Consider the following 72,089-nt stretch of genomic DNA (forward strand, 5'->3'; position numbering starts at 1 on the left):
TCAAGATTGTATCAAAATTTTTATAGACACCCAATTTCATCCGGGGGCATATAAACAACATGATAGGACATCAGAGGGCCTAAAAGCCCAAATTAACTATTTTTAGTGGCCCGAAATGGGTTGTTCCCTCCACCAATGATGATAAAAAAAGATAAAACAGCAAAAGGCAAGCTTCATATATGTTGAAAAAGACGAAGCATTTTAGAAAAATAGCAGAAAAAGACAAGCTTCAAACATGAAAAAGTCGAAACTAAACAAATATAACATTAAAAAAAAACTACCACAAGCAGATGCCTGGAGAGGCATCACAATACTCACATGGTAGGGGCAACACCTGAATCCCTATCAACCATCTATCGCCCATCAACACAGGGGCACATCAAGTACATCTTGCCCATCCTCCTTGGGGAATTTTTAATCACAAGTCAACAACGAGGGTACCGTTGAGTACCTCAAATCGATAAGGAATCACCATCAAGTATCCACCCAAGATTTCAAAGGTTCTCCTTCAAAGGATATCAACAACCATCCAAGTTGAGAGCCGCCATCGAGTTGCTCAAATCAATGAATGACAACGAGGGTACTGCTGAGTTCCTCAAATTCGAAACCGAGATGTCGTCGAGCTCCCACCGTAGGTCGGTTGAAGCCTTAAAATCAGCCAAGCTTGATCAAGAGCCGCCATCAAGCCGCTCAAATCAATGAATGACAACGAGGGTACCGCCGAGTTCCTCGAAGTCAAAACCAGGATGCCACCGAGCTCCCACCGTAGGTCGGTTGAAGCCTTAAAATCAACCAAGCTTGATTAAGAGCCGCCATCGAGCCGCTCAAATCAAAGAATGACAACAAGGGTACCGCCAAGTTCCTTGAAATTGAAATCGAGATGTCGCCAAACTCCCACTGTAGGTCAGTTGAAGCCTTAAATTCAGCCAAGCTTGATCGAGAGCTGCCATCGAGCCACTCAAATTAGTGAACGACAACGAGGGTACCGCCGAGTTCCTCAAAGTCAAAATCGGGACCGCCGTCGAGCTCCCACCATAGGCCTATTGAAGCCTTAAAAATTAGCACAGCTTGATCGAGAGCCGCCGTCGAGCCTCTCAAATCAGTGAATGACAATGAGGGTACCGCCGAGTTCTTCAAAGTCAAAATGGGGATTACCGTCAAGCTCCCACCTGTGGGCTGGCTGAAGCCCTAAATATCAGTCTAGCTTGGAGAGGCTGAGCACAAAATATACTCCCTCTTAAACAAGCTAAAAATATAGGGACACATTATCATAAGGGAAACAATGGAGCTTCTACTCGAAGACTGAAGATCAGGTGTATAGTTTGTCAACCTTGTTCCCAATAGAGTACGCAATCAATGCTCAAATGCTCTAAAGGGTGAGGATAAAAGCAAATTCACCTCTCCAAGGGAAGCAACGTAGAAGCATCAACACGGTGACGAGAAGAAGACCCGGACGAAATGTCTATGTCTTTACTTCCTTTTGGAAAAACAACACAGCTATTCCAAAGGACAAGTAAAAAGGGGCAGCTATAGACACCCAATTTCGTCCAGGGGCATACAAATAACAAGATAGGACATCAGAAGGCCCAAAAGCCCAAATTAACTATTTTTAATGGCCCGGAACGGGCTGTTCCAAAATCAGAAAGGCCCGTTCCAAAGTCTGAATCAGGCTGTTCTAGAATTGGAACGGGCCGTTTCGAGGCTCCTAAAAGGCCTAAGAATGGTAGGTTGGAACGGGCCGTTCAGACCAGAATAGGCCGTTCCAAATCAGTCAAAGGGCCTTAAAACCTTGATTTGGAACGGGCCGTTCTTAAACTAGAATGGGCCTTTCCAAAAAAGTTAAAAAGGCCTAACAAACCTAGTTGGCAACGGGCCGTTCTGGAAAAGGAATTTAGTATTAATTTGTACCCCGGAACAGGCCGTTCTCATTTCAGAAAGGGCCGTTCTAGTTTTCTGGAACGGACCGTTCTGATTTCAGAACGGGCCGTTCTAGGGTGCAAAGTTAACACTTAACATTCGGATCTGGAACGGGTCGTTCCGAATCCAGAACGGGCCGTTCTGGACCACATCTGATGCCTATAAGTAGAAATCTTGGGCACTGTTCACCGGACTCCAAAAATTTTGTCTAGACTCCTTAGAGCTCGAAATTTCTCTCTTTTTCCCTTTCCCTCTCTCTTTTGTATTTCTTGAGATTTTATGAGGCATTGAAGTGTGAAAGGTTGCCACAAAGCACCTAAAATCTTCCTGTTTTGAAGATTCAGTAGAGCTCATTCAAGAGGTGTTTCATTAATCTCTTTCTCTTTTTTATTTATTTATTTATTTCTTACCTGTAATTAATATTGTTATAATAAAAATAATCATGTTGATATTTTAGGGTTAATTGTATAATTTAAATTTCAAGCATGTAAATAATTATTAATAAAAGGAGATTTAATATTTATATTATTATCATTTATAATGTTAACTTCACCATAGGGTACCAATTAAGGGTGTTCTAGGGGTGCTTAATAACTTCCCTACACATAACCGACCCCCGAACCCAATTCTGGTTATCAAGGCTATTATTGGATTTTTAAAAACCTTTTCTTTTTCCAATGTTTTGAGTAAAACATTGGTGGCGATTCCATGAACTCATTTTTCAAAACCATTAATTAAGGATTAATTTGGTGTCCGGGCATTCCTTAATTCATGAGACTTTTAAAAGGATGTCTAAACCATTAGTCGCGAGATCAGAAATTTTCGGGTTGCGATAGATGGCGACTCCACTAGGGACATTTAAAGAGGGTCAGGCCCATTGAATTGATGAAGTTAATAAAATAAAAATAATAATTTAAGTATTTTCCCCTTTACTTTATTTGTTTTATTTGTTTGACTTTAATATCTGTTTGTTTGTTTATTTAAATTCTACACCTATTTGAATAAAATTGTACACAATCCTTTGCACAAAACAGTTCCCTCTATACCTAGGGGCATGAGGGTAATAAACATAAGGAGTGGTTGACGTACGACCAGCCCAAGCTTGGCCTTGGAGCCCGCGAGCCTTGTCGGAAATCACACTCAAGATGATAACCAGTTACTCTAGCCCGAAATACTGCGACAGACCTTAGAGTTTGCTAGGTGACGGCGACAGATATACTGGGTCCCTATAATGGGGGCACCTTGGGGGTCTTAAGAACAGTGAGATTAGAACTGTCCTATACAATGCACTTTTCTTACATGAACCACAGACCAAGGATTTGAATACGATCGTTCGTGGGTGTATATTGATTGACCATGTGTGTGCATTTGTTTGTATTATTTCTTCTAATAAGAGTGCATTAGAATTTTAAAATAAGCAAACAAATAAAAAAAATAATAATAAAATTTTATACCCCCTTGTACATTCTTAGGTTAGCATTCCATTAACATCATATAAGTAGTTTCCTTTTTGTAAAAAAAAATCAAATAAAAGAAATCTCATCTTTACCATGCATCATATCATTCCCCTTTAGATAATAAGAAAATGATAAAAGATTAGGCAAAAAAAAGACATGCATTCTATATTAGCTCATTAATTTCATTCATTTTATTTTATTAGCTAAGGAGGATTAGGTTGTCGTATGTATAGAAAGTTAAGAAAAGTGAATGCTCTAATATACAACAGTATCTGTGCTTTTAAAAAAAACCGAATCATCTTTAAAATATTATGGTTTGGCCCTTGCTTTTATATGTTTGTTAAAGTAAGTCTTCTTAGAATCTAATATAGATTCTCACTCAATACTGTCAAAATCTATTTGAGCATTCACAGATAAACAAATCAATGAGACTGATATTTATTATTCTCAACTTTCTCTACATTCTGCATTACATTCATTTAGAGCATATCCCTCCTTGTAAAAGAATAAATGAGAATAAAAAGAGAAATTAATCTATATGCGTTAATCGGAAGTAATGGAAGCAAGCCATGCATAAAGAGTTGAGGGTAAAGAACTCCACAATCATTAAGACGCCAACTCTTGCCCTAAGAAGATAAAGATGTGTCGTGAAACCGTGAAATCCAAGTGGAATGGGAAGATGACTAGGAATGGATGGATCCACACTCCCAATGAGTTGCAAAGTGAATAGAGCTTTCTTGAAAGATGATTTCAACAAGAGAGAAGGATTGCTTATCAAGGAGATGCTAGAATGAAAACTCGCAAAGGGCATTCTAGTAAAAAAAAAATTTTGAAAAAAAAATGAGTAATGTTTGTTCAAGCTGAAAATCGAGAGACAGCTTGAATGTTCTTCTTGAAAAGCAAGACTCCACGGAAAACTCTATCATCGCTTCTACCCATTCCTACTTAGGAAAGGCTTAGGATATGGGTTGACAACACTTTCATGAGAGAAGAAGCCAAAGGACCTCCTTGTACACGAGATCTTCTAAAGCGCCCTCCCTCTACACGAAATCTTCTGAAGCGCCACATCCAAGCAAGTGGAGGACTAGCTCTACAATTAGATGACATAAGCCTCTCTAAGGGGCAACTTCCTTCTTTTTCTTTGTGTACGAATCACGAACTTGGGGCATGCCCGGGCCCTCAAGCTACATTAAATGGGCACGTGTAAATTGAAAATTCTATTTTAATGTCATACTCTTTTCTACTTCATTTCTCTTCTCCCTTTTATCTACTCTAAGCCTCGTCAACAAACCTTAAATGAACAAGTACATTTGAAATAAGGACGTCATTAGAAACAATGGCTTAATATGCAATAAAAGAACACATAAAGATCAATAAAACTTGGCATGACTTGTGGATAAAAGTCCAAACGAGATCAGTGCAAGGGGCATCACCCTTTAATGAAAGAATGAAAGATGATCACAAATGCTGCAAAGACAAAAGTCCCACAAGAAACTCACGAGGGGCAGCACAAAAATTAAAGCAAGGTCCGCTAGGAGACCCACAAATAAAAGGGTAGCCTAGGAAAAAGTGAGGATCAAAAAGAAAACATCCGCTAGGGAACTCACCTCAAGTAACCTAGGCAAAAGTTAGGACAAAGCAGCATCTCGAGCTAAAAACTGAAAGGCGGCTCGGGAAGATCATTTAATCAAATATGAAATCCTAAGTCATTGCTTAACTTTGAAGGAAATAATGAGCTATTGCAGAAAATGACTTCCTTACTTTGAACGTGCTTGTTCATCAACCTAAACCACTAGCCTACCTCGGCCAACCATTCTTCTAAAAACCATTTTTGCAAAATCCTTTCTAACAAAACTTCTGCAAAAAAGAAATATATGTATATATCCTCTTCCTCTCTTTCCTCTTGACCTATATGGCATTAAGATAAATTTGAGAGATACACGGAGTATACACAGTGAACACTCACAAGGAAAAGATGGAGGCGTCCTAGAACAGAGTCTAGGTACACCTGATCTAAGGGCTAACATATCATATTTGGTACAAGCGAGAGGGCTGAACTAAACAAACCTCAGGTTCAGGAAGCAACACTTGGAATGAATTCAACACGGCTAAAGGCTAACAATCCATGTCATTGATTAATGCGCATAGATTAATTTCTTGAAAGTAAAATCAATTTGCATTTAAGCACTAGCATAGAGGCATCATTGCATAGCATGCATAGGGCACAAGTGTGCACAAAACTGTACAAGTTCAAAAAAAATTTGAAAAAATCCAATCCATTCTTGCTTTGCATTTTCTTTTGCATTCTTGCATTCTTTGTGTGTGTCTATCCATCCCTTGTCAGAGGAATCAAGAGACTGAAGCACTCATAAAAAAGATCAACAACTAGACAGTGCCTTAAAGCCAAGATCATAAAAAGCATAGCCCCAACAAGGGCATTCCATACAAGTGGTTTCATATAGCCACCAAGAAACAAAAGACATGTCAACAGCAAAACGGGATAGAACTGGACAAGGAAGAATAATCAAGTCCACAAGCATGAAGAGGCCATGATGCCCTACTCCTTAATTGAATGAGGATGATTCAAGAGAATGCCAAGACTAGGAATGGTTTCCTTACCAAAGCCAGGAGTGGCACTCATCAATAAATATTAAGCAAATAACATCATCATGGGATGGGATCCCTCCACCAATGATGATAACAAAAGATAAAATAGCAAAAGGCAAGCTTCATACATGTTGAAAAAGCCGAAGCATTTTAGAAAAATAGCAGAAAAAGGCAAGCTTCAAACATGAAAAAGCCGAAGCTAAACAAATATAACATTAAAAAAAAACTACCACAAGCAGACGCCTGGAGAGGCATCACAATACTCACATGGCAGGGGCAACACCTGAATCCCTATCACCCATCTATCGCCCATCAACACAGGGGCACATCAAGTACATCTTGCCCATCCTCCTTGGGGCCTTTTTCATCACAAGTCAACAACGAGGGTACCGTCGAGTACCTCAAATCGAGAAGGAATCACCATCAAGTATCCACCCAAGATTTCAAAGGTCCTCCTTCAAAGGATATCAACAACCATCCAAGTTGAGAGCCGCCATCGAGCTGCTCAAATCAACGAATGACAACGAGGGTACTGCCGAGTTCCTCAAAGTCAAAACTGGGATGTCGTCGAGCTCCTACAGTAGTTCGGTTGAAGCCTTAAAATCAGCCAAGTTTGATCAAGAGCTGCCATCGAGCCACTCAAATCAATGAATGACAACGAGGGTATCGCCGAGTTCCTCGAAGTCAAAACTGGGATGCCTCCGAGCTCCCACCGTAGGTCGGTTAAAGCCTTAAAATCAACCAAGCTTGATTAAGAGCCGCCATCGAGCCGCTCTAATCAATGAATGACAACGAGGGTACCGCTGAGTTCCTCGAAGTTGAAACCGGGATGCCGCCGAGCTCCCACCGTAGGTCAGTTGAAGCCTTTAAATCAACCAAGCTTGATTAAGAGCCGCCATCGAGCCGCTCAAATCAAAGAATGACAATGAGGGTACTGCCAAGTTCCTCAAAGTTGAAACCGGGATGTCACCGAGCTCCCACTATAAGTCAGTTAAAGCCTTAAAATCAGCCAAGCTTGATCGAGAGCCGCCATCGAGCCTCTCAAATCAGTGAACGACAACGAGGGAACTGCCGAGTTCCTCGAAGTCAAAATCGGGACCGTCGTCGAGCTCCCACCATAGGTCCATTGAAGCCTTAAAAATTAGCACAGCTTGATCGAGAGCCGCCGTCGAGGCTCTCAAATCAGTGATTGAAAATAAAGGTACCGCCGAGTTCTTCAAAGTCAAAATCGGGATTGCCGTCGAGCTCCCACCTGTGGGCTGGCTGAAGCCCTAAATATCAGTCTAGCTTGGAGAGGCTGAGCTCAGAATATACTCCCTCTTAAACAAGCTACAATTAAAGGGACACATTATCACAAGGGAAACAATGGAGCTTCTACTCAAAGACTGAAGATCAGGTGTACAGTTTGTCAACCTTGTTCCCAATAGAGTACTCAATCAATGCTCAACTGTTCTAAAGGGTGAGGATAAGCGCAAATACACCTGTCCAAGGGAAGCAACGTAGAAGCATCAACACAGAGACGAGAAGAAGACCTAGACAAAATGTCTACGTCTTTACTTGCCTTTGAAAAAGCAACACAGCTATTCCAAAGGACAAGTAAAGAGGGGCAGCTGTAGACACCCAATTTCGTCCAAGGGCATACAAACAACAACATAGGTCATCAGAGGGTCCAAAAGCCCAAATTAACTATTTTTAGTGACCCAGAACGGGCTGTTTCAAAATTAGAACGGGTCGTTCCAATGTCCGGAATGGGTCGTTCTTGAATTGAAACGGGCCGTTCCGAGGCTCCTAAAAGGCCTAAGAATGGTAGGTTGGAACGGGTCGTTCCAGACCAGAACGGGCCGGTCAAAATCAATTAAAGGGCCTTAAAACCTTGATTTGGAACGGGCCGTTCTTAAACCAGAACGGGCCGTTCCAAAAAGTTAAAAAGGCCTAACAAACCTATTTGGGAACGGGCCGTTCTGGAAAGGGAAGTATTAATTTGTACCCCGGAACGGGCCGTTCTCATTTCAGAACGGGCCGTTATGGTTTTCTGGAACGGACCGTTCTGATTTCAGAACGGGCCGTTCTAAGGTGCAAAGTTAACACTTAACGTTCGGATCTGGAACGGGTCGTTCCAAATCCAAAACGGGCCGTTCCGGCCCACATCTGATGCCTATAAATAGAAATCTCGGGCACAGTTCACTGGACTCCAAAAATTTCGTCCAAACTCCTTAGAGCTTGGAATTTCTCTCTTTTTCTCTCTCCCTCTCTCTTTTGTATTTCTTGAGATTTAGTGAGGCATTGTAGTGTGAAAGGTTGCCACAAAGCACCTAAAATCTTCCTATTTTGAAGATTCAATAGAGCTCATTCAAGAGGTATTTCATTAATCTCTTTCTCTCTTTTTTTTATTTATTTCTTACCTATAATTAATATTGTTATAATAAAAATAATCATGTAGACATTTTAGGGTTAATTGTCTAATTTAAATTTCAAGCATGTAAATAATTATTAATAAAAGAGGATTTAATATTTATATTATTATCATTTATAATGCTAACTTCACCATAGGGTATCAATTAAGGGCGTTGTAGGGGTGCTTAATACCTTCCCTACACGTAACCGACCCCCGAACCCAATTCTGGTTATCAAGGCCATTATTGGATTTTTAAAAACCTTTTCTTTTTTCAATGTTTTGAGTAAAACATTGGTGGCGACTCCATGAACTCATTTTTCAAAACCATTAATTAAGGATTAGTCTGGTGTCCGGACATTCCTTAATTGATGAGACTTTTCAAAGGATGTCTAAACCATTAGTCGCGAGATCAAAAATTTTCAGGTTGCGAAAATTGTTACGTTCACTGTTCATGGGTCAGAACACTTGTCTACTAGTGACTGGGAAAAAGAAGGGCTAGGATTACACCGACGAAATCAAGGGTCAAGATTGTATTGAAATTGTTATGTTCACTGTTCATGGGTTAGAACACTTGTCTACCAATAACAGAGAAAAAGAATGGCTAGGATCGCACCGACGAAATCAAGGGTCAAGATCTATTTCATGCTGTTATGTTCATTGTTCATCAATCAATACATTTGTGTACTAGTTACAGGGAAAAAGAATAGCCAAGATCGCACCAATGAAATCAAGGGTCAAGATCTTCTTCATCTTGTAAAAAGAACTGTTTATGGGTCTATAAATAAATGAATGCTATTTAGAATTTATCATGAACCTAGTTATTTGTGTTTTTATTTTATCATTTGTTGCATAGTCGTTGTGTTTGCCGTGTAGTTTTAGTGAAATTTGTTTTGAACAATGTCATTCATTTGTCTAGTTTATTACAAAGGAGAGGTAAATCATACTGTTGAGGGTTGTTCATTCGTGAGTCAAAAAAAAAAACTATACGTATTAGTTGTGGTATTGATGTTGAATTTTTAAAGAATAAAATTCATGCAAAGTTAAAACTTAATGTTAATCAAATAATTTCTAAGATAGAATGTAGATATTTGCGATGCATGAATCCTATTTCGTATAAAAGTTGTGATGTATGTGATGATGAAGATCTTGAGTGTATGTTTGATAGTTTTGAGAGACAATATCATATGAATATGACTGAATTGTATGCTCATGTTGATGTTGTTGGGTCATCTTTTGTTTATTGTCCTGATTTAAATGTTACAGTACAAGCAGCAAAATTAACAAACCACAATGATGGTGAAAGGTTCAATAAAAGTCACAGAACCACTAGTTCTCATGACTTCGAACAAACAACCGGACCAGTAACTAACATCCCTAATTTGGTACCTACAAATGTTGCATTGTCACCACCAAGAAATCATCCTGACTCAAACATTGATTTTGAAACAAACTTGAGTGAGATGATATCAATCCCGAGCAAGTTGATGAAGTTGCGGAGTTGAGCTCATCTGATACAGATGATGATAGATACGTCAACGCAAACAACAATGTTATGATTAAATCACCAAAAGAAGTCAACGAACCCCAAGCAGATGAAACACGTTAATATCAAGTTGTACTTTTATAACCCATTATGTAAGTACGTATTTAACATTATAGTTATATTCCCTCAAATAATCCATTTTGGACAGAAACTCCACATTACAATTATATTGACTAGAGTCATCCTGATCAAGAGAGTTGGTATCGTGGTTTAGATGTCCCTAATTCACGGAGAGTAGGCGATGAGTTGTATGTTCGGCTTCGTTTTCACACAAAAAATGATGTGCAAATGGCTGTTAAACATTATTCTATGAATGCACATCGGACTTTTGTTGTCATTGAGTCTGAGCCAAGAGTTTTGTCTGTCAGATGCCGTAATAACAATCAAGGTTATCTTGGGAAACTAAGGGAAAACATGTCTACTAAAATGAACAACAAATAGGTTATAAAGAAACAGGGCAGTAGACATACATGCATTAACCTTATGTTATCTCAAGATCACAACAAATTGGACTCTAACTTCATATGTTGTTGTATATTAGGTATGTTTTTTTTGAAGTTATAAGTTTGTACTTATCATTTCACTTTTTTAAAAATAATTTACTTATTATTACATGTTGGACATTAATTAATGTGTAAGTATGGTTAGGGAAGATGTCTCAGTCTCGATTTCTCTCATTCAAGAAAAAATTAGTGGACAATTCAACTATAAGATTTCCTATCGAAAGACATGAAAAGCCAAACAAAAAGTAATTGAGATAATTTATTTTAATATTTTACTATAACAACAAATTACATTTATTATTTCATATTTTATAATTACTACAATATTCTTCTTTAAATTTCCACTATATAATAAATATAATACCATAAATGTTGTAAACTTATTTTTAATTGTATTTAGTTTTACAATTTATAATAACTAATTATTATTTTTTATTATTTTAAAAAACTACTTATGACTATTTTTATTCTTGTCTTTAAAAATATATATTATTTAGATTCTGAATTTATATAAATAGTAGTTACATTATTTTATCAATATAAATTTATTTATAAACTATTTACCTACAAACACTCTTATATTATATATTAAAAAATAAACATTCACAAAATTTTATTAAATATATTTTTAACCTTCAACTTAACGTAATTACTTTTTTTTTTATTTTACATTAAATACAACTTAAATACATTAATTATTAATATATTACAATTACTCATATTAACGAATTAATTTTTTTAAATAAAAAATTATAAACACTAAATAATTACTATTTTATTTTTATATAACTTCAAATTCCAAATATTACATATAACATTTTCCAACCACAAAAATATATCCTTTTTTACAATAATTACATTAAAATATTATATGTATTTAAAATAATTTAATGATCACACTTACGTGATACCCGCCAAAGACGAAGAAGGGTTGCTGCCGGAGTCAAAGAACGGAGAGAGAAACTGGAGAGCAGAGAAGAGGAAGAATGCAAAGGTGTGAAGGCGAGGAAGAAGAAGAAAAATGGAAGTGGAGGGAGGAAGGAGATGAAATGAAAGGCATATAAGAAGGAAGGAGGAAGGAGAGGTGAGGGAGGAAGAAGGCGCAAGGGCCCCCTTGGCCTTGCATCACTTTCCAATCAATGTGCTCAGAGGAGCTTCAGATGAGACGAGACAAGATGAGAGACACTGTACGGAAAGCATACATGGCGCCTAGGGTACGTGCGCCTACTGTGTAATCTAAAAAGCTCCCCCCCGACGCTTTACGTTCATGGTGGCACGTGGCTAGGGGATTCAGACGAGACAGTGTACCCATGCAGGGGATAAGGCACAACATACATGGCGCCTAAGGTAGGTGCGCCTTCTGTCTAATCCAAACAACTCCTGCCCCCTGCGCTTTGCGTTCACAATGTCACCTGGCTGTTTCAACCTACTTAGGTAATATGTTAATTTTTAAATTTATTTTATGTATTTTAATTTTTTTTCTTTATTTGGGCCAATAAGCCGAATTTATGCTACATTCTCCTTCTTGTATCCCCTTCACAACATCCTTAACTTGAGCAAGCACTAAACAACACAACAAGGGAACACTCAAACCAATCGATAAAGCTTCCCTTTAATTAAAGTATAATGAGTTGTCTCTCATATAACCTTCCTTGCTTGATCCTTACATGTTGGTAAAATGTAGTCCTCTAAGTATAATATAAGGGGACCCATCCATGAAGCCTTCTTTTCATGAGAATATTTTTTATAAATAAACCAAAATTTTTAATAGTTTTTAAAGCTAATTTATGACTAGATGGTCCCTGAAACATTTTGTAAATATTGAGGATTTGAGTGACCTTGTATGTAATTATTATATCTTCACCCTTATTATAAAAAATTATATCCTTATACTTATGAGTTGAATATATCTTATCTTTGTTAAGAGAATTTGTATTATGAATATCAAATACTGTGATGATTTAAATCATAAGTTGAGATTGATTGTCTAAAGCATGAAGAGGTTTAGAAAATATTGTTTGTATCCTTCTAAGTTAGTGAAAATCCTTTAGTGATAAAAGGATTATCATAACTTTTATAGAGTAAATTAATATAAAAATTATGTATGTTATCTTTTTTTCTTATCTTCGTTTTTTTTTTTTTTGAAAGATCTTTATTAGTATAAAAGACATTCTTTGATTTTAAAAAAATGTTCAATTTATTTTTTTTATAAATATAATTCATCTTCGATTCTTTTTATTTTTGCATCCTTTTTACGTTTTTCACAATCAAGTCCATGCAAATATAGATATTTATAATTTATGAACATAAAATTACATTAAATAAAGGTAATTTTAACTTTTAAAGGCGATTTAACTGATTATTCAGTTAACTTGATTATAACCATTTTTCTAAAGTTAGATTAGAAAATAGAGGTGAAGTGTTTTTTTTTTTTTTTTTTAACTTGAATAACTTGTTTACGACCTCCTCATGCTTAAACTTGATGTCTTTATCTTTTATTTAACCAAACTAAACATAAATCCAAATGATTACATACAACTATTTACTTGGTTATGAATTTAATTCTTCTAGGTAAAGTTTTGAACTTGAGTTTCATGTATGAAAAACATGTGATTGAGAGATGATACTTCATTAAAAATGATCGGTTATTAGGGGTGTTCATGGATAGTTTTTTGAAAAATCTAAACCAAATTGAATCAATACATTTTATAAAAGTGGAATGGTTAACTGATGCATTTTTTCATAAAGTGGATCGATTCAATTTTTTTAAAATATAGATAGATTTTTCTTGAAACTAGATCGGTTCAGTGTGGTGCAATTATTTATTTTTAGTCATATATTGATCAATTTTTTTAAAAAACCAAACCAAATCGAACCAAACCAATCTACTTTGTAAAAATGAATTGGATAACTGAATCACTTTTGTAAAGTGGATCTTATTGGATTTCTTTTTTAAAATAAATCAAATTTTTCAATACGAATCGAATCAGTCGTTGATTTGGATTTTTTTACACACTCTTATTAGATATGTTCTTAAAAAAATTTATCGATAAAGTTGATTACTTTTAAAATATAATTTAATATATAGTACTATGTATAAAAATAAATCTTAAAACATGTTGTTTAATTAGTAAAATTCATTTAAGCATAAAATACCAACCTAGTAATGATTAAATTGATTCGAGTAAACCTAAAAGAAAAAAAAATAAAACTCAACTAAATCTAATTAATTAAATTTATTTAATTTTATATTTAATTTATTTTTTCCAATATTTTCTAAGTTATTGGTGGTAAAGCTAGCCAATATTCATGCAAATCAAACATGAATTTAAGGGGACGGAGGAATGTACAAATGTTAATTGTTTTGAAGTTATTTCCTTTTTGATTCTGGGTTTGAGGAATTTGAAGATCAACAAGATATTATACGACCCACAAAAGAATAGTCCAAAAGCTTTGATTAAAGGATTTTATTTGAGAATGGGCTTAGTATGAAAAAATTAGATAAATTAAATAACTTTTTAACTTTTTAAGGTTTAGGATAAATTTATTTTTTACTTCTAAAGTTTAAAGTTGATGTTTTTAATTTTTATAACTTTTTTTTATAAAAAAATGTTTTACTTCCAAGGTCACTAATATAATTGATTGAGAAATATTAAAGTTGTTATATAATATAAATTGAGTTCAATGTATTATTTTTATTAATAAAGATATTAATAGACCAATTTTATACAATAGATTTAGTAATATGTGAACTTTATTTGACAAATGCACTAATGATATTAATTTGAGTATAGAGACTAAAATATTTTAAAATTTTCTTTTACAAAACTAAAATAACCCATTTTAAATTTGGGAGATAAAAATAAATTTATGTAGTAAACACATTTTAAATCTATTAGAGTTTTTTTATTTATTTTGAATATGGGAAAGAGTAAGCAATTAACTTATTATCAGCAGAAACAAATTGTATACTAGATAAACACAGAAAAAGAAACTGAGACACAAACATATATATTGATACTGTATATTCAAGCACAACTCCATGTTTATAAAAAAAATTATGTGCTGATTTAAGCATTTAGGAGCAAATGGTTTAGGTTTTAAAACTAATGTATATAGACAAGGCTTTTTCATTAATGCTACATGATAACAATTGACAAGGTTGATAATAAAAGCAAGTGTTGGACAAGACATGGCGATCAAAAGTACCCTATTGTACAGATTAAACCATCAGTATAATACTAAAGAGGAAAAAAGACAAATAAGTCTAGCCTTATCAAAAATATCCCACCACCACCATACTATAAAGTGCGAACATGCTTTACCGATATAAATATATATACTGTCTCAATGATACACCAACCAAAATTCATGAAAAATTCATGAATGGCATGAATGCAGGGATTTAAGATGACTGTTGAGAATCATCAAATCCTACACTATCAAGCAATGAAACAATTAATTCAATAAGGGGTCTCACCTTCGGATCTTCGTCTACACATTTACAAGCAATAGCCAGTACTCTAAGATCTGTTTCTCATTATCCTTGTGCCAAATAACCGGATAAAATTTTTTTGCTTCCTATTCTCAGATTTCATCTGAAACACCCAAGACACTAGAATAAAATAAGATTAATCTTCCATTAATGACTCAGAATAAAATTACTAAGTGTTGGCAAAATACAAGATAAGTAATACCCCAAGATTACATCCATCAACACAAGGATCTGACTAACCAACTAACGCTGAATGTTGAGCATGTCCTTGGCCTTAGTCTGCTCCTCCAAGAGCCCCTCTCTCACATACCACTACTAGAATTTTCTTTATTACTTGAGAATTTTCTTGCAAATTTTTCTCAAAAATTCGCAAGAAACAAGTTACCTGCAAACTTTTCTGCAAATTAAAATTTGCAGGTAAAACCTTCGTGGATAACTCATTTTCCACAGATTTAAAAATTCGTAAGAAATTTCTTGCGAATAATTTTTGCAGGAAATTTTGGCAAGGAAAATTATATTTTAAATATTTCCTGCGGATTTTGCTGCCAAAAAATCCGCAGGTAATCTTTCCTAAGAAAAAAATTGCAAGAAAATGTGTAGGTACTTTTCTACATACCTAAAATTTGCAGCAAAGTTTGCTGCAAATTTCAAAATCACAAGAAAAGTTGTAGAAAACTTACCTGCCAGTTTTCAAAATGGCAAGAAAGTTACGGAACTGAAAATTTGCAGGAAACTTTCCTGCAAATTTTGCTGCAAATTTATTCGGCAGGAAATTTTTGCAATATAAGTAATCATATTTTCCACAGGAATTGCGAGTTGTAACCACCGTCTGAAATTTCGTGCTCCTGCCTATTAGTCCCCATAAAAATATTATTCCCCGTCTGAATTATTCGCTTGGAAGCATCTCTTGTTCTGTTTTAAGTCATCTTTTTGCAATTGCTTTCAATTTTATGCTAGCTTCTTACTTTGCTTTTTTGTTTCGGTAACTAGATTTTAAATTAATTCTTGACTATTTAAACTATCACTGATAATGGTATTAAATTATCCTTTCACCAAATCAATGTAGTTATCAGACAAGTGAAGATATTCAATATTTAAGAAATCAATAATATAGTCTCGAACAAGGCTTAAAGAAAAAAATTGGTTGCCAAAGTTTGTGGGCCAAAATGGATCAATCTTAATCTGAGGAATTGTATCCCAGTTATGTTAGGAAATTATGTAGAATAAATGCTTCAGTTTTGTATGATTGAGGCTTGATTGTGAAGTTTCATACGTCAAGTTTATAGGCAGGCATTCTTTGGTTAAGGTTAAAAAGAGACAAAATAGTGTTTGCACTAGTTGTAAGTTTAAAGTTCAAAGGTTAATCTAATGACTCTAAACAACAACCAAAAGAAAAAAGTTCAAGATACAAGTTCTGGATAACTGTGCAGAAACATTAACTAAGTCAATATTGTCTTTAAAAAAAATACTAATTATGCAGTCAGCTATATTATAAAATGTAGAAGGTTAATGTTTCTATGATTTGATTTACCTATTAAAGTAGCTAATTTAATAATGTTAAAACACTATAAATATTAATTCTAATAGCTAAATTAAACATTACTTGGTGAAAAATGTAAATTAAACATAAAGATGAATTTATAGTATATAATGTGGAGTACCGAAGCATGAAAATGAAAGAGAATACAAAGGTTGAACTAAAGTCATAATTGTTGCTTTTGAATATGAACAAGAGTCCAAGAAATTAAACATAAGAAGGAATTTATAGTATATAATGTGGAGGCAAATGAAGTGATTAGCCTATGTAAAAGTGGACCTTATTGGAGATCAATAACAAACAAATGAGACCAAAGTAAAGGAGAGAATGAACGAGAATGGAAGCACTACTTGTCTCAAAGTTTCCACCAGGCACCTGAAAAATCAACTTCTATTTGTTTATCAATGATATCATCATTGAGATTTCTGTACGTGCTTTTCAAACTTTGTACATATAAACTACACAAGAAAATATTTATTTAAGTTATAAGACTATTATTAGAAGAATTAAATGAAATATAACTAATGTTTGATACTTACTCAATGAACGGTTTAATCTCATTGCAATTCAAGAGAACATGCAATTGGGCAGCTAACAATTCTTTATCATTAAGCCACCTTTCATTGTATTTACCCACTGTTTGTCCAAAAGGTTTAAAGACAGACAAAGTTGTTTGCATATAGTCTTGATGAATTTCCTCATTTGCACCAACAGAACTCACAAAATAGTGAGAACTAAAATAGGATATCTCTTGTAGCAAATATGCTTCACATATCAACCCTTCCACACTTTTCTTGTTCTTTACTATTTTTTAATTTTATTTAGAAACCTAAGTATAAAAATATAATACCAATTATTCATTGCATCATATAATGATATTGATATATCAAGATATAAAGCATTTTTACCTTTCAAATGGGTACATCCAACGATATTGAATTGGTCCACCCATCCTAGCTTCATAAGGTAGATGAACTGGTAGGTGTTCCATAGAGTCAAAGAATACAGGTGGAAATATGCGCTCCAACTTACACAATATAATAGGAATATTTTGTTCCATTTGCAATAAATGATCTTCACATAACATTGTTGAACACAAGTCTTTAAAGAATTGACTAACCTCAGTCAAATGCTTCCACATTGGTTCAGGAAGAGCACTTAGAGCTATTGGAAGTAGACATTCCATAAAAATATGACAATCATGACTTTTCATCAAAATTGTAGATTTTACATCCACGCATCTAGCAATATTAGAAGCATAACCATCTGGCATCTTCAACCCCTTCACCCATTCACACACATCACTTTTTTGCTTAGTTGATAAACAAAATTTGGCTTTAGGCTTTACATACTTCCCATTAGGGTTTGCTTTCAACAATAACTCTTTTCTATTACAATACAATGCCAAGTCCAGTCATGCATTTTCATTATCTTTAGTTTTCTTTTTAATGTCCATAACAGTATGAAAAATATTTTCAAAGACATTCTTTTCAATATGCATAACATCGAGATTATGTCTTAATAGATTGTGTTTCCAATATGGCAAGTCCCAAAATATACTTCTTTTGGTCCAATTATGGGATCTTCCATGACCTGGAACTTTGCATATCCTCACTTCAGTTATCTTAGGAATGTCATTAACCATTTCCCACACTTGTTCACCACTTAACCTAGGAGGAGGGTGATCTTTCTCAATTCTATTTTTGAAGAATGCATCCTTATGTTTCCTGAAAGAATGATTGCGAGGTAAAAACTGACGATGACAATCAAACCAAGAAATTTTAAATCCATTATTCAGTCTAAAAGCTTTTGTTTTATGCATGCATATTGGACATGCATATTTTCCAGCAGTACTCCACCCAGACAACATCCCATAGGCAGGAAAATCATTTATTGTCCACATCAATGCAGCTTTCAATAGAAAATTTTGCTTTTTTGAAGCATCATATGTTATCACACCATCATTCCACAATAGTTGCAATTCATCTATCAACGGTTGCAAATACACATCAATTTCACCTTTTGGATTGTGAGGACCTGGAATGATCAAGGTTAAGAACATATAAGGAGTCATCATACATAGCTCTGGAGGTAGGTTATATGGTGTGATAATTATTGGCCAACAGGAATATGGTTTTCCTTGGTTAAAAGGAGTGAATCCATCTGCACACAAGCCAAGTCTAACATTTCGCGGTTTTAATGCAAATTCAGGATATAGTTTGTCAAAGTATTTCCAAGCTTCCAAATCTGAAGGATGGCACAACACACCTTCTTCCCTATGATTTTCATAGTGCCACCTCATGTGCTCTGCAGATCTTACAGAAGCATACAATCTTTGTAGTCTTGGGATGAGTGGCAAGTAATGAATTCTCTTGTAAGGAACAAATTTAGAGGTCTTCTTGCATGCATTGAGATTTCTTTATATCGAGGCTTTTGAAAAAATTTGCATTCCTTCAAAGTACTATCACCTTTGTAATACAACATACACCCATCAATGCAACAATCTATTTTTATTCTTGATAAACCGAGCCCTGCTACAAGTTTCTTTGTCTCCCTAAAATTAGAAGGAATGACATTTTCAGGATGGCTTGACTCTTTCATAAACTTCATCACATCATTGAAACAAGCCTGTGACATATTGTGTTTAGATTTTAAACTCAACATTGTAAGAGTGGCAGAAAACTCTGATGTATTTTTACATCCTGGCTAGAGTGGTTGTTGGGCTGAATTCAACCTTTCATAAAATTTGGCTGCTTCCATATTTGGAAGTTCTTCATTTTGTTGCTCATGATTAAGACCAGCAGCATCAAACACCATATTTTGATGTCTACTAACATCTTCATAATCCTATTGTTGACTACTACAAGGAACTGAATGCATATCAACATCAATATTCGTATGGGAGATTCTCTCTCCATGGGATGTCCAACACCAATATCTAGGTGTAAATCCTTTTTTAAGAATGTGAACATTTACTTCATCTGGGGTTAAAAATGACTCATTTTTACATTGCTTACACGGACACCTTATTTTACCTTCACTTGAATAATTTGGTTGTTGACAAGCAAAAGTCATAAACTCCGCGAGACCATTTAAAAACTGAATTGTATATCCCCTTTGACCAGGAAGAAGACTATTATACATCCATGCTCGATGTGTTGACATTTCTATGTTCAAATTGACTCCAAAATGACTAGGAGACAGAATCAAACAATAAATTCTCAATCTCAAAAGGTTATAATAATGAAAAACAACAAAATTAAAAGGCACATCTAAGACGGTTTTTATTCAAAACCGACTTAGATGTATATGTAAACAACTACTTATTATAATTAAAAGAATTAAATCTTTATATTTACTTTGACTTATTATTTAAAACACTACTTATTGTTAACTTGATTGTTAAAATAATTTCTTGACAAGTAATTATAAAATTTGTTTTAGTTATTACAAAATTATTATTACGGTGCCTTAGTATAAGAATTGTGTTCTTAAATGAATATTATTGTAAATCTTGAGTGTTTAAAAAGCAGGATCATCCTTAACTTAACGCACATTCTACATTGGTCTGACCAAAACCAAGATATCACCCAATCTAATTTATTATGATACTTTAACCACCCATTTTCAACATCATAAACAATTCTACATTGGATAACTCACCTATTCCAAAAGTACAGGTCAGCAGCAAATTTGTCAAATCAATCCTATATGCATAAATTGTAATAGGTTAAACTAAGCATTTGGTCCCTATAGCTGATAGTGACACTTGCTAAAAAATCAGTCCTCATATGAAAAAGGCTCAAGTTTTAGTCCCAATAAAGACATATAGGGACTAAAACTTATGAAAAATAGTAAAGGGGTGGATCAATATGTACAAATAATGAGGGTGTATATGGACTATAACTAAAGATTTTTGATATAGGGACTGATTCCTAAATATAAGATTAAGGACCAAATGGTTAGTTTAATCAATGTAATTCGAAGGTCTAAAGCTAACTACTAACCATTCATACATTTAATGGATGAACACATAAATTCTCTTTGGGGAGGGAGCAATTTATAGTTAAAAGATAACATGGAAGTATTATATATTGACTATAATCAAGTAGATGGTGATACACATATTTGATATAGATAGTGATGCACCAACCTGTACTAACTTCTTGCATATTTGATATATACAATAATATTTTTACAACAGATGCTGCATAATTTAATGTAAGTGGGAAATGAATTCAATCATATGAAGAGCCAATCAAATTCACAAGACACTTACGTGTTCTTAAATAGAGTTAAACCAAAGCTAGGGAAGTTGTCAAATCTGCATGAATCCCCAATAACACTGAAGAACCATTTAAAGCAACTCCAGAAGAAACTTATGCTTAGATATTTTCCAAGCTGCCAAACTTGATTCCTGTAAGATTCTCATAGACAATAGATTAATATATATTAAAAGGAAGAAGTTGGAAACAAAATAATCAATGCATAAGAAATTTAGAGGGGCTAAAAGGTTAAAGGTGTTGAAGCAGGGGAGAGTTACTAGTAATCCCTTGCCGATCAATCTAGCTACTTACAACACAAATCAATGTTCAAATCATAACCTTTAAATCTACGAGAAAGACATTAGATACACATAATACCGTGTTACACCACCCAGGTAAAAGGAAGAAAAAAAAAATCTGAAGTCCATAATGACATTATACAAATCAGTCATGCATATTTTCCATCTTGATGACTTAAGAAAGTAGTTCTATACAGGTTGTTAAAAATTGTTTACTATGAAGTAAGAATCCAAATTATATATCATCTATTTTATAAGAATGAACTCCTAATATTTTGTGACTTTCATCCATAAGAACAAAAATTAAACCATGAAAATCTCTCTTTTAAGCATTGTGATAGATACCCTATTATAACAATAGTCTATGTGAGGAGAAAGGAAAGTGATTAACATGAGCAACACAGGTGAGGTACAATGGATATGCATAAGGGGATTCCCTTTTTACTATCTAGGCACATTTATGTTTCTTTCTTATTCAATTTTTGTGATCTCTGGATTATGTCTCTGTTTTCCTGCATTACTTGATAAATTTCATCACTAAACAGTGTCACTAACATATGTAATGTCTTTGTGTGGATAAAAATGGTTCAACATATGCAATAGTAGACACAAAAATTGCACCCTTCTCTGTTTTCTCCAATAAAGAGCAGTGCAAGTGTGTCAACACTAGATGTTTGTAATTAGACCAAGCTTCTTTAAAAATATAAATTAAACCAATATTAGCCGGATAATCTTAATTATATGTGCAATATTATATATCTAATTGCTTTCAGGTTTTTTGCCTATTCAAGCAAGGTATAATTTATTCCAATTGTTGGTATGAGCAATGCTAAACCACACAAATCAGAATGCTTCCCTTTCCCTATGATTAGTAAAAGGAATTCTAGAGATCTAGAATGCACAATTGCGTATATGGGCAAAGATTAGATATGCAGGTAAAGATATAAGCAGAAAAAAAAAAAGATATCCATGTGCATAGAAAAATCTTCATCATATGACCAAAGAAAAAAAAAAAAGTTTTGTGAATAACGTATACATATAAAAATAATAAAAGTTATTAGTGAATAACATATACATATATATATACCAGGAATAATGTATACATAATATATATACCAGGAGTTGTTCTAATCTGTACAGAGCTACTTCCTGGCATCACTGCACATATAAATGATTCTGCGTCACTCTTAATCTTCGCCAAGTCTTTCTTCCCACCATAGAATTCTTGGAGAAAATAAATAAAAAGGGTAGAATTTTAATATATATTTCCTTCAATCCAAGGATAAATAAAATAATATATACCAATTTGTCACATTATAGTTTACTGTCAATTTATTAAATATATAATGACCTCCGTTAGTAATGTCTGAGCCCCAAAAAATTTGTTATCCCAGCTGAATTCAAACACCGCATGACTCCAACCTTGGTTGCCAATGATGTAGCTCAAGTACTTGCTTTCTCCACTCGCCTTATATAGCCAAGAAGCAGCCCATAGCAATTCATCCTATTTTGTACAGAATACGAATCACGACATGAATTCTACACATATGATACATTAATTTGATACCAACGAAAAAGATTTAGCAGCTTTCTCACCTAATTCTACACAGAGATAGATTTTTTTACAGGACCTAGTTAACCTTGTCTAAATTTCTCACCTAATCCAACCAACATCTTACCTCCAGCCAACTGCTTTTACATTTTTTAGATTACAAGCATTGTCTTCTATCTCATTGAGTTGGTACTTTAAATCTACATGCAAAAGCACACAAAAAATAAAGTGTTGTGCGGTCAGAAAAATTAGGAAAAGGAGAGAAAACGAAAACCCTAACATATGCAGAATGAGAAAAGGAGAGAAATGTTGTGGATGTGGCACGGTGGAGGTGATGAGGAAAAGTTGAGAGAAGTGTTACGGTGACTTACTTGAGAAAAAGTGTGTGGTGTGCGGTGTGCGGAGGTTTACGGAGGTGACTTAGTTATGCGGTGTTACGGTGATGAGGAAATCAAAAGATAGTGCGTCTACGTTTACGGAGGTGATGAGGTGTCACTATCTCAAGTAGTACAGTGAAGGAAGAAAGAAATGTGTATTCAAAAATATTTTCAATTTTTAAATTAATAAAAATAATCATAAATAAGAAAATTTGCAGGAAATACTACTCACAAAAAATAAATAAATTACTTGCGAATTTATATTTAAAACAAAATTTGTAGGAAAATAAAAAAATTCCTGCAAATTTTTTTAGAAATTTTTATTTGCAACAAAAAATTCATATAATTAATATTTTGTAGTAAAATTTGTAAGAATTTTCTGCAAATTTAAAATTACAAAAATATTTGCAATAATTCATTGGAGATTTATATTTGCAAGAATTTTTGCAACAATTTCCTACAAATATTTTTTCGCATGAAAATCCTTAGGTAAATGGCATATTTCTAGTAATACTCGAAAGATCCATCTTCTTCTTCTCCAACACCCTCCTCTCAATCTCCCTCTCATCGGGAAGAGGCACGTGCACCACGAACTCCCTCCTCTCCCTAATTTACAAAGAGTATATGTTTTCTGTAAAGTGTATCTATGTGTTCTCTTGTATCGTGCCTTTTTCTCTTTCTTGAGTTTTAAATCTTCTTATATGGTATCTTGCAAAAGATGACTATTACAATACTTTGAGTCTAACTGGTAAGTTTGTTTGTCATCATATTTCCTTATGATGATAGATAATTGTTAGCTCATTTAATACAAACATTAAATGTATTTCACCGAATGATACCTCTTATTTGATCAAAGAAGTTACTTATCATCTTTCCACACCAAACGAAGCTTGCAAAAGCAATGTCATCGTAGTGTAGCAATAATAGTGACTATTAGAATATATGATAATATATTCTGATTTAATATAATATCTGTTAAACGTATATTTAGTTCCTTTTTTATAGCTAATTTATTTCCTAATTCTAGCCAAATTATACTATATATAATGTGTATATAAATAGATGATTCTAATGGAATGAATCAAGGAATTATTCTCTTTTATGGTATCAGATTTCCTAGGGAAAGATCCTTCACTTTTTCTCTGACTTTCGCTCACAACCCTAGCACCATTTGCCCTTGCTTCTTTGTCTTATTCATCATCCTATCAACCTCTATGTCTGACTCAAAATCTTCCTTTCACCCGCTCTTGCTGTCCCAACACCAGGAACCACGTTCCCATCACTCTTGAGATGGAAAACGTGCAATACACGACATGGGTGAAACTCTTCAAAATTCACGCACGATCCCATAAAGCAATTGATCATATTATTCCTCCAACAAAAGGCAAGGAGAAAATTCCTCAGACAGAGGAGGAGAAAGAACTATGGTCGACCCTTGACGCTACCGTTCTTCAGTGGATTTATGCCACTATTTCTCATGATCTTTTACATATCATTCTTGAACTTGACACCATGACAATAAAGGCGTGGAATAGATTGCGTGACATATTCCAGAATAACAAACACTCTCATGCCGTCACCCTTGAGTATGACTTCACTCACACAGACATGGCAGATTTTCCAAATGTCTTTGCATATTGTCAACATCTCAAATCTCTTTCGGATCAACTCAAGCATGTCGGCTTTCTCGTCGACAACAACAGACTTGTTCTTCAACTAGTTCTAGTCTCACCAAGCCCTACAACAGTGTGGCCACCCTTATTCGCCAAAGTGATCACTTGCCCCAATTTTATCAAGCCCGTTCGATGCTCACTCTTAAATAGGTCGGCCTTGCCAAAAAGGTAGCACAGAACTCGTCATCCGCCATGATTGCTCGTGACTCGGATGGCTCTCCTGATGTTTCTGATTATCCCTCTTCGAACCGCAATAATGGTGGGAAGAGTAGCCAAAATCACAACAATAATAGAGGGAAAAATCGTCGCAATAATGGTGGTTGTGGTGGCGGAAAGGGCAGCACCAATCGTGGGGGTACGACTGGAGGCAGCAATAGTCGTGGTGGTGGACAGCAGCAAGCCAGTCAGCAAGCTCTGGCCAATGTCCCATGGCCTGACGGACAACCGTGGCATTGGCAATGGATCGCTCCATGGGCTATACCTCCTTATCCGTACCCTACTAATTCATGGGCTAGGCCCAAATTTAGACAGCAGCAATGTCAACAGCCTGGTGTACTTGGGCCTAGACCTCCTCAAGCCTACATTGCAAACCAACTCCAACAGACATAGAAGTCGCAATGCATACTCTCGGCATCAGTCGTCTGGATGCAAATTGGTACATGGACACTAGTGCTACTTCTCACATGACATCCGCACAAGGTAACCTCACGTCTTATTTTAATATGAGCAACAAACATGGTACAATTGTTGGTAACGGTCATTCAATACCAATTCATGGCTATGGTCACACCAAATTGTCTTCCCCGTGTCCTCCCTTAACATTAAACAATGTCCTTCATGCTCCTCAACTTGTTAAAAACTTGGTGTCAGCTAGAAAGTTTACAACTAATAACTCTGTTTCTGTTGAATTTGATCCTTTTGGATTTTCTATGAAGGATTTTCAGACGGGGGCCGGTAATGAGGGTGTGAGAGTCCACTAGTGGTAAAAAGCTTTTAAAATCGGTTATTTTCAACTTTTAAAATCGGTTCTGTAACCGATTTTAAAAGAGCCGATTTTAAAAATTAGACTTTTAAAATCAATTATTTAACTGATTTTAAAGTGTAACTTTTAAGATCGGTTGTTTTATAACCAATCTTAAAAGTCTTGGCTTCGAAAAAATTAAATTGGAACAGGCCGTTCCAAAACAAGAATGAGTTGTTCCAAGTTATTAAAAAGGCCTAAAATTGTAATTTGGAACGGGCCGTTCTAGCATAGATTGACATGAGTTAAAACCAATCCAGAACAGGTTGTTCTCCTTGCAAAACAGCCCGTTCTCCTTGCAAAACGGGCCATTTTGCACAGAGAACGAGTCATTCTCCTTGTAGAATGGGTCGTTCTCCTTTTCTAGATTCGATATTTACCCAAAATGAACCTACAACAGAAATAGAGACACGAGAAGAAGATTAGAAGATGAAAAGAGACACGAGAAAAGCATGAAAAGATGAAAACGAAAATGACAACGAAATTTACCTTATGGGAGAGTTCAGAAAATGAGAGCGCAAGAAAGTAAAAAAAGGAATGGAGGGAAAGATTAAAGAGAATGAGAATAGAGGAAAATATAAAAGGTTTCTGACGATACTTTTAAAATCGGTTATTTAAGAAACAATTTTAAAAGTAGCACTTTTAAAATCAGTCATAAAATAACCGATTTTAAAAGTACTTTTAAGATCGATCTTGAAAGTTGTGTCAGATATACCTTTTAAGATCGGTCATAAAATAATCGATCTTAAAATTACTTTTAAGATCGGTTAAAATTTAACCAATCTTAAAAGTGTTCACATTATTGACAAAATTGCCACTGCGTGACTTTTAAGATCGGTTACCTTTTAACCAATCTTAAAACTCTGATTTTAAAAGCTTTTTTTCCATTAGTGGTCGGGGCGAGCTTTATCCCATCACCAAGCCTACAAATCCATATACATTTGTTTCCATAACACCATCTCTTTGGCATGATCGTTTGGGTCACCTGGGAGCACCTGTTTTGAATTCCCTTAGGAAGAATAAATTGATTAAATGTAATCAAATTAAGAATTCTCATATTTGTCATTCATGTCCTCTTGGAAAACATGTTACGTTGTCATTTTCTGCTTCAAATTCTTGCACTATTATGCCATTTGATATTATCCATATTGATCTTTGGACGTCACCTGTTTTGAGTTCATCGGGTCATAGATATTATGTCTTGTTTGTGGATGATTATTCCAAATTTTTGTGGACATTTCCTTTATCACAAAAATCACAAACTTATTCCACATTTTTGAATTTCAAATCCCTTATCCAAACTCAATTTGAATGAGACATAAAAAATATACAGTGTGATAATGGCACAAAATTTGATAATAGGCCTTTATGGGAATTTTGTAAAGCTAATGGTATTTCTTTTCGTTTTTCATATCCTCATACATCCCTTCAAAATGGGAAAGCTGAAAGACAAATTCGTACAATCAACAACATTGTTCGTACCTTATTGGCCCATGCTTCTCTTCCCCCTTCTTTTTGGCATCAGGCTTTGCAAATGGAAACATACCTTCTTAATATTCTTCCTCACAAGTTATTAAACTATCAATCACCTCTCCGAATCCTTTATCAAAAGGACCCATCTTATTCTCATCTTCGGGTATTTGGAGTTTATGTTATCCTCTCAATCCTTCTACAATCGTAAACAAACTTCAACCTTGGTCTATTTCTTGTGTTTTTTTTGGGTATCCTCCAAATCATCGTGGGTACAAATGCTTTGATTTATCTTCTAAAAAAATCATCATTAGCCATCACATAATTTTTGATGAAACGCAATTCCTTTTGCACAATTACATACTCCTCAAAATCACACTTATGAGTTTTTAGATGATGGACCATCTCCCTATATGGTCTATCATTTCTCTACTCAAACAAGACCACAAGCTACTCCCTTACCCAACTCGTTAGAGCCCATTTCACCAGATCCAGCAACCGACTTGCCAAACCAGCAAATAAGCCTTCCCATGCCGACTAGGCCAAGCCCCTCCACCCCACCTCCTTTCCTACCCATCTCTCTTCCTCACCCAACTCCAAGCTCACATCCAAGCCCACCAAAAAGGCCTATTACTAGAAGCCAACATGGGATTTATAAGCCTAAGAAGTCCTTCACTCTTCTTACCTCTATGTCTAAGTCCCCACTACCTCATAATCCTATATCTGCTCTTCGTGACCCGAATTGGAAAAAGTCTATGGATGATGAATATGATGCTCTCATTAATAATAAGATATGGGAGTTGGTGCCCCGTCCACCTAATGTTAATGTAATTCGGTCTATGTGGATTTTTTATCATAAATACAAATCTGATGGTTCTTTTGAGAGGCATAAAGCCCATCTTGTAAGTGAAGGTAAAACTCAACAAGTTGGCGTGGATTGTGGTGAAACGTTTAGTTCGGTGGTTAAACCAGAAACTATTCGCATAGTTCTCAGTTTGGCTCTTTCTAAAGCTTGGTCTATTCATCAACTTTACATAAAAAAATGCATTCTTACATGGAGAACTCAAGGAAACGGTTTACATGCATCAACTCTTCGGGTTTCGGGACCCTGATTGACCTAATCATGTGTGTTTGTTAAAGAAATATCTTTATGGGCTTAAAAAGCCCGACGGGCTTGGTATAAGAGATTTGCTAACTAATGTTCGTACTCTTGGGTTTTTTCACAGTACTTCGGATCATTCTTTGTTCATTTATCATCGAGGTATTTCTATGGATTATTTATTGTTATATGTGGATGATATAATTTTGACTGCTTATTCTGATGAGCTTCGTAAGTGTGTCATATCCCTTCTTAGCTCAGAATTTGCTATGAAGGACTTGGGACATTTGAGCTATTTTCTGGGCATCAATGTCACTTGTCATGCAGGTGATTTATTTTTATCTAAAAAAAATATATGCTGCAGAGATCATTGACCGAGCTGGCATGTCATCGTGTAAGCCATCTCCTACTCCTGTTGATACTAAACCAAAGATCAGTGCTGCTACAAGCATACCTTTTGAGGATCCATCTCTTTATAGGAGTCTTGTAGTGGCTCTTCAGTACCTTACATTCACAAGACCCGACATTACTTATGTCGTGCAACAGGTATGCTTATTCATGCATGACCCAAGGGAGGAGCACATGCACGCTCTCAAACGCATTTTGCATTACATTCAAGGTACTATGGATCTTGGTCTTCATCTATATCCATCTTCTACATCCACCATTCTTTCTTATACAGATGCTGATTGGGATGGGTGCCTAGATACACGACGTTCTACGTTTGGTTATTGTGTTTTTCTAGGAGATAACTTAATGTCTTGGTCCGCCAAACAACAACCTACCTTATCACGATCTAGTGTAGAGGCGAAATACTAAGGGGTTGCCAATGTGGTTTCTGAGTCATGTTGGTTGAGAAACTTACTTTTGGAGCTTCATTGTCCAATTCAAAAGGCTACATTGGTATATTGTGATAATGTTAGTGCCATATACCTTGCTAGAAATCCTGTTCAGCATCAACGCACTAAGCATATTGAAATGGATATAGATTTTCTGACAGATTTTTATTTTCGATGGATTTAAATTTGACGAAAAAAGTGGCGTCGAAAAAAAAAATCCGTCAGAAATAATTTAATTTCTGACAGAAATATTTTACGACATTTCACTATTTAGCATGTTTTATCCTTACTTGCGCAATTTTTGGAAAACTTCCCAAAAGGTCATCCATCCCTGTATTACTCCAGGTCAAACACGCTTAACTGTGAAGTTTTGATGAGTAAACTACCAAAATGTATATGTATGTTGTCAATATAACTTGTACAAATTAGTTCATTTAAGTTATTCTCAAATATACAATCTCATACTTGTACTATGATAATAATATATAATAATTTTATAGTATGAATAATAATAATAATAATAATAATAATATATTTAATTATTTTTTATTTATATATACTTACCACTACAAGAATTTCGCGGATTAGCAAGGGAATTTAGCGAGGGATATAAATCCAAGCTATTTCCTCGCTAATTAGCGAGGGACTGGCGAGGAATACAGTTCCTCTCTAATCCCTCGCTAATTAGCGAGGAAATAGCTTGGATTTATATCCATCGCTAAATTTGCTCGCTAAATAGGATCATTTTGCGACCAACCTTCATCTCCTCGCAAATCCGTCGCTAAAGCTAGTGCTTATTTAGCGAGGAACTTAGGCCCTCGCAAATCCCTCGCAAAATTATGAGCCAAAATATAAAAACAATTTTTTCATTTAGCGATGGAGTTTTCTTGTCGCAAGTCCCTCGCTAATGAGTTATAAGTATAGCCCTCGCAAATCTGTAACAGCCCAAGCAACCCGCATGAGGATATTGTCCGCTTTGGCCCACGGCCGCACGGTTTTGCTCTTGGCGATGACACGCATGCCACCCCAAAAGGCCTCCTCACAAGGAAGGTATCCACACCCATATATATGGCATGCTTCGTTCGCCTTCCTAACCGATGTGGGACTATATCCACCCCCCCTCAAGGGAGTCCAGCGCCCTCGCTGGCACACCGATCCGGGCCCCGGCTCTGATACCAATGTAACATAAATTCCAAATTATAAATTAATAGGAGGCTTGGCCGTCCATTCACATAAATCAAACGTTATTCTAAGAAATTCTACCCAATACCCTCATGTATTCTACATATAAATAATCCTCTTTTCCCCCGTACCTGATTAAATAGAAATTTTAGTAGAACCTCCTCTTCTTTCTATTAAACCAGGACCGGAACTAAAGCAGAACCTCCCCTCTTTCTTTCTCTCTTTCTCTCTCTCCTTTCTCTCTTCCAGAATTTCCTTATCTCAAGTTATGAATTTCTTTCAGCCCCTAGCCCCTATTTATAGAAATTCTGAAATTACTATGCACTATGCACTATTCATTAAAATAATATTATAAATTACTATGCACTATTCATTATTATATTTAAATTTATTTAAAAATTTGAACCCGCGTCCCTCGCAGCCGTCAGTTACTGTGCACGTGCACAGTAAAACACTATTTACAAATACGTAAATACGTATTTATGAATAGTGAAAAATGTATACGTGAATAGTAAAATACATGAATAGTAAAATACGTAAATAGTAAAATACTTAAATAAAAATATGATAAACCTTTTAATAATCCCAATACATAAAAATAAAATTTTGGGATGTTACAAAATCCGTCGCAAATTAGTGAGGGAAAAGGTTTTTCGCTAATCCGTCGCAAATAAGAGATTTCGTTGCTAGTAGAATTTGAAATTTAAGTATTTGTAAAATTTCTTGAAATAATATAATTTCAAATTCTCCCCAAAAAGTAAAAATTTGAAATTTTTCATATTTTTTTCTTTTTATTTTACTTATATATATTTTATGTTATTTGTTATCTCTTTATTTTTTTAATTATTGAATATTTAAAAATATTTTTAAAATTATTAAATATTATCTAATATTAATTTTAAAAATTATTAAATATTATCTAACATTATCTATTAAATAAAACTATTGATTAAAAGATAAAGTAAACAAATTTCTAGACTTAATTTATTGAATAAGAAATTCAATATATAACGTAATTACATTCATTAAATAACTTTTTAAGAGTTACTTTTGAAGTAACTGAATTTTTACTCATATATTTTTTAAAACACACACACACACACACACACACACACACACACACACACACACACACACATATATATATATATATATATATATATATATATATATCATCATAAATTTTAAATATAATTTATATGTTTACAATATGAATTTAGTCCGTATATGTTTTGTTTTCTTAATTATGATAATTTAAAATATTTTTGTTTATTTTGATTTATATATGAATTTAGTCTCTATAAGTTCATGTTTTCTCAATTTTAGTTCTTTAAATTTTTATCCTTATAAATATGCATTTTTCAAATTTTAGTTCATTAAATATATATTATAATTTTCTTTCACTTTAGTTCATGTAACTTCGTACTATCAACTAAAAATTAGAAAGAAAAAATATAAACTTATATTGACTAAACTTTCAAAAAAAATATTATAAAGATTGAAATTGAGAAAGGATAATCCTATAAGGATTAAAAATAATTTTAAAAAATTGGAAGGATCAACATTAAAAAACTCTAAATAAATATTTAGCTTATATTTCATATATAATATTTGACAAATTAAAGTAAGCATAAATTATATAGATATATTAATCAATTTTATCAAGATATTTGTTAATTATCATATTATATATAAAGGAAGGTTTTTTTTTTAAACACGTATCACGATTTTTTCAAAAACATTTTTGCTCAACATGTTTTTTTTTTACTCTATATTTTTTAATAAATTTAATTTAATTTAATTTACCTTCTCTCCATAACTCTCTCTCTCTCTCTCTCTCTCTCTATATATATATATATATATATATATATATATATGTGTGTGTGTGTGTGTGTGTGTGTGTGTGTGTCTGTGTGTCTGTGTGTGTGTGTGTTTCTCTCCATAACATCTACTTATTTCTATTTAAAATTATAATTTAAATTATTTAGTTTTATAATTTATAATGATAATATAATTTATAAAATTATAAATATTTATTTATTATATACTTATAAATTAAATTTTAACATTTTAAATAAATTATTAATTAATTTAATATATTTATTTACCTTAAATCAAACATATAAAATTCAAAAAATGTATTTATCCTTGTTTTATTTTCTAATTACCAACCATTAATAAAATACTAACTTAAAATCTTATCTAATTATATCATAATATTCTCATATCAAATTTAAAACTAGATATGAGTTATACAAAAATATTAAGATCATATAGTAAATTGTCAATAAGATTTTAGTTAAATAATTTAAAATAATTAATGTTTCAATTATATTGTTAATTAGCAAATAATTTATTCAAAAGCTAATTAATTTTTTTAATATTCATTATTAGTAAAATTTAATAACTTTTAATTTAACAATTAATTGGATCGATGAAATTCAATACACACTATGAATTATTGAGCGGAATAACTTTACCAAGAGTTATTTTGTAAGTTATGTTAAATCAAACACATAAAATTCAAAAAATATATTTATCCTTGTTTTATTTTTTAATTATCAACCATTAATAAAATACTAACTTAAAATCTTATCTAATTATATCATAATATTTTCATATCAAATTTAAAATCAGTTCTTACAATTTCAACAAATATAAATTTGTCTGAAATATTCCATCAATAAGAAATCATCTTCGATTAATATAATATTTTGTATGTATGATTTAAGAGTAAATAATTTTCAGTTGAACAATTGAATTTACAAAATTCATATTTAATATAAAATTATTGAGCGGTGTAATACTTAGTAAAAGTCATATTTAATATATATATATATATATATATATATATATATATGTAAATTTTACTAAGTATTACACCACTCAATAACTTTATATTAAATGTGAATTTGGTAAATCCAACTGTTAGATTGAAACTTCATATCTCTTAGATTATATATACAAAATTTTATATTAATCCAACATGATTTGATACTTCAATTTTATAAAACAAAATTGATGTAATATATTCATTTCAAAATACACTAAAATATGAACACTTTGATTAGCTTCTAGTTGTTGTTCAATTTTAACAAAATTTGATATACACGTATAAAGTGATATGAACTTTCAATTTAACAGTTGGATTTACAAAATTTACATTTAATATAAAGTTATTGAGCGGCGTAATACTTAGTAAAAGTTACACCGGTATAATTATAACCTTCTATATTATATATATATATATATATATATATATATATATATATATATGTGTGTGTGTGTGTGTGTGTGTGTGTGTATGTGTGTGTGTGTAATTTTAAGCTTATTACTTCTAGAAAATATTTTTTTTCCTTCTAAAATATAAAACTACTGTTTATGTTAAATAAACTAATATATGCACTAATTATTTAATAGAAAACTCATGAAACACACAAATATATGAAAATATTCACACTTGAACTTGCTTACTATAATTTTAAAGAAAATATATTATCATCTCTAAGTAGTTTATAAATATTTAAAAATAAATATTATTTATTTAAAATAATTGTTAAGATCAAAAAATATTAATTTTAGAAGGTTTAAATATATTTTAGTCCCTATAAGATGGGTGATTTTGATTTTGATCTTTGTAAATTTTTTTCTTTATTTTTCATTCTTGTAAGATTTATAAAGATTGTTTCCTGCTTGTAAAATGAGTAAAATATTTTTCTTTGATTTTCATCCCTCTAAAATATAAATTCACTAGTTTGATTATTTTAAGGTAGATAAATAATATTTATTTTAAAAAACTAAAAAAAATTTAGAGGTGTTAAATATCAATACGATAATAGTACGTAATTGTTGTAGGTGAAACCTAAGATAATTATTTATCTTTTTTTAAAAAAAATAAAAAGTAGTTAAAAATGATTACATAAAAAATAAGAACTAAAAATAAAAATTCCAATTTTAGAAAATGAAAATAAGAATTAAAAATAAGAATTAAAAATAAGAATTTAAAATAAAATTAAAAATAAGAAATTAAAAATAAGAATTAAAAATAAGAAATTTTCGACGGATTTATATTTTCGTCGAAAATTTTCAACAGAATATTCCATCAGAAATTTTTCGTCAGAAAATATAAATTTTCTGACAGATTCATATTTTCGTCGGAAATTTACGTTTTTCTTGTAGTGTTTGTTCGAGAAAAGGTTGCTCGCGGCCAGGTTCGAGTGTTACATGTCCCCTCACGTTATCAAATTGTAAATATTCTGACCAAGGGTCTTCCGCTGGTGTTATTTGAGGATTTTTGGAACAGTGTTAGCATTCGGCGACCTCCCGCTTCGACTATGGGGGTGCATTAGAATATATAATAATATATTATGATTTATTATAATATCTGTTAAGCGTATATTTAGTTCCTTATTTATAGCTAATTTGTTTCCTAATTCTAGCTGAGTTATACTCTGTATAATATGTATATAAACAGATGATTACAATGGAATGAATCAAGGAATTATTCTCTTTTAGTGACTTTATCTACTTAATTTTCTCCATAATTTCAAGGATCTTAGTCCTTGGTCTTCACAGAAAGCATGATCATTTTCTCTTTAACAAATTTGTGAGTTTCGAGATAACTTTCTAGTTCGATCTGTTAAGGAATGAAGCATTCAAAATGAATTTTGTCCTTAATCTCAATAAATAATGAACATTTAATGTATATGAGACAAATTGTATGCTTCATCTGATTCACATTGTCTTATAGATGATTTGCGTCTAACACTTAGTTTGATAAACATTTTTCAAAGATATTTTCAAAAGCATTTTCTCTTGTAAAAATATTTTTTTTGTTAGCATTAAAATTTCAAAACTTGAGGGATCTAAGATCATCTTTTAACTTAACACTTCACAATGACAATTTTAAAGTCATGGACCCCAACCATGACGATCCCATGGTAATCTCAATCGACGTCACCTTCCTCCAACTATTTGTCCCCTATGACGAGATCTAATCATATAATAAACATCTTCTGAAGTTCACAAGCTAGCGCCTTAACATGAGGGGTTACATTGAGCTTCTAACCAAATTCAGTAATGAAAGAAACATCAAACCTTTATCAATAATATTATAAGTATATGGTCGCAAAACACTCTAAGGGGTAGGTCCCTTTAAACAACATTTCGATAATTATACCGTCCAGGGTATAGGCCGACCTGGTCCCGGTATAAGAGGAATCAGTATTAATTAACCAGACCCTCCTTGGTGGGGGGCATCCGGTCATACTCCGACCTAGTCCTCCAAGGGATTAGTCGGCTACATCCCGATCCCATTTTCCTGAAGGATGTACCTCGGCCAAATTCTGACCTCACCTCCTGATAGGGGATGCTCGGTTAGCATCCGATTCGGCCCCCCATCAAAACGTTCCCTCAAACAGTTTCTGACCCTAATCTCCCATTATGAATGCAAAACTAAAACTAACGATAAGATCTTACCTTTTAAGCATCAAATATCTTTAAGATATTAACAGTCATAAAATCCCTGCACTCACGGGGACCAAGAGGTCCAGGAACAGCGAAAGTATAAAATCCAAAATCCTAGAGCTAACAAGGTAGATTACCCTTTTGAATTCTCTGGATTTAAGGCTTAACCTAGGAAGAAACCCTAGTCTACCCTTTGACCGGAACATTTTGGCGCCCACCGTGGGGCTACGGTGAAACTTTTCCTACGCACCAAGTAATACGGAAGAACCTGCACTTTACTATGGCGAGAGGCGGCACATCAAACAGTGACTCACAACACCCTTCCATGGAGGAGATGATGGCATTGATCAACGGTTTGAGAGAGGAGAATGCACGAGCCAGGGAAAGGGAGGAGGCCATCCAGCGAGAAAACGAGGAGATCAGGAGGCGAGCGGATGAGATGTAAGCTATGATGACGGCCAATACCCGAAAGGCGGAGGAAGATGTCATGATGGAAGTTCCTAAAGATTTCTGATCTTTCTCGAAGGCTATAGAGGCTGAGATCATCCCGAGAGATCATCGGGTCCCCCAGGTAGAACCTTTTGACAGAACCCAGGATCCTAGTCAACACTTGACAGATTTTCGAGCACAAATGTTGATTTGTGGAGGAAGTATGGAAATCCTTGCAAGCTGTTCATGGGCACGCTTGAGAAGGCAACACTTGATTGGTTTAGTGTTCTCCCTGACCGATCAATCACCGACTTCAACGTCTTTAATCGACTATTCATGGCGCAGTTTGTAGCCAACAAAAAGAAACCGCCGATCACGTCAAACTTGTTTGATCTCAAGCAGCAATGCAAGGAGTCTTTGGAGGACTTTTTGCAAAGGTTCAACGAGGTCGCTTTGAGGATAGCGTCTCTGGATGAAAGAATGGCAGTCATCGCGTTTCAGAAAGGTCTAAGGTCTGGTGCCTTTGACATCACGCTCGAGAGAGCGAATTTGCAAATGATGTCAGAGGTGAGAGCTTTTGCCCTGAGTCACATCAAGACGGAGGAAGGACAAATCAATAAAAGGGCAGTTGAAAGCTGAGAAGCAAGAGGTAGTGATAAGGAGTGCAATAAACATCTCCGATCGTGTTCAGATTGGAGTGAGCGACGTGACCGTTATAATATGAAGGAGGGCAATTACCGACAGACTGATCATGGTAGTCGGCCAAGGGGTGAATGGACATGAGCCAACAACGAAGAGAATTTTACTCCGCTCAATGTTCCTAGGAGGCAGATACTTCATGATGTCAACAGTGCATTGTTGTTTGAGTTTCCAGCAGCGACAGAGCATCAGTTGGGTCCCTTCAAGACGGACTGGTGTGAGTTTGATAGGACTCACGGGCATTGCACGAAAAATTGTTTTGTCCTTGGAAGACAGATTGAACGCTTGATCAGGGAGGGACGCTTGAAAAAGTTTGTGGCGAGAGAACAGGAAGAAGGCTCATCTAACAGGCGACACAGGCATGCACAAGACGACACAAGGAGGGATAGGCATAGAGAAAGGACCCCCCTCAAGGACACCCCAGCAAAGGCATCGGAGGTCCACCAACAAGCGATTCACGGGGACTTCAACACGGTGGAAGGAGGATTTGCGGGAGGAGGAGTCACCTCATCTACTCGAAAAAGGTACACACGCTCCTTCCTGTCCGTGTTGAAAATTCGTCGACCTCCCCAACCCATGATTTCCTTCTCGGACGCCAACTATGAAAGAGTAGCTCCTCATGAGGATGATCCTATCGTCATTTCGACGATAGTGATAGGCTATAATGTGAAGTGTGTTCTAGTCAACCAGGGAAGCTCGACCTTCATTATCTTTTGGGAAGCTTTCGTGGGAATGAAGATACCTAACGACCGACTAGTACCTTACGTGGGAACCCTAGTAGGTTTTGCAGGAGATCAGGTTATGGCTAGGGGATATGTCGATCTAGAACGGTCATACTCCGGTCATACTCCGACCTAGTCCTCCAAGGGATTAGTCGGCTACATCCCAATCCCGTTTTCTTGGAGGATGTACCTCGGCCAAATTCTAACCTCACCTCCCGATAGGGGAAGCTCGGTCAGTATCCAATTCGGCCCCCAATCAAAACGTTCCCTCAAACAGTTTCTGACCCTAATCTCCCATTATGAATGCAAAACTAAAACTAACGATAAGATCTTACCTTTTAACCATCAAATATCTTCAAGATATTAACGGTCATAAAATCCCTGCACTCACGGGGCCCAAGAGGTCCAGGAACAGCAAAAGTATAAAATCCAAAACCCTAGAGCTAACAAGGTAGATTACCCTTTTGAATGCTCTGCCTTTAAGGCTTAGCATAGGAAGAAACCCTAGTCCACCCTTTGACTGGAACAATAATCAAGTTATGTTTCAACTCAAAACAATATAATGCAAGTAATAAATTCGTGAACAACCACCTTTTACCTCATCTTATGTCACTATTTGTACTAATAAACTTAAATTTCTTGGTTTTATTTCCTTATTTTCAATTAGGTAATACATCACTGATGATGATTTAGTGCATAATGTTCTTAACTACTCATTAGTTTTTTCCTAATCCATTTTGTTAAGCTTTGTGCCTGTTCCAAATAATAGACCTCGACATCAACCTCACCTTAAGGTCTCGACCTCGATCACGAATCTTGTCTTTAGCCATAAAGTTTATATTGATGACTTTACAGGTTTTGATGACAAATGTCAAAACTTATACCTAATGACACGTTATCAATTACACTTGTTTTTAGTGTATTGATACGTACCTAACTTAGTTTTTTTAAAATTTTAATTATAATAAAAATCAATAAATTTATTGTTAAATTAATATTTTTTTAATTTGTGTCATGTATCCATATAACCAACATTATCTAATCTGATAACACTTCTTTTTAATACTCTTTTTATTGAATTATTATAATTAATAGTATTTATATTTAAGAAAAGAAAGTATAGTAGTAAAGTTTAAATATGTTTATAATCTCTTGTATTAATACCAGGTAATTGTGTAGATCCATACTAGCTAGGAACTTTTTACATGCGTTCTAATAACTTTATGAAGTTTACCGCAACTTCAATTTTGTACAATAGTGTAAACAACACGTTCGATCCTTTTTAATAACTTTCTAGTAAAGTTTAAATATGTTTATAATTTTTCGTATTAATACGAGGTAAATGTGTAGATCCACACTAGCTAGGAACTTTTAACATGCTTTATAATAACTTTATGAAGTTTACCGCAACTTCAATTTTGTACAATAGCGTAAACAACACGTTCGATGCTTTCTAATAACTTTCTAGTACTAAAGTTTAAATATGTTTATAATCTTTCGTATTAATACGAGTTAAATGTGTAGATCCACACTAGCTAGGAACTTTTAACATGCTTTCTAATAACTTTATGAAGTTTACCGCAACTTCAATTTTGTACAATAGCGTAAACAACACGTTTGATACTTTCTAATAACTTTTTAGTAGTAAAATTTAAATATGTTTATAATCTTTCGTATTAATAGGAGTTAAATGTGTAGATCCACACTAGCTAGGAACTTTTTACATGCTTTCTAATAACTTTATGAAGTTTACCACAATTTCAATTTTGTACAATAGCGTAAACAACACTTTGGATACTTTCTAATAACTTTATGAAGTTTACCACAACTTCAAATTTGTACTATAGCGTAAACAACTACGTTCGATGTCGATGTACGAAGCTTTGAATCTTGTGAAATTCAAGTCCAAGGTTCTTGTATTTTATTGCATACCCTTCCTTCTGATTCATCACAATTATATGTGAATCCTTTTGGCTTTGTAAATTATGTTTTCCAATATTTTTATATATTAAAGACAGTTAAAAATAGAAAAGAAAAATATAAAATGAAACGGACAATATAACAAAAGAGAGCAATAGAAAAAAAAAGTGAGTTGTAAAAAACGCATAATATAAATATCTCATATGAAAGTTGGAATAATATACTTTAAATGATTATAATTTGGGTAAAATATATTTTTTATCTCTAATTTAAAAAAAAATAGTTTTAGACTCTATAAAATTTTAATACGTTTTCAGACACTACATTTATTTAAAAACACATATTTTTAGCTTTCAAGACGCAATCCATATCAGTTTCGATAAATATAAAAACTAAAAATACATTAAAATTCCATAGGACTAAAATCGATATTATAAGATATTTTGAAGAAGTAAAAATATATTTTAGTAATTATATTGTCTAAGAAAAGGGAAATAGCTGGGGAACATACACCTTATTTTGAAAGTATTGAGTGGAATAAAAATAATGATAACAAAAAGGGCGAAAATGATTAGAAAAAGACAGAAATAAGTGTAAAAAATATGAGGTGAAAAGGAAATGGTGAGAAAATGATATGAAAAAGGAGAAAAAGTAACATCTGTGCTAAGAAAAAGGCAGAAATATATAAAAAATAATAATAAAAAGAGGTGAAAAGAAATGGAGAGAAAATAAATATATCTTAATAATAATAATTACTAGGAAAATTAAGACAAAGTCTTAGTTTGTCAGTGTCAAGTATTTGTATTATTTCTTCCCAGAATTTTCCACAATGACGTCAGTCTTTAATAATACCAGGACTACTCAGTAACTGTCCAGAAAATAAAAGAAGGGAATATACTGTTAGGAAACAACAATGGACTTCTTTTTTTAATATATTATTTTTTATTTATTTAAATAACTTGGCCGGGTTATTATTTATATAAATAATCCAGTTCAGGTAAAAAATTGATTATCCAGTAATCAATTTTTTAAAAAAAATTTTCAAAAAAATTTAAATTTTTTAAAAAAATTGATTATCCAGTAACCGATTTTTTTATTGATTTTTTCTTTTTAGATTTTTAGGTTTTTTTTCTTCAGATTTTTGATTTTATTTTTTATTTTTCTCTAGATTTTTTAGAATTTATAAAAAATTATAATTAATATTTTAAAAATTTAGTTTAGTTGTAGAATATATAAAATATATTTATTATTTAAATTAAAATATTATTTTAAAATATTTTTTTATTAAAAAAGAAATATAATTAAAAAATAGAGATAATTTAATTGAAAATTCTCAAATAAAATATGTATTAAAATATATGTTTTAATAATGAAATTAAAATTTTTAAATATACAAAATTTAATATTGTAATTTAGTAAATCATTTATTAAAATTATAAATATGTTAATTAAGAATGTCATTGATTTACGTGCGTAAGAAATCAAATGCTTTAGTGATGAGTATCATTGATGCGGTGTGTCATTGATGCAATGTGTCATTGATGACTGTGTCATTGATGCAGTGTTTAGGGCTTCAGAGTGTCATTGATGCAGTGTTTAGGTTTGATGAGTCTAATTGATTGAACCTTATCTCCACCTTCTATTTAAACGAGACCATTCTTGGGTTCAAATGCAGAGTGCAATTGAGCCAAATATTCTTGTTTTCGTGTGTTAGTCTTTGTCTTCAACAATGTCTTCCTCTTCTTTTCGTGTGTTAGTCTTCTTCAATGGTGAAATCACTCAAACAAACGAAGGGGATACTTTTGTATCCTCTAACCCAATGTTTTTATTAGTTAGTTCACGTATCACACTTGATGCGTTGAAAGCTAAGATCTAAAGAAAACTCAACTTACCACAACCACATTAGTTGATCAACTTTACTTTCGATATCCACAAGTGATAGGCGAAGGAATGCTTAATTTTTGAGTTGTCAAGCTTACCGACGATGAAGACATTCATGGTATGATTCAAATGATTCGTGGCCTTAAACTTCTTACTTCTGCTCAACTATATGCGAATCTCACACCAATAAATAACAATTCTCAATCTTCCTATGAAAACCAACCTTCTTCCTATGAAAACCAACCTTCTTTCTATGAATTTCATCCATACACAAGTTCATTCACCCACCTAAACAACGATCCTTTATCACATGGATCCTTTACCATCCTCCTTACATTTGGAGTCCCACAAGAAGAAGAAGAAGAAAAAAAAGAAAAAGAAAAAGAAAAAGAAGAAGAAAAGAAGGAGTCCCTGAAGTTGGAGTTCTTGAAGTTGGAGTCCTGAAGAAGAAGTTGGTCCTTTTAGTGAGGGAGAAGAAGATGCAAGACTCTAACAAGACGAACAAGATCTTCCTCTACAACAACCTCAACACGTCAGCACATTTAGTTTCCCATCACATATGCATAATGTTGATTTACAAACAGTCACCAACCTAGAGTATAGACATGCACTTGACCATGTTGACGTCGAGTATGCTCCTGACAGCCTATTTGAAGGCATTACTTTCAACACAAAGGAGGAAGTCCAACATGTTTTAAATTCATACCATATAAAGAAAGGTCTTTATTACAGGGTGGAGAAATCATCACCAACATTAATTGTTTCACGGTGTGTTAACATTGCATGTGATTAGAGGCGTAAAGCGGCTTTTATTATTAGAAGCAAAAAATGGGAGGTTCTTAACCTATCAGGTGAACATTCTTGTTCATCCCCTATTATCACACAAGATCATGTCAACCTTGGCTATGTATATATCAGCAAAAGTATTCTTGCTTTGGTGGAGAGTGATTTATTGATTTCAATTCCAACAATAATAGCACACATCAAAAATGCTGAATGGTACACAATCTCATACCGCAAAGCATGGATGGCAAAGCAAAAGGCAGTTGAAGACTTACATGGCAACTGGGAACAAATCTTACCATGATTTACCTAAGTTGCTCAATGCCATGACAATATTTCTTAATGGATTTGTTGTTGAGAGACAAACAAGGCCACTATACAACCAACAAGGTGAGATGGTTCATGATTATGTTCAATTCCATAGAGTATTTTGGACATTTAAACCTTGTATACATTGGTTCAAATACTGCAAGCCCATTGTTCAAGTTGAAGGCACATTCTTGTATGGAAAATACAAAGGAACTCACCTTGTGGTCGTGGCTCAAGACGGTAACAATAAAATCTTTCCAACTGCCTTTGCAATTGTTGAGGGTGAAATAGAAGATGCATGGTTTTTCTTTCTACATTATCTCAAAAGACATGTTTGCCCTCAGGATGGCCTTCACTTAATTTCTGACAACCGCGAGTCCATAAAAAATGCCTACGCTAGACAAGACAGTGGTTGGACACCAGAGAATTCAGTGCATGTATTTTGTGTTCGTCATATTACCCAAAACTTCATGAGACATTTCAAGAATACAGAACAAAAAAAAAAGTAATCATCAACATGGGTATCTACTTCTTTTCATTAATTACTTTTATTTGTTTGACCATATTTTAACAATATTAAATTGTTCATTTTTTGCTAATTTCATTTCACATTGTATGGGATGACTGAGCCAAGATTAAATTACTACTACAACATACTGAGGAGCAAATCAGAAATTGAAGGTGTAATTGAATGGCTCAACACCATACCAAAAGAATAATGGACTCTTGCATGGGACGGTGGTCGACAATGGGAACACATGACTACCAACTTGGCTGAGGCAATTAATTCCATTCTTAAAAAAACAAGAAAGTTTCCAATTTATGCAATTATCATGTTGGCTGATGTTAAACTTAGGGCTAACCAAATTTATACTGAAATAATCAATAGGGTCATGAGAGATGCAGAATCAAAAGCTAATAGTCATCAGGTCCTCAAATTTGATCGTCACAGTACACGTTTTCTGGTTCAAGAGATAATAAACCCAAGGGAAACACGACCTACTAGAAATTTCATGGTTAGACTACATGACAACTGGTGTGACTGTAGGAAATTCTAGAAGCTACACATGCCATGCTCCCATGTTGTTGCTGCATGTAAGCTTGTTCACCACAATTATAAATCTTACATAGATCAAGTATACACATTGTAGTATGTTTCAGATGTGTATAACGAATCATTTGATGAACTGCCCAATGAATCTTATTAGCCGGATTGTGAAGAACCACAAATCATACCAAATCTGGAAAAGATTATAAATAAAAAAGGTCATCCAAAGTCATCCATAATGTGCACTGAAATGGATATGGTTGAACCAGGACAACCAAAAAGATGTTCTCTGTAACGACCCGCCGTGGCCGTCACACTACGAAACAACACTCACACAACTGGGATATATATATATATATATATATATATATATATTTATATATATATATATATATATATATATATATATCCCAGTTGTGTGAGTGTTGTTTCGTAGTGTGACGGCCACGGCGGGTCGCTACACTTTTATGGTATCAGAGCAGTTCGAGTCTAGTGGACACTCTATGGGAGTGGTTCCTTTAGGCTTTTATTGTGTTGAACTTTGTGTTGTGTTGGATGTTGTGCTGATTTGTGTTAAGTAGTTGAGATGTAGTGTGTTGAATGAGTTGTTCATTTTGTAGAAGATGCTTAAAATATGAGTAGATAGCCCATGTCATGGAGATGATGGCTATGGCTATGCAATAGTGGAATGCTTACTTTGCTAGGATGGATTCTAAGAAAGCTATGACTAGTGCCTCAAGACCAGTTGGGTCATAGGAGAGTCAGGTTTTGGCTGAGTTCAGGAAGTGTAGTCCTCCTCAGTTCAGAGGTGATGCAAATACGGTGGCTAACCATTGGATTTGCAAGTTGGAAAAGATATTTTCAGTTCTAGGTTTTTCAGAGGAGCGAAAGCTCAACTATGCAGTGTATATGTTCATAGGGGAGGCAGAGTATTGTTGGAGAGGTACTAGTCAAATGCTGAATTGACCGTGGAGTGGTTGTGGACAGGGTGTGCTTCAAGAGGGCCTTCCTTGAGAAGTACTTCCCAGAGAGTGTTAGGCATGCTCGAGAGGCAGAGTTTATGAGATTACAGCAAGGGAGAATGTCGGTGACCGAGTATGCCATGAGATTCAAGCACTTGGCACACTTCTACACCCAAGTCATCTTTGAGGCTTGGAACTGTAAGAAATTTGTTGAAAGCTTGAAGTATGATTTGAGGAGAGTGGTGGGGCTTATGGCCATCAAGGAGTTTCCAGTCTTAGTAGAGAAGGCAAAGGTTGTAGAGCGTCTAGAGAGCATCGGCAAGTCAGCGATGATTGTTGGTGGACCAACTGGGTCCAAGAGTGGTAGTGGTTCTTAGAGGAAGCCTTATGATAGGCCCTAATCACAACAAAGGAGTCTTATCACAAGGAAACCTATTGACATAGCTAGGAGTGGAGATTAGAGTGGAGCTGCTACTCTCAGATGTTACAGATGTGGTGGATCTCACTTCATTCGTGATTGCTTCATACCGAGAGCAAGTGCTTTAGGTGTGGCTAGATGGGTCACATGTCGACTAGTTGTCCTGTAGGTGCTAGATAGACCATGAGAGCCCCGAGGGGTGATAGATCTTCTATAGCTAGAAGGGTGTTTGCCTTAACCAGAGTCGAAGCTTCCACTTCATCTGATCTAGTGAAGCGGAAGGGTAAATCTTCTAGTAAGGTTGTGATGATGTTATTTGACTCAGGGCCTCCATTCATTTACTTTATATACATGTGTTGAAAAGTTGGGTTTGCCTGTACATAATTTGGGGTTGACATTGCTTGTGTCTGCGCATGCTTCTATTTCTATTGTTGTCTCTAAGATGTGTTGGTTGTCCCTTGGAGATGTGTGATAGGAAGTATAAGGTGAACTTGATCTGTTTGCCTTTAGTGGATATTGACATAATCTTAGGGATGAATTGGTTATCTGCCAATCATATTTTTATAGATTGTGTCAATATGGAGTTAGTTTTTCCCTTAAGGGGATAATGAATTGTTAATTTCAGCCAGCCAAGCTGAAGTGATGTTGAGAGATGGAGCAGAGTGTTGTATTCTATTTGAAGTTGTGAGTGTGGAAACTGAGAAAGTGATCAATAGGTAGGAGTTGTGAGGGAATTTTTGAAGGTGTTTTTGAATGAGGTGTCTAGGTTACCTCCTATTAGGGAGATTGAGTTTAGCATTGATCTGGTCCTTGGTGTAGGGCTAGTGTTGGTTACTCCCTATAAGATAGCCCCAACAGAGTTGGTTAAATTGAAGTGTCAGGTGGAAGAGTTGAAGAGAAAGATTGACTACTTCTCCTATGTTGGTGTTTCCTGATCTTAGTGAACCATTTGAGGTGTGTTGTGTTGTTTCTCACCAAGGGGTGGGGTGTGTGTTGATGTAGAATAGGAGAGTAGTTGCATATGCTTTAAGGAAATTGAAGAATCATGATAGGAATTACCCTACTCATGAATTAGAGTTGGCAGCAGTTGTTTTGCCTTAAAGGTATGGATGCACTATTTTATAGTGCAGGGTTCAATGTCTTTGGTGATTACAAGAGTCTGAAGTATTTGCTTGATCAGAAAGAGTTGAACACGAGACATAGATGGTGGATGGAATATTTTAAAAGACTATGAATTCTAGTTGATGTATTACCCTAAGAAGGCCAATGTAGTGGCAGACGCTTTGAGTAGGAAGCCCATTCACATGTCTAGTTTGGTGGTGAAGGAGTTGGAGCTGGTTGAGAAATTCAAAGATTTGAATTTGTATGTGGAATTGGCTCAAGACCACATTAGCTGTGGCATGATTACCATTGCTAGTGAGTTCTTGTAGCAAGTTGGCATGAAGTAGTTGTAAGATTCAAAAGTTGTGAAGGTTCTTAATTTGTTGGATACAAAGGAAGTAGTTGGCTTTGAGATGGGTGGAGATGGAATTTGAGGTTTAAGGGTAGAATTTGCCTACCTCAAGATTTTAAGTATAGAGAGACATTGTTGAATATATGGCAGCCTGTCTGACATGTCAGAAGGCTAAGGTTGGGCACTAGAAGTCTGGTGGTTTAATTGTTGATGATGGAGATTCTATAGTTGAAGTTGGATAGTATCACTATGGATTTCATTGATGGACTGCCTCAGTCGACTAGGAATACTGATGCTATTTGAGTTGTGGTTGATAGATTGACCAAGTGTGCACATTTCTTGCCTGTCAATATCAAGTGATCCTTGGAGAAGTTGACACAGTTGTATGTGAAGGAAATAGTACAGTTACACGAGATGCCTTCTTGTATTATTTCAGATAGGGATCCAAGGTCCACTTCTAGATTTTTGGCAAAGTCTACACCAAGTCTTAGGTACGAGGTTGAGATTGGGTTCTGCTTATCATCCATCTCAGATGGTCAGTTAGAGAGGACGATTTAGTCCTTGGAAGATTTGTTAAGGGCTTGTGTCCTAGACCACTTTGAGAGTTAGGAGGAAGTCCTACTACTGGTAGAGTTCATGTACAATAATAGCTTTCATGCTAGTATTGGCATTTGAAGCATTGCATGGTAGGAAGTGTAGGACTCCTCTGTGTTGGTATCAAAGATGGTGAGTCGGTAATCGCAAGGCTAGAGTTAGTTTCTAAACTATTGAGGATGTGAAGTTGATTCAAGAAAGGATGAGGTTTGCCTAGAGTAGGTAGAAATCATAAGTTGATAGAAGGCAAAAGCCTTTGGAGTTTTCTGGGATGGGCATGTGTTTCATGTTTCTCAATTAAGGAAATATGTCCATGATCTAAGTCATGTAGTTGAGATGGGTGATATTCAGGTCAAGGAGAACTTGACTTATGAGAAGAGATCGGTAATTGTGATTGATTACAAGTTGAAGGAGTTGAGTGGTAAGTCCACTAGATTGGTGAAGATCTTGTGGGATGTAATTACTGGTGAGACTACTTGGGAGATTGAGTAACTGTGTAGAGAGTAGTATCTTTCTTTATTTCCAAGTAAGTCTATTTTCGGGGACAAAAATTTTTATTTGTTAGGGGGTATTGTAACGTAGTTAGTAGACTGGAACGGGGCATTTTGGATCTGGAACAGGCCGTTCCAAGCTACTAATTAGGCCTTTGAATTTTGGACTGGAACGAGCCGTTCTGGAGGGAGAACGGGCCGTTCCAAACCCAAAACGGGTCGTTTGGGAGGGAGTACGGGCCGTTCTGGATGGAGAACGGGCCGTTCTAGATGAGTCCCAGAACGGGCCATTCTGATTTCAGAACGGGCCGTTCTGCATGTGTAATTTTTATACATAATGAAGGGGTACAGAACAGGCCATTCCAGATTTGGAACAGGCCGTTCTGGCCACTCCTGAATGTCTATAAATAGAGTTGAGTGGTTGAAGAGAAATGGAGGTTTTTAGAGAGAAGTTTAGAGAAAGGAACTTTGGACTAAGAAGCTTGCTTTCGGTGGATGGAAGTTTCGGGTTGAGCTTCGAAAAGGGAATTCCGCTTCTTGGCTATTCTGAGCCAATCTTCAGGTAAGGGAAGCTAGATTGTAAAGTTGTTGGTTATATATGAGTTGTGTTATATGATGAAAATTTGCTAGTTGCTAATATATGATTAAATATTTATTAATGATATTGTTGAAGCTAGTTAAAATTAGGTTGATAAAGTTGCTATATGTTATGTGTGGATATGTATATGTTGTGAAGTGCATGATGATAATATCTTTTAAGTTGTTATAAAAGAGTTGCATAGTTGTATAATTGAATAAGAAGTTGTATAATTACATGGAGATGCATGTTGAGTATAAAATTGTATGTTGTGCCATGTGTTGTAAATTATGAGTTGAGCTAATAAGTTGTTGAGTTGATTGTGTTGTTTAAAGTTGAAATGAGATGTTGTGTTGTTAAAATGTGTTGTTAAACAATTTGTGATGAGTTTTTGTGTTGATAAACTATGTTGTTCAAGTTGAATGTTGATTTAGATGATGAGTTGAAAAGTTGTATTTTGTTTAAGTTGTTAAGTTGATTAAGTTGTAATGATAAGTTGTTGATCACTAGGACTAGATGAGATGTTTTTGAAGTTTCTTATCCCATTATGCAGAGTGAGATAGTTGTGGTGCTCTGAGAGCCCAATTTGTTGAAAACCCTCCTTGGAAAGTTGTCCCTTAGAGTGGACGTTGTGTTGTTCTCCTCTAGGACTTAGTTGATCCCGTGTGTGGGCAAGGTCGAGGCACACGTGTATAAAGCGACCACAATATAGGGGCCAGGCCGAGCTATACCGATTACAAGCGGCCAAATGTTTATTGTTGTAAAGTTGTTATGGTATCTATTGTTGTAAAGTTGAAAAGTTGGGGACATATGGTGAAGATATATGTCTTATGTTGAGATACATAGTACTAAGGTGATAAGTTGACAGTTGTTTTAAAGTTGAAAGTTGTTTTAAAGTTGAAAGTTGTTTTAAAGTTGAATTCCTTAGTACTGTGTGGGCGACATGGAAATAGTCGATCCATGTCATGGTTGAATGACCAATTTGAGTAAGGTATCTAGTTAGAGATGTAGTCTTTAACTAGGTACTGGAGGGTGCATGGTACTTGGAGGACAGTGGGTGGGCTAACTCCATATGTGTATTGGTGATGCTAGCCAAGGCCGTGGTAGACTCATACCCAAACCCTTCTGTCTTGACAGTAGTACTGGACCTCCGAGTCTAAGTGGCACACCTGAGTAATCAACTATTGTTTTCTATACCTGGTTCTCTTCGGAGTTCCTAACGCTGTTTAATACCTGACCTGGTTGAGATAGGTCAAACGCTGGATTCGGTAGGATTTATGTCACCTAGATTGCTCAACCTCAGTTGTTGGAGATCCTTGAATTGAAATGCGTGACGATGCATAAGTTGTTGATGAGTTGATTTATTGTTGATAAAAGTTGTATCTATGTTGTTATGTTGTTAATATGTGATTATGATGTATGTTGTGATTGTGTTGTATGTTTAGCCTGTTGAGGATGATGATAGTGTTGTTATGTTATAAGTTGTTTTAAACATGTATTGGTTGAGAGGTGTTGATACAATGTTGATATGTGGAGTTAAGTTGAAATGATGTTAAGATGTATATATATGTGTTGTTTACCTTTTGTGTCAGATGTGAAGATGAATATAGAGTTGTGTTTCATATTTGATATTGATGAGTTGTTTATTGTCTCTAGCTTACCCTTGCGTGTTTTCCATGTAGTTTGGACTCATTGGTATGGGAACAGGGCAGGAATAGGCTGGGAGATAGCTACTAGAGGCCACAGGAGGTGCCTAGAGATAGATAGTTTTTTTTTTGTAGCTAACTTATAGTAATATACTTTGTTGTATATTATTAATTGTTGATTGGTTGCTTGATTAACAACTTGTGTTGTAAATATTTTATAATACTATTTTAGTGTATATATATATATATATATATATATATATATATATATCCCAGTTGTGTGAGTGTTGTTACGTAGTGTGACGGCCACGGCAAGTCGTTACATTCTCTATGCAAGAATGTAGGTTACTCCAAGAGAAAATGTCCATACCGTCAAGGGAGTTCAAGTCAACAAGTTTAAAATGTTCTGTAATTTCATGTTTTCCAAATGTTATACTTTGTTTTTACCATTTCTAATATTTATTATAAAAATATTGTCATTTATGTAATTTTTTTTAATATTTATTTAATTATTATATTTTATTCTTTAAAAATTATTAAATATATTTTTTATATTCTAAAAACTTAACTAAATTATATTTTTTAAAAATAGTATAATTCTTTTAAAAATATGAAAATTAAAATTGAAAAATAAAAAAATAAATTCAAAAATCTGAAGAAGAAAAACAAAAAAAAAAAAACTAATAGAGAAATCAGTTACTGGGTAACCGATTTCTCAAAGAATTTTTGAAAATTTTTTCAAAAAGTCCTTTGAGAAATCGGTTACCCAATACCCGATTTCTCACTTGGGCCTCAGAGTGGGTTATTTACGTAAATAATAACCGGCCCAGGTTATTTAAATAAATAAATAAAAATAGTATATTAAAACAAAAAGTCACAACAATGACCGAAAGAAAATTCTCAATAGAAAATTTCAAAGTAGTACGTTTCTGATGCTTAGTTGTCCACGTGCATGAAAATATTACCTTAACATTCCAAGACACTTCCTTTTACAAATGTTATTATTAGATTTTTATTATTAAATAATGAGTTTAATTCTATGCGTTATAAATATAAACCAATTGTTGTGTTAAAAACCGCAAGTGTACGGTTGTCGTCAAGTAATAAATATCGAATTACAGGGACTACGTGTTTGACCTAGAATTACTAGTATTTTAATTTGAATTTTAAAACAGATGGAATTTCTGTTTTGAGATGATAAGATCAGATTTGAAGGTAAAAGAGATAGTAATGCAATTAATGAATAAGATAAAACTTTAAGATAAGATAAGGAGATTTCCGGGAATCTAGGGTTCGCACAAAGAGTTCCAACATTATTGAATTATTATTTTCATTAATTAATTCTATTCCATCTTGAAGGTAGTCTTAACCTAATTTAATCCTTGCACCTTCTCAGGCTACGAGGACGTGTTTAATTAAAATTAATCCCTACTCTCGTGGTAATTGCGTTCAATTAAACCCGTTAAGATCTTTGTTAATCTATTGCTCCTCGAAAGCTTAAATCTACTCTCGTGATTTAACACTCAAGTCTATTCCTTTAGGTTCCGATAATTAGGTTCTCCTCTCAGTTCATCCCTAATTATCTATGATTATGAAAATTAAGATTAATTGTTTATCATAATTATAATCAAGTTCTCCTCTCAGTTCATCCTTAATTAATGTTATTATGAAAACAATAATATTAAAGTTCATATATAAAATATAAAAGAACAGATCAAGAATTGGAATAAAATTAAGAAACTGAATAATGCATTAATAAAGAGGTTCTCAGAGGCTAAGCCCTGATCCCAGAAAAAGGGATACTACTCACAGGAGTTCATAGTAGTTCTCCAAGAAGAAAAGAATAAAAGAAAAGTAAACCTTAGAGTCGATGGCACAGGCGCCCAACCTTCTCCAAGTGTCGAAAACTAAAAGACTGTCTCCGGAAACCACCACCGTTCTAGGCTAACCTAATCTAATTTATAACCTAAAAGGGTAAAAAGGTAAAACTACCAAGATAAAAATTACAAAGATAAAATAAAAAATAAAAACATAAAACTTAAACAGCTGGGACGCGAAGTGAATCACGGCCGTGACTGAGAATCACGACCGTGATCTTCTCTGGAGCACATCTATGAAGGGTCAGTGGCGTTCACGGGTGTGATTTGGAATCACGACCGTGATTTTCTCTGGTGAATCACGGGCGTGATTTAGAATCACGGCCGTGATTGTCCCTGGTGAATCACGCCCGTGATTCAGAATCACGGCCGTGATTTTCCCTGTAGCTCAGCATTTCCTCTTTAATTCTTAAATCTTGATCCTGCTTAGAGAAAACACAACACATACCAAGAAAAGCATAAAATAGGAAAATGATATAAAAATTTATTAAAAACATGAAAGATATGCATGATTATGCTATGAATTCTTGTGAATTAAAGTGCTAAAATACGAGTAAAATACACAACATCACCAATTCAAAATCATCATCAATATGATTTTAAATGTAGTTTGAGTAAAACTTAACTAACTTATTATGTATAGTAATTTGGAATTAGATGAGTGTCTAGAAACCTTTGAACTTTAAAAGCATACACTATTTATCCTAAAACTCTAGTATCCAAAAAAATATGGTTGATGGGTTGTTATATAGCTAGTGAATAAATATGCTTCAAACACATACTCTCTGGTTGAGAAACTGAAGAGTATCCAGTTTAATTACTTTCACCATTCATGTGTATTTTTTATTTTATTTTAACTATCAAACGTTAAAATTAATGAACGATTGCCCTAACTAATACATTAAGGTAACCCGTTTAGGAAGAAAAAACTATTTTCGTACTGTTTTTCCTATTGATGACATTTCAAACTGAAATCAAGATCCGAAGACATCAGCAAAAGTATTGACTAAGTGAAGTCCGGTACTTGTAAGTTGTTTCATTCGACGTCATTGATCTTTATTAAAGATTAAAAACAATTGTATTTTAAAATACTTTATTACATTGCTTGGAAACTTTTACTAGGATCTAGTAGTTTGACCCGTTAAAATTAATATACTACTATGAAGCTAGGCTGATTTCAACCCAAAGTGAAAGCACACTTGATTTGAAAGCAATATAATATTTGTATTTCTATACAGTGGCATGCAGTGCCTTCAAAGTAGCAATATTCGATCATAGTAAAAATGCACAAGTTAGTTTTCCTGTTTTGGTTTTTCAACATGCATGTAATCATACTTGGGAAAAGTGCAGCTAATGAGAGTTCTGATGTTAAGGGCATAATAGGAGTTATTATAGATAGCAGTTCTCGCATAGGCCAAGAGCATGCAGTGGCTATAAATCTGGCATTGGAAGACTTTTATCAAAAAAACAATCTGAGTTTCGCTCTGCATATAAGAAGCTCTCAAGGAGATCCTCTTTTGGCAGTTATTGCAGGTATATCTCTCGTATCATCTCTCTAACTTCAAAATCATGTAAACTATTGAGCCTAGGAAGGGTTACACTCTTGTCCCTTGGTTCCGACTAGAAGACTTGTTTCAAAACATAAAAAAAAAAATCTCATATTTCTTAAGAATCAAGATTAAAAGTAATTTATGAGCACTCTCATCCCAAAAATAGAAGTGAGAAGAGAAAAAAATTAATTAATTAATTAAAGACTTAATTTCATATTTTTCTACCTATGTATTGTGATTTCACAAGTTTTTCCACCCAATTTTGGGATTTCCACATTTTGTTATCCAATTGTCAAAATTTTGTAATTTTGTCACCTATTTTTAGTTGATCATTTAGCTTTGATTATTAACATTACACGTTGACAAGTGGAGTAGTACATTAATTGTGAACATAACATATTATGTCATATCATCGTTTGTATATCAACTAACAAAGTAACAAAATGTCCAAAATTTTGAAAGTTTGGTGGCAAAGTGTATATTTGAAGATCATCTGAAAAATTTGCAAAATCATGAAACACAGATGAAAAAATAGCGATTAAGCTTAAAATAAATTATAAAAAAAGTCAAATAATATTGTCTCAAGTGTCACTCATTAATTTCCTTTTGAGAACTGCAACCTTTTTCGTTCTTACCAATTTCATCTATATGAAACAACAAAACATTGTCTAGACATGATTTTATCTTTGTTGTGTTCTTTTTACAATGGAATGTATTGTTTGGCAGCGAGGGATCTCATTAATAATCAAAAGGTGCAAGCAATCATTGGACCACAAACATGGGCTGAGACATCTTTAGTGGCTGAAGTCTGTAGCCAAAAGAGCATACCCCTCCTTTCTCTAGCAGATACAACTCCAGAATGGGCAATGCGGAAGTGGCACTTCCTGCTTCAATCCTCACCTAGCCAAATTATGCAGATGAAAGCTATAGCTGAGATTGTGAAGTCTTGGGAACTCTATAATGTTAGCATGATATATGAAGATGGAGACTCATCATTTACTGAAGTTTTATCTCAGCTCTCTGGAGCTCTTACAGAAGTTGGCACAAAATTAAACAATGTTCTAGCAATTGCACCTCTAGTTTCTTCTTCTCTGTTCCAACAACTTGAGAAGCTAAGAGAAGGACAGTGTAGAGTCTTCATTGTCCATTTGTCTTTTCCTTTGACCCAACACCTGTTTGAAACTGCAAAAAAAAATGAAAATGATGGGGGAAGGTAATGTATGGATTACCACTAGTACCTTTACAAGCCTTGTTCATTCCTTGAATCCATCCTCTATCTCCAATCTAAAAGGGATCATTGGAGTGAAGAGCTATATGCCAAATCTATGGTACCAACATGTAAACATCTACCATAGATTTTGGAAAAAATTTTGCTCAGAGAATTTTGAAGAGTTTAATTGTGAGCCTGGGATCTTTGCAGCCCAGGCTTATGATGTTGCATGGATTGTGGTTCAGGCAATGAGAGAAACCAACCAAGGACAGGGTCAAGTATTACTAGATAAGATTTTACTAAGTAATTTTACTGGCTTAAGTGGAAAAATTCAGTTCACTGACCATAAAATACCTCCAGCACATACTTATCAAATCATTTATGTGATTGGAAGGAGCTACAAGGAAATTGGGTTCTGGTCATATGGGCTTGGTTTCTCAAAATCTTTGGATCAAAATGCTTTTTACAATTCTTCGGTAAAGGAATTAGGAAATGAAGTTAATCCAACTTGTGTCATATGACTAAGAATTGCTGTCCCCTCCATATCAAACTACAAACAGTATGTCAATGTTATTGAAGACCGTTCTAAAAATGTTACATCCTTCAATGGATTTTCCCTAAAGCTTTTCGATGAAACAGTAAAAAGGTTACCATACCATCTAGAATATGATTATTTTGCCTCTAATGACACATATGATGACCTGGTGAAGCAAGTATATTGGAAGGTAAATGTTTTATTTATTACCATTGTATGTTGCAGCTCACTTCATTGTCGCTAATCATTGATAATAAACTGCTAAGAAAGAGAGATACTTTTAAATGATAACCAAGTCATGTTGCGATTGTGTCTTTGGTAGCTATTATATTCAATTTGAATACTTTTAGTTGCATTTTCATAATTTCTTTTGCTTTTATTCATTAAACTTTTATACCAATACAAGTTAGAATACCATAGGATTTAGATAAACTTCAATGTTTTGCTGTGCCTAAAATATCTCAATATTGTATATTGAATAATTGCAATATAACTCTGTCATGTCCTGTGATATTTAAAATTTATTGTATTCTCATGTTCCTGTTCTATCATATTTGCATCTAGTATACTAAACGCATTTGTGCTTAGGAAGACCTAGAAATACAGATTCGAAGCTCATTAGAATTTTTTTTCCTTTCATTTGTATTATGAGAATTATGCCAAAACATTAGAATTCATTAATACCAATTCTTATATTGAGAAACATTTTTCTCCTATTTTATTGATTTTCTTTCATCCATACTGGATACCCTTATTTGGTATACAACAAGATGAAAAATAATCTCGAATTGAGCTTTTACTCTGACAATTAATTTCAATATTTATCATTCTCAAGTTTATTTGATGTAAACTTTCTGGTTCTTGCCTAAGATAAAGTACGTGGTTGCTCCTAGAAACATTATTACTCTAATCACATTTTCTTTGACATCTAGAATGATCAATGCTTGATGCAGAAATATGATGCAGTTGTTGGTGATGTATCGATAGTGTCCGCACGTTATGAATATGCTTCATTCACTCAGCCCTATACTGATACAGGACTGGTGATGATTGTTCCTGTTAAATCAAAGACACGCAATAGAACATGGCTATTCCTGAAGCCTTTCACAATGCACATGTGGATTCTAATATTGGTCATCATTTTCTATAATGGCTTTGTTGTATGGTTGATTGAAAGAAACCACTGCCCTGAACTTAAGGGCCCTATTCTGCATCAAACCACAACGGTGCTGTGGTTGGCTTTCTGTTCTATGTTCTCTTTGAATGGTAACTTCATTATGCTTTATTCATCTATTTTATCCATCTAATTTCAATAACAACAGATCTCTAACTTCTATTATAACTTCAGTTGAGGTTTATGATGGTCTAGTTAATATTACTTGACAAAAACTAATATTTTCTTGAAGACTAGTTTTTGGAGGTGTTGATAATAGATTTACAAATATTATTTATGCTTAAAAGATGACTTATATTCTTTTAAGTTCTTTTTAACTTATTTTAAATTAGAATAAGTGTTTAATTAAGTTACATACCTAAATGTTGCCTTGATTCATATCATGTTGCCTCACACAAGTCATTTGAGCAAGGGATGATTGATTTGGGTAATCTCCGGAAAGTAATATAGGTTTAAACATCTGTGCCGCCATTTGATCCTGAAAGAAAATCATTTTAATTAAGAATACAGACAACAATAATCAAACTTCTAAAAATTTGGTGGTTGTGACTAACTAACAAGTAGCACCAGCAACTATCTCAGATAACATTACTTTGCATAATCTGCTGACACAGGGGGCAGGTTGCATAGCAATTTATCAAGGTTGGCAATGGTGGTCTGGCTTTTTGTGGCTCTAATCATTTCAGAGACTTACACTGCTAACCTTGCCAGCATGTTGACTGTTGAACAGTTTGAACCAACAGTTGACAGCCTTCAAAAGCTAAAGAAAAGCAATGCCACGGTAGGATGTGATACAGGATCCTACTGTGAAAGATATCTCCAAGATGCATTGGGCATGAATGCAAAAAACATCAAGCCATTTGATTCACAGGAGAGCTATGCTGATGCCCTAAAAAAGAAAGAAATAGCAGCTGTCTTCATTGATGTTCCTGGGTCCAAACTTTTCCTTGCAAAGCACTGTAAAGGGTTTGTTCAAGCAGGGCCTACATACAAGATTGGAGGATATGGATTTGTATTGCTTCAACATTTCTTTCACTTTTTTTTCCTTTATAAGTTTCTGAGTAATTGTATAGATTGAGGTACAACCAATCAAAAGGTTAAGATAAGCAGAATAATTTCAGCACAGAGATCAACACAAACTTTATTATTTTAGGACAATCTAGGTGCAATTTCTTAGGCCATTTTTGCATTGTTCTCCAATCATATTTAAAGTTTCACCTCAGTAAAATGTGTTTTGTTCTTCTTTTTTTTTTTTTCCTAATATAATAAAGGTTTACACTAAAGATCAGCATAGGTTAGTGAGGTGAAATTCCCATTCTGATTGGAAAACACTACTAAAAGCATTTATGAAATTGCATCTAAACTTTGTCCATTGTTTTGATGTATCTTGAGTTTTTAATTGGTTGTACCTATAGGAATTTGTGTCATGAAAGAACTAGTCTTAATTTCTAGCCCCTCAACTTGAACCAAGTTTAATTTTACACAGTTGCAATGTCTTTGCAGGTATTTCCAAAGGGATCTCCGTTGCTTCATAGTGTAAACAGAGCACTACTGGACATATCTGAAGATGGCACCATACGTAATCTAGAGAACACTATGCTTGCATCAGAGGAATGTAAAGACATAAGTCACACGGATGGAGAAACTACTAGTGTTAGCCCTGCAAGCTTCATGGTGCTCTTCATCCTAACTGGAGGCACTTCAACAATTGCTCTCTTAAGCTACATATTTTCAGTGAATTGTTTATGAGCTGAACAGAGAACAATATGGAGTCTAATGATGGCTGTGATTAAACGTTGGCGATCTCGAAAGAGACTGTTTCCAAGAAAAGTCTACAATGTTGCAGAAAGTCCTTTAAACTCGTCCAACATTTTCAATTTGCCAGCTTTAGCTTAAACAAGATGGTTAAGTAGTATTGTGCAGCCAGGAGTAGGAGCACCAAATATACAGTCAACACTGATCTAACTACATAACTTTCAGTGCCTGCTCAGCAATTGAAATTGCTATTATGTTCCTACATACAAGGTTCTCCAAAGAACATTGTAAATCTTGTGACATTTACTGTTATCTCGTGTATAAATAACACAAAATTATTAACACTATATTAATGGGATTTGACTTGACAAAAGGCAAACATTTCTTTTCTATTTCTTCTGATTTCTTCTCAGAATAGTAAATGTTTTTGTATCTTCAAAAACAAAGGAAAGATTTTTAGTAAATGTTTTCCCTAGTGCTGAATATTTGCATGTAAGGCAGTTTCATTATTTCATCATTGATGGCATATGTAATATTGTATACAATTATATAAACATATATACGATTTGGTTTTTATCTTTATTGTATAAACACATCTAAAATTTACTACAAAGTTAACAGGGAAAACTTTTTGTTGTTCACAAAAAATATTCAAATAGAAAAATCTGACTAATATATTTGAGGAAAGCAACAACATTATACAACCTAATCCTAGTTTATGAACAAGGCTCTAGTAAACAGGTTTAGCTTGCTTTGCTTGTTGCCCTTACTGATAGAACGCTTGCTTATGGTGTGTGAAAGTGAGGAATAAAATGCAACAATTTAGGGTTTCTTTGATTCCCTTTCTCATTATACAATTTGTTTTTAATACAAATCCGCAACTAAAAACTCAAAAACAATTGGAAAATGTTTGTCATCTCTTCCTTTTGTTTCAAGTGTTCTGAGAGGAGAATTTTTTAAAAGACATAAATATACACAGGAATCAATCACTTTGAACTATACTCATAACACAAACAAATTTTGACTGATTGATCAATTTAGGGTAATTTTTAAAATTATTTAAATAAATAGGGTTATTTTCAAACTATTTATACCTTTGAGACTTTTTTGTACAGTGTCGCTATACGTGTCACGTGTATTTTTTGAAGTCATAAAAGCCATATTATGTAAATCGCTACAGCCGATAGCGACTCAAAATGGCTTCAATGAAATTATTGTAGCCTATAGCACCGGCCATTAAATATTTATTTATAAAATAATTTTTTAACAAATATAATTTAAAAAATAAAACTAAAAATATCTAAAATTATTAAACGAATAAAACAGAAATTTAAAATTAAAATATGAAAAAAAATTGATAATATAAAATGGAATAAAAGAAAATAATAATAAAAAAAATTTAAAAGGTGGTTGCTATGAATTTGGATCTTCTCATGCAATTTTCTCTCTCCAGCCTCTCTCCTGCAACATTAGCCATTAAATATATTTAATGGCTCAAATTTAATCTTATAATTAGTGTAACTTCCTAAATGATTAAACTTGAGCCATTAAATATATCTAATGGCTATTAATTTTGTAGGAGAGAGAAAATTGCAGGAGAGGATTCAAATTCGGTCAGTATGGCCTATAACGACACACTGTCGCTATGGCCTATAGTACCACTTATTAAATAATTTTTTATAAAATAATTTGTAACAATTTTAATAAAAAAATAAATTTAAAAGTATTTAAAATTATTATACGAATAAAATAGAAATTTAAAATTAAAATATGAAAAAAAAAATTGATAATATAAAATGGAATAAAAAAAATAATTTTTTTTAAAAGGTGGTCGTTATGGCTACTGTTCCTATGTCCTATAGCACCACTTATTAAATAATTTTTTATAAAATAATTTGTAACAAATTTAATAAAAAAATATATAAAAAAAATATTTTATAAAAAAATGGAATAAAACAGAAGTTTAAAATTACAATTTGAAAAAAATTGATAATATAAATAGGAATAAAAGAAAATAAAATAAATAATTTACTGAAATTAAATAAATTTTTGTAAAATAATTTACTAAAATGTTGAATATATAATAATTTTTAACAGATATATTTTATTTAAAAATTGTGTATAGTGTATAATAAAAAATGAAAAAAAAAATTAGAGACATAATTTATTTATATAAATGGAAATAATAAAAAATACAAAAAAATGAATTACAAAATAATTTTTTTCAAAAAAAACTAGTACAATAAATCTGGAGAAAAAAAATGACCCAATAATCCCAAAAAACAAAAACTTAAAAATAAATAATAAAAAAAAAGGTTGATGTGCTATGGCCCATAGCAACCTCAGTTTTTTTTTTAATTTTTTGTTTTTTTGGATCATTGGGTCATTTTTTTCTTCAAATTTATTTTACCAATTTTTTTTAAAAATTTATTTTGTAATTCATTTTTTTGTGTTTTTCTATATTTTTTCGCTTCACTTTTTTGTATGTGCATTTTTTATTTATATTTCTTTCCTCAGTTTTATTTTTTTGTGTACATTTTTTCTAAATAATTCTTTTTTTGTGCATTTTTTATTTTTTTCCTTCAGTTAATTAAAATACATATGTAAAAGGAAAAAATAAAAGAAAAAATATCAAATATCAAATTAACTGAACGAACAAAATAAAAAAATGCATAAAAAATAATAATAAAATATAATTTTTCAAAATAATATATAAAATAAATCTAGAAAAACTTTAAAAAATAAAAATAAAAAAGGAGGTCATTATGGCCCATAGCGACTTTGTGTCGCTATGAGCCATAGCGCCTCCAGCAAATATATAAATTTTATTTTAAAAATATTCTTTTGTTGTACAAAAATTATTAATATATTTTTAAACATCAAATTTTAAATGAATTATATTTTAAATAATATTTTATTTTTATTAAAAATTATTTTTTTATTATAAAATTTAGCCATTTAAAATGGTTTCGGAACTTGTAGCGACACTAGTTAAGTCGATATAAGCTGTAGCGACTTCTACGTGGCTATATTTAAGCCGTTTTCAATTTAAAAAAAAATTGTCAAGTGGCAAGGATGTCGTTATGACCTATACGACTTTGTACAAAACAACTCTAAAGGTATAAATAGTTTCAAAACAACCCTATTTACGTGAATAATTTTAAAAACCACCCTACAATTAATAGTCAATCAACCACAAATTTTAGGAAAAAGAAAAGTGTTTTTAAAAATAATAAACAAACGAGACCTTGATGGTCTACCTGGAAAGCTGGAACTGAACTCACAAAATAGTCTTTGAAAATTGAAACCATTTGCTGCACACTTGCTCATACAGAGTAATCTCCGGTGAGGATAACATGTTTAATGAGTATTGATGGGAGCCAAAATTAATATAAATTTTTCTTAAATATGCTTACAATCTCTAAATGTGTAGATCCACGATAACTAGGAACTTTTTACATGCTTTCTAATAACTTTCTGAAGTTTACCACAACTTCAAATTTGTACTATAGCGTAAACAACACGTTCGATGTCGATATACGAAGCTTTGAATCTTGTGAAATTCAAGTCCAAGGTTCTTGTATTTTGTTGCTTACCCTTCTTTCTGATTTATCACAATTGTATGTGAATCCTCTTGGCTTTGTAAATTATGTTTTGCAATATTTTTATATATTAAAGATAGTTAAACATAGAAAAGAAAAATATAAAATGAAACGGATAATATAATGAAAGAGAGCAATAGAAGAAAAAAAAAGTGAGTAGTAAAAAAAGCATAATATAAATATCCCATATGAAAGTTGGAATAATATAATTTAAATGATTATAATTTAGGTAAAATATATTTTTTATCTCTAATTTTAAAAAAAATAGTTTTAGTCTCTATAAAATTTTAATATGCTTTTAGTCACTACATTTATTTAAAAATACATATTTTTAGATTTCAATTGAGGACAAATTCCATATCACTTTCGATAAATATAAAAATTAAAAATACGTTAAAATTCCATAGGGACTAAAATCGATATTATAAGATATTTTGAAGAAGTAAAAATATATTTTAGTAATTATATTGCTAAGAAAAGGGAAATAGCTGGGGACCATACACCTTATTTTGAAAGTATTGAGTGGAATAAAAATAAAGATAACAAAAAGGGCGAAAGTGATTAGAAAAAGACAGAAATAAGTATAAAAAAAAATGAGGTGAAAAGGAATGGAGAGAAAATGATATGAAAAAGGAGAAAAAGTAACATCTGTGCTAAGAAAAAGACAGAAATATATATAAAAATAATAATAAAAAAGAGGTGAAAAGGAAATGGAGAGAAAATAAATATGTCTTAATAATAATAATAATTACTAGGAAAATTAAGACAAAGTCTTCGTTTGTCAGTGTCAAGTATTTGTATTATTTCTTCCCAGAATTTTCCACAATGACGTCAGTCTTTAATAATACCAGGACTACTCAGTAACTGTCCAGAAAATAAAAGGGAATATACTGTTAGGAGACAACAATGACTTTGAAAGAAAATTCTCGATTGAAATTTTCAAAGTAGTACGTTTCTTATGCTTAGTTGTCCACGCGCATGAAAATATTACCTTACATTCCAAGACACTTCCTTTTCCAAAGGTTATTATTAGATTTTTATTATTAAATTATGAGTTTATTTCTATGCATTATAAATATAAACCAATTCAAAATCATCATCAATATAATTTTAAATGTAGTTTGTGTAAAAATTAACTAACTTATTATGTATAGTAGTTTGGAATTAGATGAGAGTCTAGAAACCTTTGAACTTTAAAAGCATACACTATTTATCCTAAAACTCTAGTATCCTAAAAAATATGGTTGATGGGTTGTTATATAGCTAGTGAATAAATATGCTTCAAACGCATACTCTCTGGTTGAGAAACTGAAGAGTATCCAGTTTAATTACATTCACCATTCATGTGTATTTTTTTTTTTTTTTAACTATCAAACGTTAAAATTAATGAACGATTGCCCTGACTAATACATTAAGGTAACCCATTTAAGAAGAAAAAAATATTTTCGTACTATTTTTCCTATTGATGACATTTCAAACTGAAATCAAGATCCGAAGACATCAGCAAAGTATTGACTAAGTGAAGTCGGGTACTTGTAAGTTGTTTCATTCGACGCATTGATCTTTATTAAAGATTAAAAACAATTGTGTTTTGAAATGCCGTCCAGAAAAACAGTTATATTTGAAATGCATATTGCTGTTTTAAAATACTTTATTACATTGCTTGGAAACTTTTACTAGGATCTAGTAGTTTGACCCGTTAAAATTAAAAGAAATGTTCTTATTATAAGGTTTATGGTCAAGGTCAATGCAATAATATACTACTACTATGAAGCTAGACTGATTTCAAACCAAAGAGAAAGCACACTTGATTTGAAAGCAATATAATATTTGTATTTCTATATACTGGCATGCAGTGCTTCATAGTAGCAATATTCGTATTTATATAATGGCATGAGTGCCCACAATTGCAAGATTCTATCATAGTAAAAATGCACAAGTTAGTTTTCCTGCTTTGGTTTTTCAACATGCATGTAATCATACTTGGGAAAAGTGCAGCTAATGAGAGTTCTGATGTTAAGGGCATAATAGGAGTTATTATAGATAGCAGTTCTCGCATAGGCCAAGAGCATGCAGTGGCTATAAATCTGGCATTGGAAGACTTTTACCAAAAAAACAATCTGAGTTTTGCTCTGCATATAAGAAGCTCTCAAGGAGATCCTCTTTTGGCAGTTACTGCAGGTATATCTCTCGTATCAGCTCTCTAACTTCAAAATCATGTAAACTATTGAGTCTAGGAAGGGCTACACTCTTGTCTCTTAGTTCCGGCTAGAAAACTTGTTCCAAAACATAAAAAAGTCTCATATTTCTTAAGAATCAAGATTAAAAGTAATTTATGAACACTCTCATTCCATAAATAGAAGCGAGAAGAGAAAAAAATTAATTAATTAATTAAAGACTTAATTTCATATTTTTCTACACATGTATCGTGATTTCACAAGTTTTTTCACCCAATTTTGGGATTTTTACATTTTGTTAACCAACTGTCAAAATTTTGCAATTTTGTCACGTATTTTTAGTTGATCATTTAGCTTTGATCATTAACATAGCACGTTGATTAGTGGAGTAGTACATTAATTGTTGACATAACATATTGTGTCATATCATCATTTGTATATCACATCAGTGATCAATGTGTCAATTATCATGTTAGTAGTCAACATGTCACGTTAACAATTAACTAACGCTGTTAGACGATCAACTAACAAAGTAACAAAATGTCCAAAATTTAGAAAGTCTGGTAGCAAAGTGTATATTAGAAGATTATCCGACAAATTTGCAAAATCATGAAACATAGATGAAAAAATATGCAATTAAGCCTAAAATAAATTATAAAAAAAAGTCAAATAATGTTGTCTTAAGTGTCACTCATTAATTTCCTTTTGAGAACTGCAACCTTTGTCGTTCTTACCAATTTCATCTATATGAAACAACAAAACATTGTCTAGACATGATTTTATCTTTGTTGTGTTCTTCTTACAATGGAATGTATTGTTTGGCAGCGAGGGATCTCATTGATAATCAAAAGGTGCAAGCAATCATTGGACCACAAACATGGGCTGAGACATCTTTAGTGGCTGAAGTCTGTAGCCAAAAGAGCATACCCCTCCTTTCTCTAGCAGATACAACTCCAGAATGGGCAATGCGGAAGTGGCACTTCCTGCTTCAATCCTCACCTAGCCAAATTATGCAGATGAAAGCTATAGCTGAGATCGTGAAGTCTTGGAAACTCTATAATGTTAGCATGATATATGAAGATGGAGACTCATCATTTACTGAAGTTTTATCTCAGCTCTCTGGAGCTCTGACAAAAGTTGGAACAAAATTAAACAATGTTCTAGCAATTGCACCTCTAGTTTCTTCTTCTCTGTTCCAACAACTTGAGAAGCTAAGAGAAGGACAGTGTAGAGTCTTCATTGTCCATTTGTCTTTTCCTTTGACCCTACACCTGTTTGAAACTGCAAAAAAAATGAAAATGATGGGGGAAGGTAATGTATGGATTACCACTAGTACCTTTACAAGCCTTGTTCATTCCTTGAAGCCATCCTCTATCTCCAATCTACAAGGGATCATTGGAGTGAAGAGCTATATGCCAAATCTATGGTACCAACATGTAAACTTCTACCATAGATTTCGGAAAAAATTTTGCTCAGAGAATTTTGAAGAGTTTAATTGTGAGCCTGGGATCTTTGCAGCCCAGGCTTATGATGCTGCATGGATTGTGGTTCAGGCAATGAGAGAAACCAACCAAGGACAGGGTCAAGTATTGCTAGATAAGATTTTACTAAGTAATTTTACTGGCTTAAGTGGAAAAATTCAGTTCACTGACCATAAATTACCTCCAGCACATACTTATCAAATCATTTATGTGATTGGAAGGAGCTACAAGGAAATTGGGTTCTGGTCAGATGGGCATGGTTTCTCAAAATCTTTGGATCAAAATGCTTTTTACAATTCTTCGGTAAAGGAATTAGGAAATGTAGTTAATCCAACTTGTGTCATACGACTAAGAATTGCTGTCCCCTCCACATCAAACTACAAACAGTATGTCAATGTTATTGAAGACCGTTCTGAAAAGGTTACATCCTTCAAGGGATTTTCCATAAAGCTTTTCGATGAAACAGTAAAAAGATTACCATACCATCTAGAATATGATTATTTTGCCTTTAATGGCACATATGATGACCTGGTGAAGCAAGTATATTGGAAGGTAAATGTTTTATTTATTATCATTGAATGTTGTAGCTCACTTCATTGTCGCTAATCATTGATAATAAACTGCTAAGAAAGAGAGATACTTTTAATTTTTAAATGATAACCAAGTCATGTTGCGATTGTGTCTTTGTTAGCTGTTATATTCAATTTGAATACTTTTAGTTGCATTTTCATAATTTCTTTTGCTTTTATTCATTAAACTTTTATACCAATACAAGTTAGAATACCATAGGATTTAGATAAACTTCAATGTTTTGCTGTGCCTAAAATAACTCAATCTTGTATATTGAATAATTGCATTATAACTCTGTCATGTCCTGTGATATTTAAAATTTATTGTATTCTCATGTTCCTGTTCTATCATATTTGTATCCAGTATACTAACCGCATTTGTGCTTAGGAAGACCTAGATATACAGATTCGAATCTCATTAGAATGTTTTTTTCCTTTCATTTGTATTATGAGAATTATGCCAAAACAGTAGAGTTCTTTAATACCAATTCTTATATTGAGAAACATTTTTCTCCTATTTTATTGATTTTCTTTCATCCATACTGGATACCCTTATTTGTTATACAACAAGATGAAAAATAATCTCGAGTGAGCTTTTACTCTGACAATTAATTTCAATATTTATCTTCTACACCCTACCTATACCTTCATTCTCAAGTTTATTTGATGTAAACTTTCTGGTTCTTGCCTAACATAAAGTATGTGGTTGCTCCTAGAAACATTATTACTCTAATCACATTTTCTTTGACATCTAGAATGATCTATGCTTGATGCAGAAATATGATGCAGTTGTTGGTGATGTATCGATAGTGTCAGCACGTTATGAATATGCTTCATTCACTCAGCCCTACACTGATACAGGACTGGTGATGATTGTTCCTGTTAAATCAAAGACAGGCAATAGAGCATGGCTATTCATGAAGCCATTCACAAAGCTCATGTGGATTCTAATATTGGTCATCATTTTCTACAATGGCTTTGTTGTATGGATGATTGAAAGAAACTACTGCCCTGAACTTAAGGGCCCTATTCTGCATCAAACCACAACTGTGCTGTGGTTGGCTTTCTGTTCTATGTTCTCTTTGAATGGTAACTTTATTCTGCTTTATTCATCTATTTTATCCATCCAGTTTCAATAACAACGGATCTCTAACTTCTATTAGAACTTCAGTTCAGGTTCATGATGGTCTAGTTAATATTACTTGACAAAAACTAATATTTTGTTGAAGACTAGTTTTTGGAGGTGTTGAGAATAGATTTACAAAGATTATTTATGCTTAAAAGATGACTTATAATCTTTTAAGTTCTTTTTAACTTATTTTAAATTAGAATAAGTGTTTAATTAAGTTACATACCTAAATGTTGCCTTGATTCATATCATGTTGCCTCACACAAGTCATTTGAGCAAGGGATGATTGATTTGGGTGATCTCCGGAAAGTAATAGATTTAAACATCTGTGCCATCATTTGATCCTGAAAGAAAATCATTTTAATTAAGAATAGAGATAACAAAAATCAAACTTCTGAAAATTTGGTGGTTGTGACTAACTAACAAGTAACACCAGCGACTATCTCAGATAACATTACTTTGCATAATCTGCTGACACAGGGGGCAGGTTGCATAGCAATTTATCAAGGGTGGCAATGGTGGTCTGGCTTTTTGTGGCTCTAATCATTACACAGACTTACACTGCTAGCCTTGCCAGCATGTTGACTGTTGAACGGTTTGAACCAACAGTTGACAGCGTTCAACAGCTAAAGAAAACCAATGCCATGGTAGGATATGATACAGGATCCTACTGTGAAAGATATCTCCAAGATGCATTGGGCATGAATGCAAAAAACATGAAGCCATTTGATTCACAGGAGAGCTATGCTGATGCCCTAAGGAACAAAGAAATAGCAGCTGTCTTCATTGATGTTCCTGGGTCCAAACTTTTCCTTGCAAAGCACTGTAAAGGGTTTGTTCAAGCAGGGCCTACATACAAGATTGGAGGATATGGATTTGTATTGCTTCAACATTTCTTTCACTTTTTTTTCCTTTATAAGTTTCTGAGTAAATGTATAGATTAAGGTACAACCAATCAAAAGGTTAAGATAAACAGAATAATTTCAGCACAGAGATCAACACAAACTTTACTATGTTAGGACAATCTAGATGCAATTTCTTGGGCCATTTTTGCATCGTTCTCCAATCATATTTAAAGTTTCACCTCAGTTAAATGTGTTTTGTTCTTTTTTCTTCCCCTAATATAATAAAGGTTTACACAAAAGATCATCATAGGTTTTTGAGGTGAAATTCCCATTCTGATTGGAAAACACTACTAAAAGCATTTATGAAATTGCATCTAAACTTTGTCCATTGTTTTGATGTATCTTGAGTTTTTAATTGGTTGTACCTATAGGAATTTGTGTTATGAAAGAACTAGTCTTAATTTCTAGCCCCTCAACTTGAACCAAGTTTACTTTTACACAGTTGCAATGTCTTTGCAGGTATTTCCAAAGGAATCTCCGTTGCTTCAAAGTGTAAACAGAGCCCTACTGTACATGTCTGAAAATGGCACCATACGTAATCTAGAAAAAAGTATGCTTGATTCAGAGGAATGTAAAGACATAATTGACACGGATGGAGAAACTACTAGTGTTAGCCCTGCAAGCTTCATGGTGCTCTTTATCCTAACTGGAGGCACTTCAACAATTGCTCTCTTAAGCTACATATTTTCAGTGAATTGTTTATGCGCTGAACAGAGAGCAATATGGAGTCTAATGATGGCTGTGATTAAACGTTGGAGATCTCGAAAGAGACTGTTTTCAAGACAAGTCTACAATGTTGCAGAAATCCTTTAAACTCGTCCAACATTTTCAATTTGCCAGCTTTAGCTTAAACAAGATGGTTATGTAGTATTGTGCAGCCAGGAGTAGGAGCACCAAATATGCAGTCAACACTGTTAAAGGATAACAGATTCTGTTATATTCTGATATCCCTATCAGAATATATCTAATTAGTTATTTATTATTTGTTTAACAATAGAAAAATTTTCTTATTTGTTTAACATATTGTTAGGCATTCTGTTATCAAGCTGATGTATATATATATATATATTGTATACTGATCAATGCAAATTATCACTTTCTGCCACTTCTCTATTTTTCTAACTTGGTATCAGAGCTTTAAGCCTTAATAGCTTCTTGACCGATCCAAAAACCATGGATTCTGCTGCCAACTCAAATAAAAAAAATATCCCCACTTCATTGTGTTCTGTCAAGTTGGACAGAAACAATTATCTGTTGTGGAAATCTCTTGCGTTGCCTTTAATTCGAGGAAGCAAACTCGATGACTATATCTTTGGGACAAAGGAGTGTCCTGACTCCTGAGCAATTCATTACAGAAGAATCAACAAAGAAAATCAATCCTGCTTATGAGGAATGGTTAGCCACCGACCAGCAGCTATTAGGGTGGCTTTTTAATTCAATGACAGAAGGTGATGCCACTCAACTTCTGCACTGTGAAACATCCAAAGAGCTTTAGGAAGGTGCTCAAAGCCTAGTCGGAGCACACACATGTTCTCGTGTCACACTACTCAAGACTGAGTTCCATAGCTCTCGCAAGGGCTCAATGAAGATGGAGGAGTATCTCATCAAGATGAAATTATTGGCGGACAGTCTCAAACTTGTAGGAAGTCCTATCTCCAACACTAATTTGATCACTCAGACTCTGGCTGGCTTGGATTTTGACTACAATGCTATAGTAGTCCAATTATCTGACAAAAACGACTTGACTTGGATTGATATGCAAGCACAACTCCTAGCATTTGAGAATAGACTTGAGCAGCTAAATTCCCTTTCAAATCTGACCCTTAGTCCTTCAACAAATGTTGTAACCAGATTTGACCAAAAAGTGAATCGATCTAACAATCGTGGAAGCTGGAGAGGTAATAATTTCAGAGGTACGAGAGGTGGTAGAGGAAGAGGAAGACTATCCCGAGACAAACCAACATGTCAGGTTTGCGGAAAATTTGGCCACATTGATGTCCACTGCTTCTATAGGTTTGACAAGTCATACAAGGGCCAATCCTCTGATGACAAGCAGGAAAAGCACAATGCCTTCATTGCCTCACCAAATTTCAACGCCTCATCAAATTCAGTTAGAGACCTGGAGTGGTACTTTGATAGTGGTGCTAGCAATCATGTCACACATGACCCTGATCAATTCCAGGAAATCTCTGAGCATGATGGTAAGACCTCTTTAGTTGTTGGTAATGGTGAAAGATTAAAAATACACGCTTATGGTACTGCAGCTTTAGACACTTGTCAAAGATCCCTTAATCTACATGATCTTCTCTATGTGCCTAAGATTACTAAAAATTTATTAAGTGTCTCCAAACTTGCTACTGACAATAATATTACAATTGAATTTGATGCAAGTGACTGTTTTGTGAAGGACAAGTTAACAGGGAAGGTTCTACTAGAAGGGAAACTTAGAGATGGCTTGTACCAGCTCTCTAGTGTCAAAGCTCGACCAAGTGATGGGTCATATATCTAGTTGTCAGTAAAGGAGAATTGGCACAGGAGGCTTGGACACCCTAACAGTAAAGTCTTGGATGAAGTCTTAAGGAGTTGCAATGTCAAAACTTCAAAGGACGATCATTTCAATTTTTGTGAAGCTTGTCAGTTTGGAAAATTACATTCTTTACCTTTTAAATCTTCTTTGTCTCATGCCCAGGAGCCCCTTGAGTTAATTCATACATACGTTTGGGGCCCTGCACCAATAAATTCTTGCTCTAGTTTTAAGTACTATGTACATTTCATTGATGATTTTAGTAGATTTACTTGGATTTATCCATTAAAGCAAAAATCTGAAACGTTGCAAGCCTTTATTCACTTCAAAAAGTTAACAGAAAACCAATTTAATAAGAAGATTAAAGTGGTTCAATGTGATGGTGGAGGTGAATTTAAAGGTTTATAAAAAATTGCCCAGGAATCTGGTTTCCAATTGAGAATGTCCTGTCCATACACTTCACAACAAAATGGTAGGGCAGAAAGAAAACATAGGCATGTTGTTGAACTTGGTCTTACCCTATTAGCACAAGCCAAAATGCCACTTTATTTTTGGTGGGAAGCTTTCTCAATTGCCGTGTTTCTAATAAATAGGTTGCCTACACCTATACTTAGGAATAAAAGTCCCTACTCAGTACTACTTAATAAGGAACCTGAATATAATAACTTAAAGTGTTTTGGTTGTGCATGTTACCCATGTCTCAAGCCTTATAATGCCCATAAATTGCAGTACTACACTACAAAATGTGTATTTCTTGGTTATAGCAGTTCTCATAAGGGATTCAAGTGCATGAACTCAAATGGCAGAATCTTTGATGTGAATCCAGTAGGGTAAAATTGAAGACTAACAAGCCCAAAGTCATATGATAAAGAAGAAGGATTAATGGGCTGGAATTTAAGTAGTTTGGGGCTGAATAATTAAATAAGTTCATTATCTTATTTTTTTAATGTAATTTTTGTTTTATTAATTTTATTAAATAAGTTAGATGACTTTCCAAGTTACCTAGACCAGCATTTAGTGTTTTACGCTTAGTGGAATTTAATGAGTTAGTGGGCTAGTGAGGAGTCAATTTTATTAGATATTAAGTGTTAGTGGGAAATTAATGGGAATTTATGTCATCTTGCCCATCTAAGCTTATAAATAGGAACCATTTGTAAAAGTTTGGAAGAAGAAAAAATGAATTATTCAAAATTTGGATATTTTTTCCAATTGAGAGGATTTTCTCTCTCTAGGTTCTTAGGAACTACTTTTGATTCTTATCCTTGAATTTCCTAATTCAAAGTGACGAATCTTCCTCAACTTATCAATCTTTAGGGATTGTGGCGTTGTTCTTTCATTTCTTACCTTAATCCATATTTTTTTCTTTTAATTTCTTAATTATGAGCCTTCCAACCTAGATAGATCCGTAAAACGAATCCATCCCTCTGGTTCATGTCATTTGGTATCAGAGCTTTGGCTCTGGGTTTGGAATGGAAATGAAAATTTACTATACAAGATGTTTGGTTGACGACTCTCTGTTCTTGGTCGCAGTAAATGAATTCAATTTCATAAATGTCGTGAGCAGCAGGGCGGTTGAGAAATTATGTCTGCTCACTACAAATGGACAAGCAATGATTAAATTCTCTATTGGAAAATGTGAAGATGAAGTTCTTTGTGATATTGCCCCTATGGAGACATGTCATATGTTATTAGAGAGGCCATGGTTGTATAATAAAATTATAAATCCTGAACGACCTTCTATTTCTTTTGTGCATGGTGGACGAAGGATTAAGTTGATATGTCTATCATCCGACGTTGTACATGAGGATCAACTGAAATTGAAAATAAAGATAGAAAAAGAAAGAGAAGAGAAGATGAGAGCAAAAGGTGAGAAACATAGAGAGGAAGATGACAACTCTAATGTTACATTTTCTTCTTTTGATGTGTCAAATTTACAGGAACAAGAGGACAAGTTTTCTTGTTTCAAGAAGCA

General features: G+C 33.7%; 5 protein-coding genes across 5 annotated transcripts; all 5 read left to right on the forward strand.

Moving 5' to 3' along the window:
* Window positions 1-24,237: 24,237 nt before the first annotated feature.
* LOC109806272 (uncharacterized) lies at window positions 24,238-24,792 on the forward strand. The gene has a single exon (XM_020368646.1). The coding sequence runs from the start codon at window positions 24,238-24,240 to the stop codon at window positions 24,790-24,792; it is 555 nt and encodes a 184-aa protein (XP_020224235.1).
* Window positions 24,793-27,524: 2,732 nt separating this feature from the next.
* On the forward strand, window positions 27,525-29,029 carry LOC109812930 (retrovirus-related Pol polyprotein from transposon RE1). The gene is made up of 3 exons (XM_020376996.2): window positions 27,525-28,126; window positions 28,338-28,441; window positions 28,575-29,029. The coding sequence occupies exons 1-3, from the start codon at window positions 27,525-27,527 to the stop codon at window positions 29,027-29,029; spliced, it is 1,161 nt and encodes a 386-aa protein (XP_020232585.2).
* A 6,948-nt stretch (window positions 29,030-35,977) lies between these two features.
* LOC145950311 (uncharacterized) lies at window positions 35,978-41,086 on the forward strand. The gene is made up of 4 exons (XM_083061395.1): window positions 35,978-36,138; window positions 36,315-36,693; window positions 36,958-37,623; window positions 41,030-41,086. Exons 1-4 carry the CDS (start codon window positions 35,978-35,980, stop codon window positions 41,084-41,086), a joined length of 1,263 nt encoding a protein of 420 aa, XP_082917521.1.
* An 11,703-nt stretch (window positions 41,087-52,789) lies between these two features.
* LOC109812931 (glutamate receptor 2.8) lies at window positions 52,790-57,871 on the forward strand. Its single transcript, XM_083061396.1, has 8 exons — window positions 52,790-53,039; window positions 53,783-54,269; window positions 54,412-54,742; window positions 54,827-54,991; window positions 55,755-56,067; window positions 56,590-56,987; window positions 57,479-57,649; window positions 57,734-57,871. Exons 1-8 carry the CDS (start codon window positions 52,790-52,792, stop codon window positions 57,869-57,871), a joined length of 2,253 nt encoding a protein of 750 aa, XP_082917522.1.
* Window positions 57,872-63,263: 5,392 nt separating this feature from the next.
* Window positions 63,264-68,406, forward strand: LOC109818291 (glutamate receptor 2.8). Its single transcript, XM_020383731.2, has 5 exons — window positions 63,264-63,513; window positions 64,335-65,542; window positions 66,336-66,648; window positions 67,169-67,566; window positions 68,053-68,406. The coding sequence occupies exons 1-5, from the start codon at window positions 63,264-63,266 to the stop codon at window positions 68,404-68,406; spliced, it is 2,523 nt and encodes an 840-aa protein (XP_020239320.2).
* Window positions 68,407-72,089: the final 3,683 nt, after the last annotated feature.

The sequence above is a fragment of the Cajanus cajan genome, chromosome 8, assembly GCF_000230855.2.
Source record: "Cajanus cajan strain Asha chromosome 8, NIPB_CcT2T_4, whole genome shotgun sequence".
NCBI lineage: Eukaryota > Viridiplantae > Streptophyta > Magnoliopsida > Fabales > Fabaceae > Cajanus > Cajanus cajan.

Coding starts and splice junctions, on each gene's coding strand:
- LOC109806272 (XM_020368646.1), top strand. CDS start 24,238: ATGGAAAACGTGCAATACACGACATGGGTGAAACTCTTCAAAATTCAC.
- LOC109812930 (XM_020376996.2), top strand. CDS start 27,525: ATGGTCTATCATTTCTCTACTCAAACAAGACCACAAGCTACTCCCTTA. Junction 28,127..28,337: donor TTGGCTCTTTCTAAAGCTTG/GTCTATTCATCA, acceptor GTTTTTTCACAG/TACTTCGGATCATTCTTTGT. Junction 28,442..28,574: donor TGCTTATTCTGATGAGCTTC/GTAAGTGTGTCA, acceptor TATATGCTGCAG/AGATCATTGACCGAGCTGGC.
- LOC145950311 (XM_083061395.1), top strand. CDS start 35,978: ATGGCGAGAGGCGGCACATCAAACAGTGACTCACAACACCCTTCCATG. Junction 36,694..36,957: donor ATTTGCAAATGATGTCAGAG/GTGAGAGCTTTT, acceptor CCTAGGAGGCAG/ATACTTCATGATGTCAACAG. Junction 37,624..41,029: donor TAGGTTTTGCAGGAGATCAG/GTTATGGCTAGG, acceptor TCATTGATGCAG/TGTTTAGGGCTTCAGAGTGT.
- LOC109812931 (XM_083061396.1), top strand. CDS start 52,790: ATGCACAAGTTAGTTTTCCTGTTTTGGTTTTTCAACATGCATGTAATC. Junction 53,040..53,782: donor TCTTTTGGCAGTTATTGCAG/GTATATCTCTCG, acceptor ATTGTTTGGCAG/CGAGGGATCTCATTAATAAT. Junction 54,270..54,411: donor AATGAAAATGATGGGGGAAG/GTAATGTATGGA, acceptor CATCTACCATAG/ATTTTGGAAAAAATTTTGCT.
- LOC109818291 (XM_020383731.2), top strand. CDS start 63,264: ATGCACAAGTTAGTTTTCCTGCTTTGGTTTTTCAACATGCATGTAATC. Junction 63,514..64,334: donor TCTTTTGGCAGTTACTGCAG/GTATATCTCTCG, acceptor ATTGTTTGGCAG/CGAGGGATCTCATTGATAAT. Junction 66,649..67,168: donor TTCTATGTTCTCTTTGAATG/GTAACTTTATTC, acceptor CTGCTGACACAG/GGGGCAGGTTGCATAGCAAT.